Source organism: Mesoplodon mirus (assembly GCF_964341445.2).
Source record: "Mesoplodon mirus genome assembly, chromosome: 3".
In the NCBI taxonomy this organism is placed as follows: Eukaryota; Metazoa; Chordata; class Mammalia; order Artiodactyla; family Ziphiidae; genus Mesoplodon; species Mesoplodon mirus.
In genome coordinates, this window is record NC_138978.1 from 141,899,415 (window position 1) to 141,960,362 (window position 60,948).

Here is a 60,948-nt window from a genome sequence, read left to right on the forward strand (position 1 = left end):
TTTTTTGTCAAGGTCAGAGACTACAGTGGCTAGTGACTTCATTCTTATAGAACCAGATGGTGAGGGACAATTTTATTTCACAAGATCATTAATTACTGAGACCTGTTCAAGAGCAAGCATCATGACCAGGCTGAGATCACAAATGATTTAGGCTTAAAATGGCTTCTCTTATGTCAAAAAGTTATATTTGATTCATTTTCTTTGGGGACCCCCTACTCCCTTTGCCTACAGAAGGGCAGAGGAAAAGTTCTTCCTCTCTGACAGTCTTCATGACTGCCTTGAGAAACAATGATGGACTCAGGAGTTCTGCTCAGCCTCGATGTGCACAGAAATCTTTATGCCTATGGTAAAGGGGCATGGAAAGGAGAGGGTTCTCAATGTGTATAAGTTCATGCTTTCAAAGGCAGGCAATGTGCCCTGCACTATAATGCCTGTTGGGCAGGAAGAAAGTTTCCTGTACCCTTCTAGATTTTTCTGGTTAGTCTAGGAATTAAATTGATATGAGACAGATTAAGATTAACAGGAGAAAATCAAACAAAATTTCATAATATGTATACATGGAAGAGACCCAGGAGAACTCAGTAAATCTCCCAAATGGCTGAAATCTTCACCTTAAATACCACTTTCAACTAAAGACAAACATGTTGGGTGTAGTGGTTTGGGACTTCAAAGGGGAGGAAGGCAATTCTTCCTCAGACCTCATACATGAGGTCACCATACCTCAAGGGGAAATTCAGCTTGCACTGCAACTTCAACTAAAGAACAGTTCTTCGTGTAACACTGCCGGATATTGGAAGATACACAGGCCCCTCGGCCGACCGAAGGCATCCCTTCATTGAGGCAGTTCGCTAGTCGCAGAACACCCTGCTTTAAAAAGTTGATTCAGTTTAGGGCACAGTGGGTAGCTTGTGTCTCTTTTACTTGTTAGAAAACACACGTATTTAGGCTGTGTGTCAATCTAGACATGGCGTCTATAGCGAAAAGCCTGGTTTTCCCATTTTGAAAACTCCATTCTTGCAGCCAGAAAGAACCTGAAAAACAGTGTTGTTGCCGTGTTTCTAGTCCCTGCAGGCATGGCTCTGAGAAAAAAAAAGAGTTTTAAAGAAAGAAACACAGTGCTTCCTGTTCCTGGTTGGGAGCTCATCCTCCCTGCTCTATAGCTAAAGGGAAATTCAACTGAGCAGCAGCCCCAAAATAAGGCCCTGAACTGCATGCAGAATGAAAGGCGTGCAGCAGTTTCCATTAGGCAGTAGTCGCCGTTCTGCTTTAGTCGAACTGTAGTAAGATTTTCAGGACTCCTAGACTCCTCACGAAAGCACCCGTTTCCGTGCCAGGGCCCTGAGTACCCCCAGGCTCTCCTCAGTTGAGGAGCGACACTCAGACACGGAGACACTTCGGAGCACCCGTGCGTGCGCCGAGTGAACGGCAGCATGTTGCACACGTCCTCGGGGGAGCTAGATTTCCTCAGCTCACCAGCAGCCTCAGGAAGATGACTGTAGCAGCTGCAGCAGGCCATGGAAGTCTGCCTCATTGTCATCGCAGGCCCCGTTGCCACAGTCGGAGCTATACTGAGAAAAACACTTTGCTTACAATTCCTCCCAGTACTTCATACCTGAAGTCAACCTGCCTCAAGGAGAAAGTCGGCTTGCGGTCCAAGTGCATCTAGAGCACAGTGTCTACTGTAACGCTGCAGGCTTTTGGAAGATTCGCAGGACCCTAGGAGCCCTAGCGCATTCTTTCGTTTAGGCAGTTCACCTCAGGAAGAACACGCTGCCTAGAAAAGTTGATTGTGGAAGGACTCAGTGAGAAGCTTGGTTTTTTTGGCTTGGTACAAGCCACTGAAGATTCTGCCCCATGTCAACCTGGAAATGTCAGCCGTTTGAGACAGGCCTTGTTTTCCCGCCTTGAAAGCTGCATTTATGCAGCCTTGAAGCTACGTGAAAAACACTGATGTGGCCCGGATGCTCATCCGTGTAGGCATGGCTCTGAGAAGAAAAAGAGTTTTCTCGAAAGAAAGAGGGTGCTTCCAGGTCCTGGGTGGGAGCTCTTCCTGCCCTGCTCTAGAGCTAAGGGGAATCTCAACATGGGCCCTAGCCTCGACGTAAGGTCTTGATTTGCCATCCAGAAAGGTAGGCGTGAAGCAGGTTCCCTGAGGCCTTAGTCGCAGTTCTGCATTCGTTTAACGGCAGTAAGCGGCTAGAGACTCGTGGCCCTGTCGCGTCAGTGCCAGTTTCAGGACGAGAACTCTGAGGACCCGCCGGCTCCCCTGGGCTTGCTGGGCCACACTCAGACCCGTAGGCCCTTCAGGGTGCCCCAGGGTAGGCCCAGGAAAGGGTAACACACTGCAGTCTACCTTGGGGGAGCTAGATGTTGATGTTCCAACTACCTGATTTTTTTTTTTTTGCAAAACCCCCTAAATATCCTGTGCCCTCCTTTACCTCTTCAGAACAGTCCCTCAGAGCTATCTGAGAGACTGTCTCCTGACTTAAGTCTTCAGTATGTCCTCCAAATAAAACATAATTCTCAACTTTTAGGTTGTGCATTTTTTTTCAGTCAACATTTAATTGTATGGCTCATGTAGGTACTATGCCTAAATGTAATGGGATGAGCTGTAAATCATTAAAACTAGATAAATTCTGTCAGCTCTACCACTAGCTGAGATCAGGCTTTCTTCTCTGGATACTTCTGTCATAGACCTTGGCAGATATGGGGGTCTGTGTTGGTCTTAAAATTATTCTTAGAATTGTGGGGACTCATTCATTCTTTCAACAAATTTTACTGCTTATATTCTATGTGTCAGTTACAGTGCTGGGTCTTGAAAAGTCAACACACGAAAATACAAGGATAAAACACATTTTCTACCATATTAACCTTTTTCATTCATTAATTCATCCTTAAGTCATTCAACATGCTTCTTCTTATTGAATACTGATGAGGGATCAAATGCTATGCTAAACACTGAGTATATAACTGCAAATGAGATGGATAGGCCCTGATTTTGACGTCACTACTATCTTTTGTCCTGCCATATAATGGGACAGCTTCATTATTCCCTTTACCATAAGTTTTTTTTTTTTTTTTTTTTTTTGCGGTACGCGGGCCTCTCACAGTTGTGGCCTCTCCCGTTGCGGAGCACAGGCTCCGGACGCGCAGGTTCAGCGGCCATGGCTCACGGGCCCAGCCGCTCCATGGCATGTGGGATCTTCCCAGACCGGGGCACGAACCCGTGTCACTGCATCGGCAGGCGGACTCTCAACCACTGCGCCACCAGGGAAGCCCTACCCTAAGTTTTTAGCACAAATTGCTAATGGAAATAAAACTGTTAGTGGAGGTTCAACATGCATAGGTAAATGAGAACACAGAACTCCCCTTTCGCATGTCCCATTCTCCTCCTTCTAACTCCCTATGTGAACTCACTTTGTGCCAAGACCAAGAAGATATGCCCCAATAAGAACCAAGCTGATTTCCGCACACTGACTGGGGCTATTGCTCACTTAGAAGACTTGATGCTTAATTTTGATAAGGAACTAGAAGACCATGGAGACAACCTATAAAAATGATTTGTCTTGGGAGAAAATACTAAAAAGGGTTAATGTGCTGTTCCACATGTCTAACCTCCTGGGATTAAACCACAGGCACCAAGATCACCATGTGTACTTGGCAACAATGAGCTAAAAATGAAAAAAAAAGCATCATACTGTTATTGTATTCATTTTCCCCCAAGGCACTCTCCGATAAACACCACAACCTCTAAGGGAATTGAGAACAGCTTCCTTGTGGGGTAGGTTATATATGCATCTTTTTCCAAGCAGTTAACTCATATCCAGCTATCAGCACACCTTACTTAAGGTGATTGTAATGTATGAGATTAAATGTTCCTACCTGATTGGAAACCTTCTTGTCCTCAATTCATTGGCTATACTGGATTATTTTTCTTGGGTCAGACCTTCAGACTTCTACCAGAAATCGTTCCTTTGGGGAAACCAGGCCTTCCCAGAAACTCAGGAAACTGAAATGGAGACAGCAAGAGAGAAGGAAATTATTTGGACATATAGACCTCAATTGTTTGGTTTTAAGTAAACGTCCAAGCAAACATCTTCTAAATGGTATAATAACTTTAGGGAAATTCACGGTTTATAAGTTTTTGTACTCATAAACTGTACATATTATGGTAAGAGTACAGGTTGCATTTTGTGTCTTCAACTCAAGCAAAGACTTCAAAAAAGGCTCAGTTATCCTTTGTTCATTAAGACACAAAGAGAGGGCAAAAAGGGCAAGTTTCTAAGTCTTTTTCTTTAAAATTTACTTCCTTTCTTCAGTCTTCATCAAGATCTTCAGGAAATTAACTTTACTAAAGTTAATTATTCATAAAATAAACATAGGAACCTGCAGAAGACTATTTCACAGAGACCTGTAATGTACAGTATCCATTGAATACATGCACCATGAGCTTGTGTTTTCGAGCACTGGCATACACAAAACTCTGTGTGTGTGTGTGTGTGTGTGTGTGCACATGTGTGTCTTTTTTTGTGATGGAGCCATGGGGAGAAAATAAAGCTATTGGCTGCAATTCAGTGATGTAGAAAGATTTAAGGTTAAAGGAAAAGGCTACATCAAGTGAAGCAATAAAGTCATGAGGTTGTGCTTCCGTAATAATAACAATAGCAGTCTTCTGTAACCAAGGGAGCAGGCTCCTCAAATTATACTCACACCTGTTAGACCATCTGCCCATAAATTTCACACTATCATTAATGGAAAACAAATGGCACTGTCTCTCCTTCCCTTTATCCATTGGCCATTCTCATATAAACGATTTTTCTCTTCAAGGTCATGCTCTTTTCTATCTGTTTAAAAATATTAGGATTTAGGAGGAGTGATACAAATGTGCCATGCCTTGGTACTTGTACCAGTGATGGCTCTGTAAGGAGCACTGGATTGTTAGGAGGCTATAAATTGAATTCCCCTAGAAGCAGAACCTGAGGCAATAATTTGAATGCAAACTGTTCATCTGGGAGGTGCTTCCAGAAAACTCAGAAGTGGAGTGGGAATTGAGAATGGAGGCATGGAAGGAAGCCAAAAGAGGTGCATTACTGAATAAATTACTCCTGTAGGGAACTGCTGCCAGTACTTCAGGGGAGTTCTGTGAAACTCTACAGAACATGTCTCAGAGTTATCCCAAGAATTGGTGAGAAACTTGAAGTACTTATCTTCCAGTCCCCTCTGTCCTTGGTTGAAAGCTACACCCAGATACATTAACTCCTGTACACTTCTGGCCTGCCCTAAGGTGGATAATTGCAGGTGGTAGCATGATTCTATCAGCATATACTGGAATGATGAGTGCTGGGGAGATATGAGTGGAGCAATGAAACCATCTAATACAGTTGGGGCAGAATATATTAATTATTGGCTTGCAAGTCCAAATGGATAACCTTAAATTCCTGGGTTAATGGTTTTACTTTGCGGTATTTAAACATGATGTATGAGTAAAAATTCCTCTATTAAATCAAGTTTAAATCCTAAGTCCCTAATCTTCTGGAAAACTGTGGGTATCTTTTAACAGATTTTTGAAAAGTAACATGATTAAGATTTCAAATTGACCATTCATTCATTCATTCACTCATTCAACAAACATTTATTTATTTATTTATTTATTTATTTATTTATGTTTTGCGGTATGCGGGCCTCTCACTGTTGTGGCCTCTCCCGTTGCGGAGCACAGGCTCCGGATGCGCAGGCCCAGCGGCCATGGCTCACGGGCCCAGCCGCTCCGCGGCATATGGGATCCTCCCAGACCGGGGCACGAACCCGTATCCCCTGCATCGGCAGGCGGACTCTCAACCACTGCGCCACCAGGGAGGCCCAGCAACAAACATTTATTGAACACCTAAAGTATGCCATGGGTTAAACTAGGCACCAGTGTTACTGTTACTAAGATCATTATCGTGCCACCTAGAATTCAATGTATTGTGACACTCAAATAAGAAAATCCATAGTTATCATAAAAATTATTACAGAATGCTATAGGAAGACACGGTAAGAACTTAATGCATGCTGTGGAGAGTAGTATATGGGGGATATCAGTAGGGCTTCCTGTAGAAGGCAATTGAAATGGATATGTAACATGAAGGAAGGGTGAATTTTTGAGGAAAAGAGAAGATAAATTCATGATTGCCAGAAAATGAATGGTTAAGGATCAGTCCAGAAAGGAGTTCCATTCATAATCAGTATAAGAAATGTCACTGGGGCTTCCCTGGTGGCGCAGTGGTTGAGAGTCTGCCTGCCGATGCAGGGGACACGGGTTCGTGCCCCGGTCTGGGAAGATCCCACATGCCACAGAGCGGCTGGGCCTGTGAGCCATGGCCGCTGAGCCTGCGCGTCCGGAGCCTGTGCTCCGCAACGGGGGAGGCCACAACAGTGAGAGGCCCACATACCGCAAAAAAAAAAAAAAAAAAAAAAAAGAAATGCTCACTGAAGTGTAAGAAAAGAAGACAATGGAGAGGGTGGTAGAAGCCAGACCATGAATGGTCCATGTATGTATAGTAAGTGCTATGGTCTAGTCTTTGTGTTCCCCTCCAAATTTATACGTTGAAATCTTAATTTCCAGAGGTGATAGTATTAGTAGGTGGGGCCTTTGGGAAATGATTATGGTATTAGTGCTCTTACAGAAGAGACTCCACAGAGCTCCTGAAGCTCTTCTGCATGTGAGGTTACAATGAGAAGTCTGTAACTCAAAAGAGGGCCCTCATCTGACCATACTGGCACCCTATTCTTGCACTTGCAGCCTCCAGAACTGTGAGAAAAAAATGCCTGTTGTTTATGAGCCACCCAACCTGCAATATAATCTTACAGCAGCCCAAAAGGACAAAGAGAGTTTGGATGTGAGATTTTACTCCAAGAAAGATGGGAATCCATTGAAGGATTTTAACTGGTAACTTAGAAGAGAGAAAAGTTTCATAACACAATCAGGTTTTTGGGTTTTTTTGGTTTTTTTTTTGTTTTTTTTGCGGTACGCGGGTTTCTCACCGCTGTGGCCTCTCCCGTTGTGGAGCACAGGCTCCGGACGCACAGGCTCAGCGGCCATGGCTCACGGGCCCAGCCACTCCGCGGCATGTGGGATCTTCCCGGACCGGGGCACGAACCTGTGTCCCCTGCATCGGCAGGCGGACTCTCAACCACTGCGCCACCGGGGAAGCCCCAATCAGGTATTTTTATAAGAAACATTTGTTTCATTTTCAGAACGATCACTCTGGAAATACTGTGACTAGATTTTTGGAGAAGGGTGACGGCAGTCCCAGATATAGAAAGATGAGGTAGTAGTCCATTAATGTAAGTCAAACAAGAAAGTGGAGATAAAAAGTGTGAATTTGTGGCTGAGCGTTCTTTTCTGTTAGCACTTGAAAAATGTTATGTCAATGCTTCTGACTCCAGAGTTTTAGACAAGAAATATGCTGTCATTGGAATTGGTGTTTCTCAATAAGTAATGCATTGTTTCTGCCTGTCCACTTGCGAGATTTTTTTTGTCTCCACTTTTCAGAAGTTTAATTATGACGCATCTTGGCAAGGATATCTTTGTGTTTTTCCTCTTTGGGTTTGTTCAGATTCTTGAATTTGTATTTATGTCTTCTAAAAAATTGGGAACTTTTTAGTCCTGATTTCTTTGAATACTTTGTCAGTCCTACTTGTTCTCTTTTTTCATTCTGGAACTTTGATGATATGAATGTTAGTGCTTTTGTTACTGTTTACACGTTCTTGAGATCCTGTTCTTTCTCCCATCTTTACCCCTCAGTCTACTTTCTCTGTACATTTGGTGGACTGTACTGATCTCTTCTAAGTTCATGATTCTATGCTTTGTAATCTCCTCTACTCTTGAGCAAAGTTTTTTGATTGTTGTATTTTTCAATTCTACTGTTCTCATTTGTTTTTATTGTTATAACTTCTAGTTCTTTGTTTACATTTTCTATTTTTCCCATTTCTGTCAAGGAACACATAATTGCTAATTGAAGCATTTATGTGACAGCTTATTTAAAATCCTTGTCTGATCATTTCAATAGATGTTTATCTCAGTGTTGGTGTGTGTTTATTGTCTTTTCTCATTTATTCTGTGATTTCCTGGTTCTTGGTGTCATGAGTATTTTTCCATTGCATTCTAAACATTGTGAGTTATTATATGACTCTGTATCCCATTTAATTTTATTATTACTTTTTAGAAGGAAGTCATCCTATTTGAGGCATAGTATGAGGACTGGGGGGTGACGTACAGATTTCCATTGGGCCCTACTGACAATACCCCAGCAAAAGTGGGCACTTACATTGTCTCACTGCAGACAGATCAAGTAGAAGTTCAGCTAGCCTATTGGCCCTTCTGACACCTTCCCCCCAAAAGTGGGAACATTAATATCATTGTGTTGCCTTTTAGTAGGAATGGAAGTTCATCTCCCCAGTAGATTTCCTGACATCAGGGCAGGGGAGAAGTGAAGTGTTTGCTGTCCTTCCTCCCACTTCATTCCTTCTTGTTGATGCCGGGTGTGGGTAGAGGGTCAGCTACCTGCTGGCCCCACTGACACCAGGGTAAGAGGAAGAGAAGTGCCAACTAGCCCTGCCTGTGCCATCTCATTCTGTCTTACTGCCTCAGGATGGTTATGGGGATTCAGCACCCCAGTGGGTCTCACTGACATCATGTGTTGGGGGTTAGTGGGGTGCCTACTCCCTCCAATCTGTAACACCCTATTCTTATTGATGTCAGGGAGAGATGAAGGCTAAGTCCCACCATTGGACCCTAGGACTGTGTGAGGGCAGCCCAGTGTTAACTAGCCTGTCAGGCACCACCTTTTAAAGTCTGTTTGCTAATGGAAAAGGGTGGAGCCTCAGCTCACCACTGGACCTCACTGAAACAACCCTGGTGGGGAATCAGAGCGCTGGCTCTTCTGGAGGGCAGGAGTGGGGTGGTGTGGAAGATCAAATCCTACCTTGGCCCAACTGAAATGACAGGACATAGGGGATGGGTGCAATATTCCACTGGCACTTGGCTCGAGTAGTGTGTATATTATTGCCCAAATGGTCTTCTGTCTTAGCAACCCCTTTCCTCATACTTTGGCTAGGGGGAACAGGGTTTTGTGGGGTTTTTTTGAAGTTTTTTTGTCTGTTGTTCTGTTGGTGGTTATTGATTGGGGGTTCCTGTAATACCCTCTCCAGGATGTATGGGAAGCAACAGGAAACACAGGGGACTCATCACCATGTTATTCCTCAAGTCCCAAAGTCCCTAGTTAAGTCTGCCTTCTCGTTTCCACCTTTCAGCGTCTTCCTATGTTTGTTTGTTGTTATGTTCAGGGTTTTAGTTTTAAGTGGGAGAACCTGGGAGAAATGGGCTACCTCATCTTCTTGGAAGCAGAGGTCTGGAGGTCTTTTGATGTTAAAAAGTACTGCTGACAGTAAATTAAAATTTGATGATACACACCTTGCCCTTTAAGAATTATTCTGCTAGATGATGTGGCTTCCCAAAGTTGCTACAATTTGATTTTCATACTTCTAGAAGCCAAGTGTTTTGCTGGAGTTGAAATTTAAAGATAAGCAAGAGATGAGGCTAAGATGATCTATGTGGTAACAGATTAAATTTGGAAACATCAATATACATTCATGTTTAGCTTAATATTGCTTCATATTACCTTAATACACATGGTTATGTAGAGAGATACTTAGAGATATTTGCATATACATGGGTAATGTACACACATATTATCTCTTTGCTCTGTCAGCTGAGAAGATCTAGAAGCAATGACATCTGAGCAGCAAGTAGCACACCCCACACCCAGATCCTGCTGTCTAATACCGTTCTCCACTAAAAAGACCTAGTTATCCTTGAAGAAATAGCTGATTCTAGGACTGGGGCAGTAAATATACAAGATTTATATACAAGACCATCTTATAGTGTCAGAAAGTAAGGAAGTTCCAAAAAAAAATATAGGACGGGGATACCTCAGAGTGGCACAAGAGCCAACTGAAAAGAGTTCACAAGGGTCAGGACTAGAGCAATTTGAGGAACAAAGTAACTAAAGTAGAATTAGATTATAACCCAAAGTATAAAATAAAAATCCATGAGTTCTTCTGATATAAATAAATAATTGGATACATAAATGCAGGAGAATAGATAAATCTCCAGTGCAAAGGAATTCCAAATAGTTTATGTAGTACTCAATCTTAAGCATAACTCCCTATTCCTTAGTTGTGGGCTGAGCATATTGACTTCATTCCAAAAAAGTACAGTATGAAAAAGGGAAAACAGTAATCTTACAATGGAGAAACCTGGAAAACACTACCTCAGCCTGGTGATCAAGGTCCACCTCAGCATTCATAATGCATATTGATACTTTGTACACTTGATGTGATCTGACAAAATAACCCTTCTACTCTGTGGTCTTCCTCCCCAAAACACATAATCCCAATATTATCATGAAAAATGCATCAAACAAATTCTAGTAGTGGGCATCCTACAAAAACCTAACTACTCAAAATTGTCAAGGTCATCCAAGGAAAATCTGAGAAGCTATCAAACCCAAGAGGAGCCTAAGGAAACATGGCAACTAAATGTAATGTGATGTTTTGGATGAAATCCTGGAATAGAAAAAGGACATTAGGTAAAAACTAAGGAACTGGACTAATGTATGGGCTATAGTAAATGATAATGTATCAATATTTGTTAATTGATTGTAACAACGTAACATACTAATATAAGTGGATCATCATAGAGGGAAATGGGTCTAGTGTATATGGAAACACTTTATACTATCTTCTCAATTTTTCTGTAAAATTAAAACACTTCTAAAATATAAAGTCTATAAAAACGCTGTGTTTTCTTGTTTTATGATTATGTGCCTGTATTTCCTAATAAATACGTAAATTTGATTAACCTTCCTTGATACTGATATTACAGAAAATACTAAGTAACTCTGAAAGAATTTGTAACTCCAATTCAACAAGCAACAATTCTTGGTATAAACTTTTTGGAAGAACCCACTGAATAAATCAAAGCAAATTGTCTTTAAAGGCTGAATTTCTTTTCAGTGTTTAATCTTTTATATGATTAATGCATACCACAAGCATGATTCTGTTTCAAAGAGCAGAAAATGTTGATTGTAGGCAATGTCTAAAGTACAGTGAAATATTAATGCCTGATGCTATAACAACTTTAATGTATTTTATGTTTTCAAAATGATGAATTGTTTTTTCAGTTAATAAAGTATTCAATTTTATACCTTTCCTACCCACCTTTTCCCAAAACACCCACAAGGAAATGATACTATCATCTGATATTAGGTTCATCAATTTAAATTGGAGTTTTTGGTAGCTGTGGTTGCCAATGGTACTGGAATGTGTGATACTTTTACAGATCCTATCCACGGCAAAATCTGATCTTCACAAGGTAAATCACAGTAGGTGCCTAAAGCCAAATGACGTATAGATTTGTAGCTAGATTACCAAGCATTTTACTTAGAGGCACAATAGGATGTAGAAAAGGCCATTTCTCTTTCTGTCTTTTTCTGCTCAAAGATCACTCACCATCTTACTTTTTCTCAGCCATTTCAGAAGTTTTCCACAAATCTAGACTATATAATGTCACTTAATGTGAATGTAGCTCAACATTCTGTTTTAGTACAGCTAATCTCACATTATCTTATTGGTGCTAAATATGTTAATCATCAGCAAATTTTTGTACTTAACTTTTTTTTTTTTGATGTGGATCACTTTTTTAAAGTCTTTATTGAATTTGTTACAATACTGCTTCTGTTTTATGTTTTGGTTTTTTGGCGGTGAGGCATGTGGGACCATAGCTCCCCGACTAGAGATTGAACCCACACCCACTGCATTGGAAGGCCAAGTCTTAACCACCGGACCGCCAGGGAAGTCCCTGTACTTAACTTTTAAAAATAATTAAAATAAGCTATTCAACACATTTCCCCTTAAAAAAAAAAAGTAATTCTTCTTAGGCTGGCCCTGGGCACATACATGACTTTGCCATTTTTTCCATGGACTATTTTCTTATCTGTTCAACTGTGTCACATCTGTTCTACCTTCTCAAAAAGAAGCATTTAAAAATTCATCTATGCACGCATGCATTCACACATTTATTAAATAAATCTATTGAATACCTACATACAGCACAGAAAAAAAGGCAGAAAACTAATCTGGGTTGCACAGAAAGTAATGAACTCAGTTAAAATTTTTGGTGAACACAGGTGTTACTCAATCTACTGGAAATTACATTTCATTATGGGGACTCACAGACTCAAGGAAAACCAAGACCTAAATAATAATAAAGTAATAAAAGCACTAGCCATTTACTGAGTGCCTGCTTGTACCTGACTCTGAAACTCTAAAATCATTACGGATGTTTTGAGGATTGTCTGATATAACTGTAATCTCCATTTTACAGATGAAAATAACAAGGTTCAGAGACATTAGGTTACTTGCCTAAAGTGAGGTGGCCCAGAAACTACAGAACTGGAAATTGAACCTTAGACTTCATAATGCCAAAGTCTGTGCTTTTAATCACAATGTGTGTGTGTGTGTGTGTGTGTGTGTGTGTGAGAGAGAGAGAGAGAGAGAGAGAGAATGTGTTTAATAGAGAACTTCTGAGAAATGGCAAGAAAACTGCCAGGTATCCATAAAACAATAATTTAGGAGATTCCTACTATACAAGTAATTGTTAATCATATGGCTGAACTAAGGATCTCTCACTTTTGAACTAAGAAATCAAAAGCGTCCAGAAGTTGAGTCTAAATTTTACACTTACATAAGATACTTCATACAGAATGCTAAAGTATAATAACTAAAGAGCTCTAAAAATACTGGAAGCATTCATATTAGTATGATTTCATAATGTGGATAATAGAGGATTTAAGAAATTGGCAGAGGCAACTGCAGACTCATTTGTTATCATTTCTGTGAATAAAATGAGAAAAATGAAAAAAGAATGGCTAGCAATTTTAGGTAGTTTGCTTAATCTCCATACTAGGAAAGACTAAGCAAAAAAAAAAAAAAAATTCTCGAAATCTTATTTTTTGAAAGTACCTACAAGTGTATATGGTCTTTTTATACCAAATAACTTGGAATTATGAACTGTCAAATAAGTCTAATCTTCTCTGATGATAAAATTGCTGACTTTATTTGAAACTATGAAATGAAAAATGAGGTAATAATCAGAAATTCTTAAGAAAAGGAGTCGAAAAAATAAAATTATAAGAGTTATGTTAAAAAATATTTTGAAAAAAACATAAAATCCCCATTACTGGTACGGAGCTTTTAAAACTTTATTTTGGTTTTAAGTTTTAATAAATATATGTTTACATAATTACTGTCATAAGGAAGACACAATTTTAGGTCAGCTTTCTTCATTCTTTCTTTATTAAGCATTATTCTATTTTGCTCCATCATCTTGTAATTATAATATAGTAACTGTGTAATTTTCTACTAAGTGGATCTAATTTCCTAAACTGTTTTCCTACTGTTAACAATTAAAGGTGTTTCCAATTTTTTGTTATTACAAATGACATTACAATGAGCATATTTATATAATAATTTTCTGGATTATAAATTATTTATTGGCATAAGCTTCCAGAATTAGAATTAATGTGTAAAAAGCTATTAACATTTTTATCGTGCTAGACATTGCCAAGTTACTTGTCAAAAGATGGAACCAAATTATATTGCAAGAATCTTTGCCAACAGAAGACATTATATATAATTTTTGATTTTGCTAAATTAATAAGTTGGAAACCTATGTTCCATTTCTTTGAATTCTTTGATAACAGAGTGCTGCTGGAGGCTGGGAGGGCAGCCATGTCCGTGAAGGCTCCTCAGAGTTGGAGCGGGGAAGTGGAAAAAGGTAAAAAAAATACTAATTGTATTTTCCCTCGATTGTTATCTCTCACTCTTTTCTGTCTCTGTGTAACTTATATCCAGGTAGCTGGAGAAAAATCATGTGGCAGGGCAAATTGGTATTCCAATAAATTAATAATCACCAACTGCAAATGAATTTTCAAGACTGGAAATACTGCTCTGACTTACAGTACGTTCTTTCTAATTATCCTTAAGGACTATTTTTTGAGAAGCTTTACCTGCCCTCCTCAAATGTCCCTCCATCCTCTCTACTTCCTGCACTCTGAGCTGGTGAGGTGCTTCATAGCTCATTAAGAACACAGAAGTCAGTAAATAGTCCACTGCCAAATCCATTAATTCATTAGCATTTGCGTTGCTCTTTGTATTCCCTTTTACTACAGGAGTGAAAGTTAAAAGGCCATGTGCACTACAGACAGCATTTCGTTTTCCCTCATCTTCTCAAGTACTTCACAGCACTGCGTTTTCTACAGCCCAGCTACTCCTTAGGAATGATTCTTGCCAAAATTCAACCTCATTCTAGACTAGTAACTCCAACTTAAAATGTTAAAAACTATACGTGTAACATGAAAGCCTCCCTCCTCCCCTAATCCCTGCATATCTTCTTTAGCCAATTCCTGTCTGAACTTTTCAAAATTGTTATCTTCATATACTGTTTCCATGTCCTCACGTCCCATTTACTCTATAATTTACATCCATCTGACTTCTCTCACCGTAAGCTCTTTGCCCACTGTCCTGAAATTTTACTTATGCAGGTCACCAGCGATCTCCATGTCAGTATAGCCAATGAATAGTTTTTGTCCTATTTCTAGGCTTTTTCCTTCTTTAAAAAAGAAAAAGAAAAACAAAAACCGTTTTTTTTCTTCTATGCTTTTACACTCTCGTCATCTTCTGTCTTGGTATATTTTACTGGCTTTCTGTGTTTAATCTGATTTCTAATATTCTATTAGTTTCCTTTATCTTCAGTGGAATAAACCAGTATATGAAGGATTATTCTCAACAGTTAGTTCTCAAAATAACAGTACTAGGAGCAGCAGTCAATACTCTATAAAGCTTACCATGTGCCAGACACTATTCTAAGACACTGTTTAAATACATATATATATACACACACATATATATATATGAGGTTTTCCTCCTCATAGGCCTATGAAATAAGCCTATTATTATACCCATGTTACAAATGAGAAAACTGAGGCAATGAGAGGCCAAGGTCACATGATCAGTACTTGCTGAAGCCCCACCTAAGTTAATGCTGAGTTAATGCTGGACAAGTTAAATAATGTCTCACAGATTGGCCTTAAAAGTGAGCAACATTTAATTAATGACTTGTGAAGTATCAGAAAAAAATGGAACATTTTAAATTGAATGGGAACTACTAAGTCATGTATCAGTAACTAAGAATAACTCTTATTGAATGAAATTATCTTTCATTATTCTTTTGAAAGAAGAATATTCTTGTGTTAGTGTTTTACAGTTTTCTTTCATTCACATATTTATTCATTTATTAGACACACATTTCCTACACACCTTCTATGTGCCAGTGTCTCCTGCAAGCTTTGGAAGATTCAGTGGTGAGCAAAAAATTACAAAGTCCTTGCTCTTAAGCAAGTGTCCAGTGGTGGAGGAAGACAGAGTCAACATGTAAATAAATTTTGTACAGCGACAGAAATACGACTGGACAATGGGACGGAGAGGCAGTGAGGAGGCAGGTCTCTTTGGTCAAGATAGTAGTGGTGGCGTTTGAACCGAGACCTTAATGATCAGAGGGAAATTGGTCTGGGTAGAAGGATGAGCCAATCTAAAGCTGGGAGAGCAAGAAGTAGAGCTTGTTGCACCTGAGGGACTGAAAAACATAACTGTGCCTCGAACCCCATGAAGGTCAGGGAAAGATGTAGTAAGTGACCAGACCACATGGTCCCTGTGAACCTGGCTAAGTAGTTGAAAATTTAATCTCTTTACAATAGACAGCCTTTAGAGGTTAGAAGCAGTGCGATAATAGCATCTGATTTGTGCTTTTTAAAAGACTACTTTGACTGTGGAGTGTCCTACAAAAGCAAACTACTTGTGTCTCTATGAAGTGCAGATAGTAAATTTTAAAAAGCCCAATGAGCTCATAAGCAGTTGGTTTACTAACTGTAATCATTTATCTTAACTAGACTTCATTAATATAAGCTTGGTGACCTTGGGGTCCTGGGACATATTAGATTAGGGAAACCCAACTATTTTCAAATAGTGTGATTTGAAAAATTCTCGAAATTGTTGGGGTTCAGGAAGATTATTTTATTGCTGGGGCTGGATGGGAAGTTTAGTATAAGAAAAGAAAGTATGATGGCTGGCTTCCATCTATTCTCCCTTTCTGTGGGAGAAATGATGGTGGGGTGACTACTTTGCTGTTGACCCAATGCTTAAATTTCAGAGCTCGTTCAATCCAGTAAATATTTGCTGAACAACTATTATATGTTAGGCACCTTGCTGAACCTGGGAATATAGAGAATAATTAATAATAAAAGCAGGTATTACTAACAAGAGACAGGCACTGTGCTAATGCTTAACATGCACCATCTCAAGTTACATTAATTTACACACTAACCATATAGGGTAGATGCATTTATCATATCATTTTCCGGGTGAGAAATCTAATCCGTTTAAGGGGCTTAAGTTACTTCTCCAAGGTTACACAGCTAGTTAGGGGCATAGGCAGTATTTGGACTCAGGTCTGGTATCAGCACCAATTCTCTTAGCCATTATGCTCTATAAGGACCTTACTTGAGAAGTTCAGGATTATACATATATGGGTACGACCAACCCTAAGACCATCTGGCAAAACTGGCTGCTTGAGAAGTCCTGGATTTATGTAAGATGCTCTTGGAATGGAGAAGATTGTGAAGGAGGGTCCCCAAAACACACTCTCTATACTAAGGGGTAACAAGAGAGAATTAGCCTACAGCAGTATGATATTGAGGACCAAGAAACAGTGTTTCTCTCTTTTGTGAATAGTTATTAAATTATTTCTACTTCAAAGTATCAGAAAGAAATCACAGTACTATGGACAGTTTGTGGAGCCACCCTATCTTAGCGTGCATCCTGGTAGGTGTAGAGTTCATAGTATGACCCTGGCACCTAAGTGTAGTTAAGTAAGCTTTCATTTTTCTTTAGCCTTAAAGCAAAGTAGCTTTCTGATAGGTATAGTTTAGGAAAGTCTTCAAAGAAAATATTTAAAGTCCACTATCTCAGAGAAAAGCAATTTTGCAAAAGATCTGTCAGCAAAAGCAAGGCCAAACACACCAATTATTTAGTGAGACTTGTATTGTTATATCATTGCTCATGTTGTTTCTTTATGCATTTACCTGGAAGAAGGCTTTTAATGTTCAACAATTCTCAAAGAGATAAAGACCCACACTGACGTGTCAGAAAGAGCTGTGCCCTGGAATTAGATCAGTTTAGGTTTGGCTACCTACTAGAATTAGGTAACATTCTTCATCTTTCTGAGCCTGTTTCCTATCTGCAAATAAGGATAACACTATCTACTACAGAGGGATGGGGTTAAATAAAATGACACATGTAAATGAAATATATCCTTCCAGACTGAGAACATACCTAGTAAATGTTAAAGTGATCTGCAAATATTCTGCTTTCTTGAAATGGATGAAACCTGTTAGCATGTTGTTAACCAATGGTCTAAATATCAAGACAATATTTAGTTAAAAGTTATATTTTTTCTTTCACTGTCCATCTGCATTTTAACATATTCTAACATATTCTCCTTGATCAATTGTGTCAATATTAGTAACATTTGTCATTTAAGCTATTACTGTTCATATGTTTAAAATATTTCAACATGATATAAGTCATTACTCAAAGGGATGCCTAGCTGGCTTTATCAAAGATTTATTTTAAGTAAAAATAAAAGACACAATTTTCATTTTCACCAAGTTTTATTGAACAGTGTGTTCATTAACTGTATGAACTTTCTGGCCAACCCAATACAGTAGCCAAGACATGGAAACATCCTCAGTGTTTTTTTTGTGGATGAATGGATGAAGAAAATGGGGTGCATACAACCTACTATTATTCAGCCATGATAAAGAAGGAAATCTGGCTATTTGTGACCACATGGGTGGATTTGGGAGGCATTATGCTAAATGAAATGTCAGACAGAGAAAGATAAATACTTTATGATCTCATATGTGAAATCTAAAATACTGAACTCATGATAGAAAGAATGGAATGATGGTTGCCAGAGCTGGGGGTTGGAGGTGAGGAAAATGAGTGAAGATGATCAAAAGATAAAAACTTCTAGTTATAAGATAAGTGAGTAATGGTGATGTCATGTACAGCTTGGTCACTACAGTTAACAATACCATATTTTACACGTTTGAAAGTTGCTAAGAGAGTAGATCTTGAAAGTTCTCATCACAAAAATAAAATTTGTAATTATGTGAATTAAGGTTAACTAAACATATTGTGGTAGTCATTTCACACTATACATATATATATCAATCATCACATTGTACACCTTGGACAGATACAATATTATATATCAATTAAATCTCAATAAAACTGGAAAAATGTCATTTATATTTTAGCATAAATATATCAAATTGGGTTTCCTGACAAGATTAATAATAACTATAGATAAAGGGAAATAAGATATTGTTGTTGCTGTTGTTTGCTTTTCCAGAGTGCAAAACACTAAAAAGGGGGGAGGTGAGTATGGGCTTGCAAATGCTGCTTCATAGGCCCTAATGCTGTGATACAGACATTTAGTCCAGATCTGAAAGAGAACTTGAGTCATTTCAACAAATCTGCATAACAGTCGTGTTCAAACGTGAAGAGATGAAGAGATATCAGTAAATTCTTTTTCACACTGCAAGAAATCTGCCTTCAGCTTTCAGCAAAACCTCAGTTTTGGGGTTATGAGGGTAACAGTTCTTAAGCAAGCAGTACAATGCTTCCACCAGTGCTTTCTCCCTACGATGAATAAGTTTTCAGTCTCCCCACCAGTGCTCATCCCTTCTCCCCTTAATGTCTTGGCCAAAATTCAACCATCAGCCCAGAAAACTCCTTCCCAGTTTCATTGCCTGTACGTGACCACGTTATTTCAATCACCTTGGCACATTTATATTACCTACTTCCTAAGTTAGGTATTATATATATGAGATTTTAAATAAAAGAATGCCTGTAAAGTACTTAATGCTCAACTCCTAGCACAATATGAATATTCCGTACCTGCTGACTAGCATTCTTGTTATATCATTTACATTAAAACTAACCTGTACTTTCACACACCCATGTTCTTTGTCCCCAACTGGGGTAAAGGAAATACATGAACATTTATTGATTATCTACAGTGAGAGTATAGAATGCAGTGTAGGCTATAGAATTAGTGGTGTTCAAGACTGAAACTGACCTGGATTTGAATTCCAGACCTCTCACTTACTTAGACTTTACGACGCCTCAGTTCCCTTACTGATAATTAGAGATAATAGACATTTCAGGGACCACGGTAAGGATTAAAAATATTATAATGTTTGGATCCAGAAAGGGCATTCATTACCTCATTTAATGTAAACTCTTAGATAATCTGATTGAGTTTTGAGACTCTGATAACGGCTCTGCATCCTTTTGCTAAAAATAATTAGATAGGTAGATAACTATTCATAGCATTTTGCATAGAATTCCAGGGCTTTGCTAATATGAAAATCAATCAAAGGCTTTAGTTGGCACAAAGAACTCAGAGAAATTGTTATGGGGCAAGAATTAGAATTCTTCTTGAAATACAGACTATCATCCTGGAGAAGAAAGAACAACATTTTAATGTGGTTAAATTTGGGTCAAAACTATGCACTTCCTTAATGGTGTTTCTACCAGGTCTTGATTTGACTGGGATTGAAATTTCTGACATTACTGTCCCCATCACAGACTTGAAAACCTGGCAGACAATCAAGTGCAACCTACAGTTAAAGGTCGCTCATCTAAAAAAGTGGGTATGTTACTACCATTCTGACAAGAGCGTTATGAAGATTAAGAAAAAGCACAAATAAACTCTCCTAACACCTGACAGCCAAGTAATACATCTTTCAGCTCTTTCAATTCTTTTTCCTGCTTACCTGACTCATTTCCTTCCCTGCTCTGAGTTCTCACTGTGTTTCATGTCCCACAATGCTGAAGTCATTGTAATGCTTTTACTCAGGAATCTCATTTAACATTTAGCGTAGTAAATAAGAAAGCCTAAGAAGTGTCATTATTGCATCATTCTGATAACCTGATTTGTCCAGAAATATAACTATGTGATTCTCCTTTACTTCTAGTTGCTCACCATTCATGGGCACAAATTGAGTGTATATCAGATATATTAAATTCCTGGAAACTTATCTGTGGTGTGATTTGGGGTTCTATTTGTGTACTACAGCTTTCCTAAAACTAAACTATTATCATTTCTATCCCTCTTCTGTCTGAAAATCCTCAAAACATAAGTTCTAATTAATAGTTATACTAGTTGGCATTATAGTCATTCTTTTTTGCTTTTTCTCTGATTATAAGTATCTTCTGACTCTTAAGTCAATCAAATGGGTTCTCTACATATGAGGAAGCTCAGAGAGGAAAATAGGATGAGTAGGGTAAGAAGACATTCACACACAGAATTAGTGGAAGCCTTACCAGTAACAAAACTAGTGAAATTAGAGCTAATTAATTAGCAGTCAGGAAAATTTCATTATGTGTTGTCATTAACTGGCCAACTAGGGTAACTAGGCTTACAAACAATAGAAAGCAAAGAGTAGAAAATCTATTGTTTCTGCCAGCTTCTCCTGCTTGTTATCAGCACAATTTTCTCCTAGTTCATGAAACAATAACAGTTTGGTATTAGAATTTAAATGCCATCAATATAAGATATGGAGATATGTGAAGCCTACTACACTTTCTTCGTAAACTAGTACTATAGCATCATAAATCCCACAGTAGAATGATTCAGTTGAAAGACAAAATTCATGCAGAGTACACTATTTGTTTAAACTTCAAAAAAATCAAAAAAGATTGCTATATCTTGTTAGATATGTTATGAGCCCAAAGATATGTTATGAATCCCAAAGCCAGCCAGGCTATCCCTCTGCATTTCTTTGTCCTAACACAGGCTTTTGTCCACCAGCATCCCCCGTCGGCCCGTATACAGAAGAGAACACCATCTGTTCATCAAGAGCCCCACGCCGCAGACACACGGCGCGTAGTTAGAGTTCAACGATGAAGCTGGAGGAGAGGCAGGGATCTCCCAGTTGTGTCCGGCCTGGTGGGATTCTAGAGAAGCTATTTCTTTAGGAAGCGTCCCCTTCTTTAGACAGACTGGGGCATTTCCAGTGGCTGGCCACAGCGCCCCGAAAAGGTGGACTCAGATGGACTTGGGCATCAAGGAAGGTTCTGTGGGGGGCTCACGGGCTGTTCTTCCGTGTTTCGAACATACAAATCAAGTTGGGGGCAGGCCACCACTAGTGCAGGGCCGACCACAAGGCACGTTCAACAAAGTGTCCCCTCCCTAACCCCTGCAGCCCCTTCTAACAAAAGGAAGACCAAAAGGAAGATGTCCAGGGAAGCCTCATCTAAAAGGTGGAGGAGCAACATTCCTCGGTGCAAGTGTCCTGGCCGTGGCTGCAGCGGGAGGACCACACCATGCCACCCCCTGGCTGGGTGTCATGATGAAATTTGGACATTATACCAGAAGCCAAAGGGTCACTCCATCAAACCCTTAAGAAAAGGATGAGGGACGAAGCATGTGTGCCCTCGAAGCCCCAATCTTCTGGTGCTCCAGTCTTCAAAACTTACACAAGTGCCTCTTACATGTCTCCTTTAGTTGTCACCTTGGGACAAGGACCTCTGAGCACCTGACTGAGGAAACAGAAAGGCCGCTGCCACAATCATCCTACTGAGCCCCCTCCCCTCCCCTCAAAAAGGGCCAGCAGCCGCCTTCCCTTGAAAGGGCTTTTCTTTAGAAAGGGCGGCCTGGACTTAGCATGAGAGGGGAATGCAGTTTAGAGACACCTGGGACCACGGGGTGCTTTCAAAGCCTCTCCCCGCCCTTCCAGGTCTTGTCTGGTGGGGTTTTCAATATTAACGCCGCACAGATAAATAACACCCAGTGTCAGGATGAAGTGTTCTTACGTGCACAGGTTCAGATGGAGGGTTGAGGCCCCTGAGCGTGGTCCAGTGTCACGGGAGTGGGGGCGGGGCGGGGCGGGGCGGGGGGCTGGCCGTGAAGAAACAAGAGGAGGAGGGGCAAGGCTCAGTACTGGATCCTGCTGACTACACCCCCCCACACACTTATAATCTTTAGCTGCCCCATGAACTTTTTGTGAACTGTTTAAAATTGGAGGCTGTTGAACAAACAGCGGCGCCACTGCCAGCCATAATTCCATTGCAACGAGCTAAAGACTTTTAACTCTTCAGGTTCCAGGCCAAAGGTGGACCTGAGCGGAAAGGGCCAAGGAGCTGGGGGCCCTGCCTGGCGTGAGGCCCTTCTCCAGAGTGACAGCCCAAATCCTGGGCAGGAACACCCTCATCCTGGGCAAAGGCCATACTGCGTACACCCCACCATCACTGAAAAACGGGCCCACCCCCCATCTCTCTGGGATGTAGAACTAACTAAGGGGATCTTGGGCACAAGGGACACAGAGATAGGGTCAGAGACACTGCCACGCTCACCCCATTCCTCTTCTAGAAGCGGCTATTGAAATAGTTGGGGGTCTTTCTTACTTCCTTCTTCTTCTTCTTCTTTTTTTTAACCTCCAAGGAAAAGTTCTTCAAAAGTGACTTCCCTGACCCTTGGCTGTGGGTCATGCTGCAGGGGGCAAATGACGTGATTTAGATGACAGACAGAGCAGGCGCTTTGCTGCTGTATATAAGAGGCTCATCTGCCCTTATTTCTCAACTACCCCCCCCCTTTCTTCCACAGGTGGGTGATGCTTCTGGAAGTGCCAAGATGTGTGAAGTCAGTCATGAAAAGCACTTTACAAGCACCAACCTGTTTCCAGTGGGAGCTGCTAAGCTACACCTTGGCTCTGGGTTTTAACCCTTTTTTCCAGCAGTGGAGAGAAGGGGGCAAGGATGTGGGATAGGGATGAAGAGGGAAGGTGGCCAAGAGAAGGGGTCAGCCGGGGAGACGGAGGAGGGTCTGGTTTCTGAAGAACAGACCAGGAATTGTGGTGGCTGCCCGCTGAACACCCAGTTCTGGGAGAGACCCGGCTTGCAAAACGCAGACTCGCCGCGTGGTCTCCGGCTTTCGGTCTGGCCCTAGGGGCAAGCACAGGAGAGCTTGAGTCTCCCTCGACAGACTTGGGCAGTCATCTGGTCCGGGAGCCAAGAGTTATGATTAGCATCCGAGCTTGGCCTGGACGCTGGGGAGAAGAGCCTGATTGGCAGAAAGAGGTCAGAGGGACCAAGATTAGGAGCTGTCCCCCCAACCTCGGCATCCCTGAGCGAGGGCACTTTGGCCCTCTGTGAAAAGACACGAGGGGGCACACGGGTCCCCAGCTGTACCCACCACCGTTCTGCCGATTCCTGCCATGAAGACACCATTATGGAATGAGGAGAAGGAGAGAACGTTTGTTTTGTTTTTTTTCTTTAAAGGCGACTTCCCTTGGCAGGCAACAAACAGATTGCAAAGGAAGGAGCAGTGGCCGTGAGAGGCTGGCGTGAGCGCAGGGAGGAAGGCAGCACCAGGCCACTCCTGCCACCTCTCCTTTCTCTCCACCCCAGCTCCTCCTGGCACCGGGCCACTTTCCACTGCCTCCGCCCTTGAGGCGCTGATGGATTGGTTCAAGTCTGCACAGCACGCTTGTCAAGTGACAGCGACGGAATGGGAAGCAGCGCCACCAAACCATCCCAACTCCACTCCAATACTAACGGTGCCCCTTCCTAGGGCCTCACTCTCTAGGCACCCCATGCCGCATCAGGCACTTATCCAGTTAGTGGCCAAGAAGACCTGGACGGGTTTTGGGGAGCTTCCGGCTCAGAAGGCCGGGCAGACGGCAGGGCTCCCAGCCAGCATGCCATGTGCCACGGTCCTCTGTAGGCTGGGGACCTCTCGGGGAAGGGGTGTCTCTCACTGCACGGGCACGGCTGGTTCTCTGTGGAGGACACGCGCGCGCGCGCGCAGTCACCACAGCCTCCCAGCCCCCACTCTCATCCACGGCGTGTCTCTGGGCAGGTGGCCGGACCTCTTCAACTTTGACCCCCTCATCTGTAAATCTTTGGCACCGTGTTTTCCAGAGGATTAAACTGCACTATGGACTTGAGTTCTGCCTGGCAATAGCTGGTGCAGGCCACATCTAACCCATTAAACAGCATCTGACTCCACTAAACATTCTACGTAACAAACAAACCCCAGAATGGCTACATAGTTTCCTTGCGGCAGAGGGAAGGCTGAGGCAGGGACACAGAGGGGACCAGGGAGGGGTGACCTTCTGCAGAGTGTGTGGCTTTCATGGAAGCCCAAAACTGATGGCACGGGAGCCCTTCCTGGGACTGCTCCAAGCGCAGACTGAGTCACACACAGGCACTTCTCTACTGGCGTCAAGGAAGGGAGGGATGAAGAAGTTCCTATTTTAGCACTGGGGGCCGCGAGGAGGTGGGAGATGAGAAAAAGCGGTCCAGGGTGTGCAGCGTTGGGGCAAGTCCTCCTGGGATGTTTTCCCCAGTATGTGTAGCAGTGGGGAGAGGGGAACCCCAAGGATGCCCCCAGGTCGGGGGGAGGGTCGCGGGCTTCCTGGGGTGTGGCTGAAGGAGGTCGCCCGACTGGGTCCTGCAGCCGGGCATGGGTGCTGGGGGGGAGTGGGAGGTGGGAGGAGTGATCCAGCCTGCCCAGGCGCTGACTCTTGGCACACTCCAAGTCATGGCTGTCGCCGCCTCCAGAGGCGTCCCCACTCACGACCCAAGTTTTGCATTAGTAACAGAGCTGCGGAGCAGGAGTGCGGGTGTGACGGGGTGGGGCACGGGAAACTCACGCGGCTGGCCCTGACCTTTTGAGCAACCAGAACCTTCCCTGCCTCCTCCCAGGGCGCCAGGATAGCGCCGCGAGCCACTCGGGTCAGTCGGGAGTGAACTTGGCCCGCAGCGGCGGCGGCGAGTGGGGGAGGGGCGCCCCCTCCCCCGCCTCAGCCCCGAGCACGGATCGGTCGGCAACAAAGGGATTTTCTCTCCCACCACACACACCCGCGCTGCCGCAGGCTCCTCGCCCCTCCTCCGCCAGGTCCCCGCGCGGGGCCAACCCCGCACACGCACCCCCCGCCCGACCTTCCAGGACCCCCGGCTCTCTCGGCCAGCCCCCGACCCCAGCTCACGCCCCCCCGCGCGCTCCTCTGGGCTCCCCCTTCCCAGGCGCCTGCCGCTGAATCTGACAAAAAGCAACTTTGGGTGCGCGCACGGAGAACCCAGGATGTGCGGCGGCGCGCCCCAGGGGAGTGGGCACTGACTGGAGACCGCTCCGGCCCATCGTCCTGCGCTCCCTTCGGCCAGTCTGGAGTGTTCTCTCCGTGGACGCCTCCCCCACCTTCCCCGATTCAAAGATGCAAGCCAGGTGTAGCCAACTGTAAAAGGGGGCTCGGGGGCTTGGGGAGGGGGCCACCAGCAAGGATCGACCGGGAGAGCCGCTGCCAAACCGGGGCTGCCCGCCACACACACCCTTTCCCAAAAACACAGCCGTGGCCCCCCGTCAGCTCTTGGACCAACCTCAGACACTTCCCCTCCCCCCCGCCCCGACGCCAGGCCTCGGCTTTTTGTTCCTTTCACTTTCTTTCACGGTTGTGCCACACACAACCACGCGTGTATGCAAGAGGGGGCCCCATTTGGAAGCTGGTGTCCCTCAACAGGAGGCAGCAGCCCAGGACAGGAAACCTAGGTTGAATGCAATTAATCGACCTTACTCCTCTCCTCCCCGCCCACCCACCCTCCACACCCCCTCGGGTCTGGTCCCTACAGGCTGGGATCCCACTTGGAGTCTACACAACCTGGAAACAAATCCAGAATAAACGATCCATAGACCACGACTCTAGAGGGGGTGTCACTGCACTGCAGCCTCCATCAGGGCTTTGTAGAAATAAAGTGAACTCACTGCAAACTCCTCCCCCCACAAGGAACAAGCTATACCAGAAAGCTATTAACGACAGCTATCATTAGTACACACAGGAAGCACAAAGGAACCTTTTACGAATAAAAGATGCATAAAACACAGGGTCCTGTGATCTGCACCCGGCTTCCCTGCTGATTGTGTGCAGCCTGGGAGTCCTGGGAAGGCTGGGGATGAGGGTCAGAGGAGGACAGGGGCTCCCACTTTCTGTACGAGGAACAACAGGAACCCCACGTCTGTTCATCTTGGAACCCGGAACACCCCAAACAAAGCTGTGGGAAAACTGCGGTAGACGTGGGGGCCCGTGAATTCTTCTAGCTGTTCAGAGCTTAATTACTCCTCCTTGATCCGTGGGACCAGACACGACACCACCAAGGTTAAAATGCCCCAAACAGCGCCGAGCAGATGTGAGCGAGCTGGCAGACGCGCAAATGAGGCCTGCCTCGGAGCACGATAACAAGTGACTAATACGTTGCATATCGTTGAAAGAAAATTATTTTTCTCTGATTTGCATTTGCTTCGGGGGAAAAAAAAGCCAACCAGAGTCCCTCTTCACAAGCACGAGTCTAATCCTGGAAATGCAGCCCGGCTGCTTTAAGAGAGCTGGAAGGAGGGAAAGACTGCCAGCGCTTTGGCGTTGCAGGCTTGTTTATCTTTCCGCCTTTCCTCCAAGGCGAAACTCGTTTTGCAAGCAACATTCCTACAGAAAATGGCACACATTATAAAAAGAGACCAATTTATAGAACTGGCACCGAAGTTCATGTATCATTCCAGAAGCATCTCCCAGCTCCCCACTAGGGAACCCAACTAGATGTAGAAGTCCACATTATAACTCAGAGAGTAGATCTGGGGGCAGGGTGGGGCGGAGGTGGACCCATAATTTGCAGATATCCTGCAAGCTGTACACTCAGGGGCCGAAGTCACACAGAAGGGCAGGATATAGAATTAAGTCAGCTCTAAATGATCCTCCAAAGCCCGGGGGCCACGGCTGCGGAAGCCTTCAACCTTGAGGTTGGGGGGAGTGGTGTTTACACCCAGCTTGCCCCAGGACAGCCCAGGGGCAGGCCCATCTTCTGGACCATCCTGAGCCCACCAGCTTGGACCGGCCCAGCGGGGTATTGCTGCCACCCACCAACTGTTCTCCCTCCTACCCTGGCGCCTCCCCGCAGTGCCTGGCAGAGGACCAGGAACTCAGAGAAGGCCGGGCTCTGGGCATTTAGTTGATTAAGTCACAGAGTGGGTGGCGCTGTGGGCAGACCTCAAGACAGCACCGTTGGTCCTGCAGCTGAAAGGCAAGCACGCTCTTAAAAACCGGGAAGGCAAAGGGAGGCGGGTGATCAAAAGCCGACTTGCACCCCTCCCCACCCCCATTCACCCCCCTTCGGGTCCTGAACCTACACACTTGTGTTTCCAATCCAGGAAACAGGGCCGAGGGCATAGAACACAGCGGCCGCCCGTCTCTTGAACTTGTCTGAATAACAGGGCCATTTCAGAGGAAGAACAACGGCCTTCAGAGCCTCTGCAATTTCCAGAAAGCCTTCAGTTAATAATACATTCTTTCCAACAGGCTTGCTTTAGGGCGGAAAGTTATTTTCCCAAATCTTAACAACTCGGTCACAAGCCACTGAGGCCCCAGGTCAACAGATCCCGGCCAAACCCCTCCAGACAGTTGACACTCATGACCCCGCAGGCCTTCTCCTGCCACCTCTGCCTAACAAGTTCCCTAAACCACAACACACCAACCAGCGCGCACGTCCACCACGATCCCAGGAGCCAGAAAGATGCGTGTCGCGGGGTGCGGGGGGGGGCGGATGCCGCCGCCGAGGGCTCTCTCGCAGCGCATCCGAGGGCTGCCGGGCCAGCAAGGGGCGGCCACCTCTGCAGCTCTCCGCGGGCCTGCACAGTGCGCGCTTTGTGTGAGCGCCGAGGAGGCACAGCGCTGCTCGTGCGCCAACAGCTGTCACATTATTTGCACTCGCTGTAAACAGCCTTCACACTCCCCCCTCACCACACAGTTAAAGCCAGACTAACAATCCAGTTAGAGATCAAACCAACAACAGCAGCATTGTGTCTGCCTTCGCACCAAGCCCAGCAGCTGGCAGGTTTCTCCGGAACAAGAGACCCCCCTCCCCCCACCCCTCCAGGCTCCAGCCAAGGCTAGCCGAGGCAGCAATGCGTGTGTCGCTGCTGATTGTTAAAGCAAGAGAACACAGCCATTTCGCGCAGAGTTCTGTGCGGTTCATCAGCTCTCTCCCAGAGTTTCCTCCTCCCAGGCCCCCTCCCCCATTTCCTCAGCTGGGAATAAAGGTTGTTCAGACTCCCAGGGTCGGTTTCTCTGCTCAGCAAAGCGTGGGTCGGCCTGCCCCGGCCAGGACTGGGGTCCTGCAGCCCTCTCTACCTTGGTCCCAGAGGCTAGGCAGCCCGGCACTTTCTGCAGTCCAAAGCCTCGTGTGTTTCAGAAAACCGTCCAACTCCCTGAATCCTTCCTGGTCGCCCCACTGATCAAAATGTCTCCTTTTATGATTTTTGGTTAAGTCGAACATTTCCATAATCGTCATTATTAGTGCAAATTACATGCCTAATCGGTCCTTAAATAGATTTTAATTAAATAATCATACAAGGCTCATTTTATGACTTAAGAAAGGCATTAGTTTTCGTTATAAACTTTCCACCAGGATATAGAATAATGATAGCAGACAAATACTTACTCTTTGAAAAGCACCAGTAACGGATGGGCAGAGTGTTGGGAAAGCAGACCCTGCTTCACACCTTCTGGAATCCAAGTGGAAACTAGACAGACCACATCTGCACAACTTTCCTCCGGAGAAGGGAGAGGGGATTTCTTCCTCCAAAGCATTACTTTTGTCTTCTCTTTGGGGCCAGGAGAAAGGAACCCCAAATGTTCCTTTTCCTTGCCCATCTGAAGAGATTTCTCCAGCTTAGAAGTCTCTTCTAGAGACCACTCCTCGCCACCCCCATCTGTTTTCCACCCCTCAGTCTGCTGAGAGCCGTGGTGGAAAGCAGGCAGGCTGTGCTTGTTAAATGCTGTGTAAAATGCTGTTAATAAAATAATAAATACAAAGGATGGAGGCTGCTGGTTCCATGGGTGTTTTGACTGGAAATGCCTTGGCACTTGTCATGTGTTTATGGGAGGGCAGACAACTCTAGGATTTACATAGTTTGGACATCTCTGTACTTCACTTATTCTTTCCTAATTGACGTAGGCCTAGAGCTATTTCAAGTTTGCATTTGTACAGAACTGTTAAATGCCTAAGAGTTTCTCCAATTAAACCAAGTTTTAAATCAGACCCAAGGCTGGAACGTACTCTCGGCCTCGCCCCACTCCACCCCTCTGCCTCTGTGGCTGGAGAAAACAAACAGACACTCAACAACGATCCCCTGTCCTTGCTCTCCCCACCTTCACCACCCGCACCCCCGGTGGGGGCACCTAGGGCAAAGGTTAAGGTGTCTTCAGATTACAGGCAAGGCCCTGGCTACACACACTGGAAAGCACTGCAGTTGGGCGCATCCTGGGCATACTCGAACCTCTAAAATAGTGAGCTAAGATGGGGGGAAAACTGCTGGCCTGGTAAAACCCACTGTTCACAAAACAATGTCAGCAAAGGCTGAAAGGCATTCTTTAGAGAGGTACCAGGGACTCATGCCTACTGAAGCTCTTTCAGCACAAAGGCTTTTAGGGGAAGAAGGGAAAAGGGGGGTGGGGGGGAGGAGAGAAAGGGAGGGCTCCTGTTTCAGAGCAGGCATCCCCAGAGAGTCAAGAACCAAGTGTAGCTTCAATCAAACGCTGACTTCCCCTCTGGGAGTCTAGTAGGAAACCTGATCACAGTAGCTTACTACCGGCCTGGATCCATTCAGGTCCATTCAGGTTTTCTTCTCATGCTAGTAACTTTTTAAAATACATACCGATAGAAAAGAAGCAATCCCTGACAGACTTTTATTGAAAACCACACTGAGACCTCATAACATCCAGACTTAATCCCTATCAGACAAACCGCAGCACCTCTGGCCTCTGCAGCGGGCCAGACCCTTTCACCTCTTCCCACCAGGTCTCTCCCCTCCAGCCGCTGCTGTTCCCTCTCCCCGAAAGAATGATGGGAGGACTTGCCAAAGAGCACCTAGATACCGGTTCTGGAATCAATTCCTAATTCCTAATAAATGATCCCACTTAGGGGGAGAAAAAAAAATCCCAGCCTTTTCATATGGATTCCTTTAAAGCCCAGAATGCAAAGAACTGTAACAAAGGGAAAGAGGAACCCACGGAGGCAGACCTGGAGGAATAGCCTCAGGAATACCCTTGGAGGGGAGCTCAACCTGCAGGTTGGCCCCCAGACACTGGCCTACGCAGGTCTTGGTGGTGGGGTGGGCGGGCATCTCAGGGGCAGCAGGGAACGGAGAAGCAACCTATAGGAATCTGACCAGTCATTCAAAGCAATTACTAATCCTCCAGGCCTACTATGTGCCAAGTATTCTTTGATCCTAAAGGTGGAAAATTATTCCCAGTCTTACAAATGAAGAAACTTACTGAGGCTCAGAGGCCATAAATAACCTGCCCCCAAGGTCACACAGCTAGTAAAAATGGGCCACGGTCAAACTCAGTCCTGGAGTTGCGGAGAGGAGCCAATTATTGGTCAAATTGTGCCATCCAGAATCCCCAAGAAGTTTGGAAGGCTTCCTTAGCCCTAGTACTCCAATACAGAGTAAAAGGATAGCACTTAACACCTATGAAATTCGGTTCACGAGGAGCCCGCACCCTAGTTTCTCCTACACCCAGAAATCTCTTGGTCCATGTGAAGTCTTTCGAAATTTCTGCCAACATCCTACCCATCTCCCTACACTGGAACACCCTGGTGTGAGGCCAGGGGTTCCCAACAAGGCTCCACTTTCCCCTCCTCCAGGAGCCCAGAACAGGCAGTGGGAGGTGGGTGCTACTCTTAGGTCTCTATAAAAAGTGCTGACACCTGGAACTAGAAGAAGGCTTGTCACACTAGTTTTGCCACATAAAGCAATAAATCAAATTATCTAGACAGAGCAAAAGCCCTTTGGAAAGACTGCCTACATCTACCTTTCCTAGGACTTTAATGAAAAACCCAGGGACCAAAGTGGGCTGGGGAGGCAACTGAGGGGGAAGCGGCTTGCAAGATGCTGGACCCTCCTGGACTCCTGGGGGTCCCCACAAAAAGCCAAGTCCCGAGACAAGCCGGAGGTTGGGGTTATCTCTCCTCTCCCCAACTTCTCATCCCAGCAGCGCAGGGTCAGCGCTCAACATCCCCTCCCCACCCCATCTTCAATTTCCTGGTCTGCCCCGGGCTTTCAGAAGCTCCGGGAACCATCCACACCCGATGCCACAGACGCCACAGGCTCCACGACCGAGGGCCGTCTCCAGCTCAGCTCGGTGGGAAGGGGAACGGGCAGGAGCGCCGGACACTCAGCCGCCTCTGCGGCTTCCCGGCCCCGGACGGGTGGCTCCTCCAGTGGCCGAGGCTCCGGATGTGTGAAATGGCTCCAGGAGCGCCCGGGGCAGGCCAGGGCCTCCGCAGCGGGAGGGACCGAGGCGATGGCGGAGCCGGGTCCTCACCCCTCTAGTCAGCCCCGGCGGCCCGGCAGCCCCTGGCTCGCAGCCAGTGGCTTTCTCTCTTTTTTAAACTTTCCGGCCTTGGCGATCACCGCCGATTGGGACAGGATTTCCAGCCCCCGCCTTCCCTCCTCCACACCCTCCGTGCAGGCCCTTCCAACCTCCAGGGAGGTGACCCCCGCCCCCGGGCACCGTGAGTCCCTGGCCCCGGCAGACCCTCCCCCGCCCCCGCCACTTGGGCCACCTGGAACGAGCCGCTTCCCAAAGCGATCGGCGTCCGGCCGAGTCTGGGGCTGCTGCTGCGTCCGGGGAGGAACTCCCGCAGCCTCCAAAGGTCCAGGCCTGCCCGCAGCGGCTTGCAGAACCGCCCCCTACTCTCGCTCTCTTCGAAAGACCAGACGCGGGGGTAGGGGGGGCGGGGGAAGTTTAAGGCCTGTCTTTAAAAAAAATTTAACTCTTCAGATGCAAGAATTTGGGTGCCCTTGGCACGGTTATGAGCGCTCAGGTAGAACAATAGAAATGGGGGGTGCCGGAAATGGTGCAGGAAGACCCCTATAACCCTATAAACCTCTCCTCCCCCCTCGCAGTTACTATTAGCATTAAAAGATCCCAGTGCCTTCAATGCAATAGTGCCTGTTTATAACTTTTCCCTGCTGGGTCCCCACACCCTAAGCAAGCTCCCTCCCTCACGTTTTGAAATCACCAGGGCAAAGATCGCTCCCAAATCTGTGACCTCCCGGAGCTCTTGGGCCTCTCACCTGCTCTGCCCCTGGCACCCTGACCTGACTCACCCTCTTCCCCCCAGTAGTAGTTCCTCTGGTTTGCACCTAGACAATAAATTTAGTTTCATGTAGCTTCCGGTCTTTAATTTTAGCAGGTCTCCTTTTTGCATGCAAATCAATATGGCAATTACCATCTAAAAGCTCGCCCAGCCCCGGGTCAATGTAAATTGATCATTGTCCGCCTTCCACAAAATAACACCGGGAGTCTGTGATGCATAATGAGATTATACTGGAAACTGTCTTTTAGATCAAATTCTATTTTATGCTGTCAGGATCTTCTCCTAGCGGACTTCCCCGCTAGTCTAATCACGGGGCGCCGGAGCCCATGGGTGCTGAGGGGCGATGGCTGGCCGGGGAGACATGGTTCTAAGAAATAACAAAGTGCGGGGACGCCCCCCCCCATTTCCAACACCCTCGACTAGGGGCCGGCGGAAATGAGCCTGCGCTGGGAAAGGGGGCCTTCTACAGAAACGTTGCGGGGGGGAAAAGTTCGTTGGTTAATTCCCATCCAACAGAAAGTCAGCTATCCCTTCCGGAGGAACACATGGGGGGCAACCAGCGGAAGCCGTCGGGCCGGGCTGGAGGTTGGGAGACGTCCACGGCCAAGTGCTCGGGGCACAGGCGGCTTGGCTGCCACGGGGGGGGGCCTGAGAAGACCTTCCACTCCTGCCCCGGCTGCTTCTCAAGCCAGCGCCACCATCTAGGCCCCGGCAGCGCAGCCAGCCTTGCAAACAGACGGAATCCTGCTGGCCGTACACTCGGGCGAGGCAGCCCGGTCGGGCCGGGCCCCCTGACTGGGCGAGGCCCCTCCAGGCCCGAACCGTGTGAGCCGAGGGCTGGAGGCCTCCAGCCAGGAGAAGGTCCTCCCGCCCCTGCGCGGCCCCCGGGGCACGGGTGTGACCCTGGAGCTTAACAAAGGGCCTTCAGAGCTCCTTTGGGCCTCGGGCTGGCGGGGGGGAGCGGTGGGGCCAGGGGGAGAGGGGCGGTACGGCGGCCCAAGGGGACCCGTGAGGCCCCACGCCCCGCCGGGCTGGGTCTGCCGGGCCCGCCGCCCTCGAGGAAACCACCGAGGTGGCATTGCCGGGGCTGCTGGGCACTCCCGAGGACCGTCCTGGGGTTCGGGCGGCTCGGAGGCCGGCGAGCCTCCTGCCCAGCCCCGCGGGCCCGGCTGTCGTGCCCGACCCAGCGCGGGCTCCACCCGAGTGCGGTCTTCCCCATAAAAGCTGGAATTCCCGGCTGGGCTCAGACAAAGAGGGACCGCGGCAAACCGACGCCGCGGGCAAACCAAACCCAAGCCGAGTTTACGCGCGCGTCTGGGGTCACAGAGGCGCCTGCTAATCCTCCCTACGCTGGCCGTCCCCGCACGGTCTCCTCAAGGGGGGAAAGAAAAAGGGAAAGAAAGCATACCTCCCCTTGATTCCGCCCAGAGGCCGAGCTTCGCACTTCTTTCGGTTCAGTCTCTCTCGGTTCACTAGGCCCTGCGCCACCTTAGCAAACAGGGCTTAGAGGAGCGCAACATCCCTTGCTTCCGACCCAGAATGCAAAGCTACTCCTCTTTTTCCTCCACCATCCATCCTCTCAGGGTCCAGAACTCAAAAATCTTTCAGAAATCCTCCTACCTGCTCAAGACGTACTCTCTTCCCCACTCTAGATGGGAAGAAACTATAACCAGAAGCAATCTTAGTAACCAAGGGCCATCCACCCTTAGCTAGGCACCGTCGCCCTCAGTTTCCCTCTAGCCGAAGACACAGTATTTCCCAGTGAATGAGTGTGCGAACGTGGTTGTGTGGCCCACACTTCCGTGCCCTGCTCTGTCTCACCGGGCAGGAAAATCTTCATCAGGCAATGAGGAGTTTTTGTCATTCAGCCTGTGTATCTAAGCATGGATGTATGCATGTGAATGCTTTTTGTGTTTCCAAGTGACCCTCTTCACACCTTTAAATGGGCTTTTGTCTCTCGAATGAACTTACAGAAATTCTGCTCCAGTTTCCAGCTCAACAAAGTCTGGGATTTTCTCCTAGAATCTCGCTCTAGGTCTCAGTATTTGCATACCCATGTTTACATTCCTCGCGGCCAGTTCTTTCTCTCTTCTGTATCTCTTGTTCCATGTGGGCACCAGAGCCCAAATGTCTTGATTTGTCTCAGCACATGTCATTCAGGCGCACATCTTAATCTGTGCATTCCTGTCTAACACGTACACCTCCCCACGACTTACATTCTTGCTTTGCCTATAATGGGGCTCGTTCCCAGACCAATATGGGTTTGCAGTTTAATGTAACTAGAGGATCCCCTAAGACTACAAACCCTAAAAGGAAGAGGAGGGGGAAGGAGAGAGGAGTGTGACTAATGATTCATTTCTCTATAGGGTAACCCACCCACCAATTTCTACCTCAGGGAAAGAACGAGACCAATGCCTGCAGAGTTGTATTAAATTTTTAGACCCATTCAATGTTGACCCCATGGATGTGTATACAAATGACCGATCTTGTACACATCTCTGTCCAGCTCCTGTTTGGAGGCTGCCTCCCTGCACAAATCTTATTTGAACTCTCCACAAGTTCATGGTTAAAAGTGTTTTTATTTACATAGACAACTCAAGGACCCCTTTGCTCTCTCCGACGCATACCTGTACGCACTGGACAGGCATTTCAGGCTTGGGTCTTTGGTAGGCAACACTCTCGGTCACAGGCCCCACTGACTAAAGCTCTGAGCAGACCTTCACATACTGGGCCGCTGCGAACGGTAAGGTCTAACCTCTGCATCTCCCCAACTCAGTTCCTTAAGTGAGGGTGCCCACTGTGTGTGTTCACACCTTCCCCAGTGAGAAGTATCGGGTCAAATTAGATCACCTAGCAGCTGCGTTTGGTTCGTCGAAGAATCGAGCCCAATGTACCAGGATGTGAGATTGCATACACAGAAGAGAAAGGAAAACCCTAAGCCCAGACTCCCGCCTCCTCTCCCCAGGGGGCTACTTTGCCTCCAGGAATTTCTACTACACTCCCCACCCCCACTCTCCCTATCGTCTTTAAAGGGTTAAGAGAAACCCTCGCAGCCTTCCCTCCACCCTGGTCGCTGGGCCCGAAGGCTCGCTCGCTCACGGGAGTCTGCCGCCGCCTCCGCGGCCCGTTCTTCAGCCGGGAGGGAGCCTGCATGCCTGTCTAGACCCATCTATCACAGGCACATCAACAACACCCGCGAGAGCGCGGAGACCCTACCCAGGTCCCCCTGCCCGCACGGTTCCCGGCGGACAGAACGCTGGAGCGTGACCGCGCCTGCAGGGTCGGGGTGGGACTCGACGGGCTCGGGCTGCCCCGAGCGCACAGCGGGTCCGCCCCGGCCCCCGGCCCACAGCGCTCCCGCCGGCCCGGCTGCCGGGGCACAGTCACAGCTCTGCGCGCTGGGCAGTCCTATTTTTATCTTGTCTAATCCCAAACTGGGCGGGGAGCACAGGCGTCGTGCTTAGAGAACAAGAGATAGGCGAGGGAGGCGGGGAGGAGCAGCCAGGCAGCGACGCGAGCGGGAGCGAGTTAAAGACACAGTCGAGGCGACCGAGAACAGGAAGAAAGAGCGGGCTGCGCGGGCCTCGAGGCGCCGCACGCAACGCGCCGCCCGGCCAAGTTACACTCGCCTCCCGGTCGCCCCTCGCCGCCCATCCCTCCCCACTTCCCAGAGGCGCTCTCCGCAGCCCGGGCCGCGGGGCCCCGGCCTGTGTGGGAGGCACAGGCCCGGCTGGCCCTGCAAAGGGCTGGAGAGAATCGCCAATGAGCTGTGCGGCCCATTGATCCGGAGAACACTTCCTAATTAACTCTCAGTCACCTACTGGTGACAGCACCTCAAAGGACAGCGCTGGGGCCGTCCGAGCCCCAACCCCGACCTGCCCGCGGAGCGCCTGGCGCCCGAACCCCGCGCGCGCCCCCCCACTACCCCAGGCAATCCCGGTGAGTGGCGGCGTAAACCCGCACACTAAAGGCCAGCCTCGGGTTAGACCTGGACGGCATATTAATCACCGCCATCTCCCCCCTTCCTCCTCGCGGTGAAATCATGCCCCAAATAAACACGGGAACCAACACTGCAAAGCCCAGACCAGATAACAGGTCGGGGGTGGAGTGGGAAGGGTCGAGAAGCAAATGTATTTTCCAAGCGTCCACGTACAGGAGTCTCGGAGGCCGACAATTAAAATGCCTTCCACACAAGCAATTCTGTTGGCCAAACCGAATCCAACACCTCGTAAGGGTTGATTTCGGCCCGCGGTGTCCGTTTCCAGTGCCACAGGAAGTGTCAGATGGCTACAAATACCCAAGTCTGTCTGCGTTCACCACCCACCACCTTCTGGAGTGGGCCATTTCCTCCTCGTTTTTATTCCCAAGTCATTTTAAGGATTTTTCTCCAGAGACTACCCCTAGAATCAAATACCACTACCCCTCCTCTGGCCTTCTCTCAAAAAAGAAACAAACAAACAAAAAAACCCAGCTAAAACCCTGAGCTGTCTACTCTAGACACAAGAGGCTGTACGAATACCTATTTGAAGCGCGCTGGTTTCTTTTTTTAAGGTTTGTTTTTAAATACACATAACCCTCCCCCCTCCTTCGCTCTTCCATCCCCGCAACCCCCCAACCCTTTAGACGCCGGTGGCGCGCGCCCTCGCGCGCGGGCACTCACAGCCTCTAGCTGGAGATCGCGGACTTTCTGGAAAAGATTCATTAACTGCAAATTAAGCCTCGCCCCGGCTTCGGCCTACACGCGGCCAGGTTCAGCCGTCTCAGGGACCCGGGGACGTGCCCACTCGAGAGTGCAGGCGGCGGGAAGCCCGCCGGGACCACGCGTGCCTCGAGCCGCCCTACTCCGCACTCGGCGCCCCGGGGCTTGCTTGGTCAACAGCAGGAGCACGTCGCCGCCGCCCCGAGCCCCCTAGTTGGCGGAGGCTCTGCAGCGCAGCCGCCCGCCTGCTCCGAGCGCGGGCCCCGCGGCGCAGCGGCGCCTCGCTCTCCCCGCCTCGGCCGAGGATCGCGCCCGGGTGCGCAAGTTCCTCTTCGCCCTCAGCCTCTGCGCCGCACGCCCTCCGAGTGGGACCAACTTCCTCCGGCCGCAGACTCGCACACGCCCTACAGGGCTTTCCACCAGACTCCACGCTACCCAGAGGAGGACCCAGGTCTCGCCCCCCCGCCCGCCGCCGCCCCCGCCCCCGCACGATCTACCCCCTACCCCCACCCCTGGGGGTAGATCTTAAACTTAAAACCAACCCCACGACGTCGCGGGGAAGGTGGGGGTGGACCAGGGTGGCAGATTAAAATTTTTAAAGAACATTTACAAAACAAAGCGTCTGACCTGACTGGCTGGCTGGCGGGCGGGCCGAGTCGGAACCCCTCGCTCTGCTCGATTTCCTAGTATTTTTTAAAAATCCATGTGATTCACGCTTTGGAGCAATCCAAAAAAAGCCAAAAAAAACAAAAAACCGGGACTCCCCTCCCGAGTCGCGCGGCAGCGGCGTCAGGTCGAGCTCGGCTCGGCCCGGGGCGCCCGCCACACACACCCTCGCGCACGCACACGCCGTCGTTCCACGAGCAAGAACGAGCTGCCCCCGGAGAGGTGAGACGAGGCAGCGGCGGCTGGAGGTTTTTACAGTTGTTTCCCGAGTCGAAAAAGAAAGCAGACGGGAACCCGCCGCCCTCCCCTTCCTGCTAACGAGCTAACGCCGAGCCGAGCTTCCCAGCTTCCAGCCCAGCTCACCCCCCCGCCCCCCCCCGCCCGGCTCGCGGCACTCAGCGACGACCGCGCTCCCGCGCACACAGGCACACACTTCCTGCAAACTTCCAATCCGCGAACTCCCTGCTCTCCTCCCAGCCCCCAGGGGGGCGGCAGCCCACCCCCCCGCCGCGCCCCTCCCTCCCCGAAGCCCACGCCGGGCCGCTTAGGTTGGCTGCATTTTTAATAACTTACAGCTAGGAAATAAAAACGAACGCGAGCAAAGCAGCCAAAGTGAAGCGCGAGGCACAAGCTTCGAGGGGTACGCCAGAGAGTCAGAGGAGCCACCCGCCGCTAGTCTGGGCCCCGAGGGAGGGGGCCGACTGCAGCCCGCCGCACGCACGCCCGCCAGCCCGCGCGGCCTCCGCGGGGAAAGGTGTTCCGGGCACTGACCTGAAATCCCCAGCCGGGGAGTAAGCAGGGAGCCTGCGATCCGGCGCTCTGAAGTTTTCCCCGGAGCAGAGTCGAGGCAGCGAGGAGGAGCGACGGGAGGTGGGGTGGGTGGGGAGAGGTGTGCGGGGTTGGAGGAAAGTGGGGTGGCGACGTTGGCGATGGGAGAAGGGGCCGGGCCGGGGAAGCGCGGCGAACAGCAAAGTTTGCCGTCCCCCGCTGCCCGCAACCCGCTCGCGGCGCCGCGCTCGCTCGCCTCCCTCGCCGTCTGCTGCCAGCCGGCTGCTGCCCTCGGGGTCGGCCACGCCGAGGGGTGGGCTCTGGGCCGGGTGGGGGCGGGGGCGGGCTCAAAGCCTCCGGGCAGGTGGCGACAGCCCCGCGCGATCCTCCGGGCTCCGGCGGCTGGGCCGGGCTCGGCCGGGCTCAGCAGCTCTCGCGTCGCCGCTGCTGCCGCCCGCGCTCAGGCAGGAGCCCCAGCGCCATGCTGACGATTAGCCGCGAGCGCCCGCTCGGGCTGGGTGTGTGAGTATGTGTGTGTGAGTGTGTTGGCCAAGTCTTCCCTGCGCGGCGACAGCGCGGCTTGGGCTCCCCGCCCGGCAGCTCGCGGGCTCCCCATCCGCCGCCGCTGCCGCCTCGCTCCCGCTCTTGGTCGCGGTCTGGGCTCCGGCGCGTCTTCCCCGCTGCCGCCGAGCTCGGTCCGCGTTCAGCAAGGAGCGTAGCTCTGCCTCCCCTCGCCGCTGGGAGCCCAGGCTCCGTCTGCCGCCGCACGCCGCGATCCCAACGCGTCCCCCCTCCCTGGTTCCCTCCTCTTCCTCCTCCCCCTCCCTCCCAGCAGCCGCCTCCCCTCCGCCCGCAGGCGCAGCGCTCGGGCGACAGCCAGCCGCCCGCCCGCCGCCGCCTCCAGCTCTCGCAAGTTTGAGCTCCCCCAGCCTCCGCTCACCCTCCGCTCACCCTCCGTTGCAGCGCCTGGGCGGTGGGGTGTCGGAGGGGTGATTCCCCCAGAAAGGTTTGCCCGAGTTTCCCCAGCCATCATCGATTCCCGGCGCGTTTCGCCTATCTGGGTCCGAACCCCAGACCACTTGGGCGGCGTCCCCCTCGCCCCTTGTCCTCCCCTCCCCCGCTTGGACCGAGTTGGCTGCGCACACCCCGCCCGGGCGCGCGTCCTGGGCGAGCGAGAGACCGACTTGGGCGGCGGCGGCGGCGGCGGCGGCGCGGGCGGCCCGTTGATCCTGAGCCGAGGGGATGGGGGGCGGCGGGGGCGGCTCTCCCAGCCGCGCGCCGAGACTCCCCTCGCTACCCAGAAGGCCTGTGGAGGACCGCAATTACCGTAAAGCGCCTAGCACTCGGCTCAGCCAAAGCTGTCAAACCCCAGCGGCAGCCGCCGCTGCCTCCTCTCGCCACCAGCGCTGCGCTCTCCCGGTCGTGCGTCCCCTCCGAGACTAAGCAGAGCCTGGCGAGTGCGCGTCGGTGCCCATCCCCACCCTGGGTCCCCCCTTCCTCCCGGAGAAGCCCTTTACCATTTCGGTGTCAAGAGCTAGCTGAAAACACTACCGTGGGCAACGGTGGCCGTTCCGCCAGAACTCCGCGCCCGAGTTCCCCGGACGTTTCGATTGTGTGGGAATTGTTTGGAGAGGCGGGGGATGGAGGAGGCAGCCCGTGGGGCACAAGGAGGCGGGAGTGGGGGCGGTAGGGGAGTGGAGATCCACCAGAATTTCTCCCCGTTCTCGGGCATTTCACAGTCTGCATCTCAGATGATTAGAGGGTCTGTCCTGGCCCCTCACCCCTGCCTTGGGAGATTATCTCCCGCGTTTTATTTTCCTTGGCAGGGAGCAACTTTTGGCTTACACCGTTCGCTCCATAAATTTCCACTCGGTAACGTCGTGCTGATCGGAGCTCGGCGGCGGCGTAGAGCCTGCGCCCGCAGCAGTTCAATTCAATTGACACGTGTTGAGCTTCTCCAGCGCACCCGGCGCGGCGCTGGGCGCGGGGTGGGGGTGGGGGTGGGGGGGCGGGGCAGGCAGGTGAGAGGGGGAAGCGGAGAGGCGAGGTTCCGGCCTCCCCAGAGCGCAGAGCCTCTAGGGCGAGCCGAGAAGCCCCAGTTCGTGAAGCGGGCGGGAAGGGGTGGGAGCGGGGGAGGGGTGTTCCGGCCTAACCGGGCCCGGACACCGCCGCAAAAGGTGACCCCACTCCGTTGCTGGATAGGCTCTTTTTATGCTGAACGTGTGCCGGAGTCCAGCTCCAGCGAGTCCAGGGATACCCGAGGGATGGATAGCGTCGGTGAAGGAAATAATTCTACTACACTTCTTAAAGTATCAGCATTGCATGTTTCTCTTATGTCTTTATTCTTCACAATCACAGGTTTATATATTGTAGTTGATTACATTACCAGGTACGTGGCCAAACAATCTTAGCACAATCAAACCGCAAAATGTTCTATAAAGATTTTTTTTAAAAAATATCCCCTAGTTTCTAGATGTCCTATTAAAATATTTCCCCAAGTTCCCATTAATCACAGGTTATTTCTTAGTAACCAAGCCAAGCAGTTATATGATTATTTCAATTGTAAAAGTTGGAGCTACTTGTTCCTATTTCTCTTCTTGCATGCGCAACCTATTACAATGGTTCCATGAAAATATTTACAATGTACCTGCATGCTCTTTCTCGTTGTTTCCTTCAACTGAGACAGTGTTTTCTCCCTATCCTGGCAACCAATTCTGCTCTAGTCATTTGCTTTTCTATAATTAATCTTCCTTTATAATAGAACCATAAATTTCCTATGTCATCAGGAACTCCGGCCCGTGGCCATAACTCCATACTAGAGGGTGTTTTTCATAAAAACATCCCCTTAGTTCCAGGCTCTTAATTCTTTACCCATTTCCCCCGGGCTTTAGTGGGTACTTCCCATTCTGTGGTAGTTTCAGGAGGGGGAGTCCTAGAGGAATTTTTCTTTCACGTGGAGCAACATCCCCCCAAAATTGCCCCTGTATGTAAATTTATTATCATAAAACATAACAACAGAGCTGTAGTCCACCTTCCTGGCACGGCGCTGCCTTGCAGTTTCGCCTTCCGTTGCTCATGACTTTGTCATGGTGCAATGGCTCCAGGATGGCTTCTGACAGGGAAGTAGGACCGGCTAGCAAAAGCACTCGAGGAAAGAGAGAGGGGTTGCCCCAAGATTTTGTTGCTGTTTAGTGGTGTCCTTAGTGGACAGATGTTCCCCCTCTAACCCCCTGGCCTTGCCCCAAGTGGAATGCCTGGTCTGGTGACAGCTGTAACATTTGGAAACAAACAAGCTGAAGCCACATTAACAGATGACTGCATCTCTTTCTTTCCCGAAGGATTTATCAGAATTGGCTTTAAGAATAATATTAGCATATACGTATATAATAAGCCCTTTCCTTCTCTCTTTAAATTGGCACCAGCTATTAACAGGTTTCTCTCTCTGTCTCATCTTCCTCCCTCCCTCCTTCCCTCCCTCCCTCTCCTAAGCTGACCAGATCATCAGTTTCTGGACTTAAGGGGGAAAAAAGGCCAAGGATGTGCTCTCTTAACAGCTGAAACAGGGTTTATTTTCCCAGCGTTGAACCATTCCCAAGTAGAGAGGCTCTTTGACACTAGGGTTCTCTGTGAGTGAACTTCTCACATTCAGTTTGCTTTTGGAATTGCCCATCACTAGGTCCAGGCCAGTTTTATCCTTGGATTTGTCCAGCAACCTAAACAGTATAATTGCACAAGGCCAAGGCAGTACTTTTAATCTAGGAAGAGTTCCCAACTCTCTGTTTAGCAGTTCCAAAATTAGGAGGTAGTGTAGCAAACAGTTTCAACAAGGCTCAGTAAGAATTCTTGACCCTAGAATGCGGGCTTTTTAAAAGCTGGAACAACCTAATTCATCTCTCTGAGTTTCACTTTCATAAAATTAGACCTCACCAAAGAGCAGGGGATTCTTAATATGTATCAAAGTGTATGTGGAATCTGGATGGGAATATTACATCTTTAATTTCACTAACCTCTAGCTGCAATTTAGTATTTAGCATGTCCTTTAAATCTAAATGCAGACAACAAACCACGATAACATTAGGAGTACCTGTGACTATATCCCCAGCAGATTCCACAGACAATTTCCTAAGGCAGTTTTTATAGACATCTCAAAGTATCACTAGTCTGATGTTACAATCAAATCATCATTACCTTTTTTGTTTTATCTAATAGACTATATCTATTTTAGAATGGTTTTAGATATACAGAAAAATTAAGGGGATAATACAGAGTTCTTATATATCTCATTCCCAATTTCCTCTATTATTGACACCGTACACTAGTGTGGTACCTTTTTTACAATTAATGAGCCAATATTAATACAATTATATTAACCAGAGTCTGTACTTTATTCAGATTTCCTTGGCTTTTGCCTAGTGCCCTTAATTCCATTTCAGGCTTCCATCCAGGACACCACATTACATTTAGTTATCAAGCCCCCTTAGGCTCCTCTGGGCTATGGTAGTTTCTCAGGCTTTTCTTGTTTTTGATAACCTTGACAGTTTCTTTTTAAATTTTATTTATTTAATTTATTTATTTTTGGCTGTGTTGGGTGTTCGTTGCTACGTGCGGGCTTTCTCTAGTTGCGGAGAGCGGGGGTTACTCTTCGTTGCAGTGCGCCGGCCTCTCATTGCAGTGGCCTCTCTCGTTGTGGAGCACGGGCTGTAGGCGCGTGGGCCTCCGTAGTTGCATCATATGGACTCAGTATTTGTGGCTCACGGGCTTAGTTGCTCCCTGGCATGTGGGATCTTCCCAGGCCAGGGCTCGAACCCGTGTCCCCTGCATTGGCAGGCGGACTCTCAACCACTGCACCACCAGGGAAGCCCCCACCTTGATGGTTTTGAGGAGCAGTGATCAAGTGTTTTGTAGCATACCTCACTAATGTAAACTGTCCAATGCTTTTCTCATGGTAAGACTGGGATTATGGTTTATTGGGAGGACAACCAGATAAAGTGCCTCTTTTATAACATCTTATCAAGGGTACATGCTATCAATGTGATTTGCCTGTTGATGTTGACCTTGATAACCTGGCTGAGGTAGTGTCTCAGATTTCTCCACTGTAAAGTTACTCCTCCACCCCTTCCACACTACACTTGTTGGAAGGAAGTCACTATGTGAAGCACAAACCCAAAGAGTGGAGAGTTATGATCCACCTCCTTGAGGACAGAGTATGTACATAAAGTATTTGGAATTCTTCCACACAGATTTGTCTATTTCCCCCTAAACATTAATTTATTCAATTATTGACATTTATTTATATCAGTATAGACTCATGGATATCTATTTTATCCTTTGGGTTATAATCCAATACTACTTTATTTTGTTGTTTGAATTGTTCCAGCTTTGGCCATTGGGAGCTTTTGCTTTTGGCGACTGCGCTCCTTTGACATACTCCCTTTGGGGTGTGTGAGTTTGTGTGTGTCTGTGTATCTGTGTGTATCTGTGTTTAGCATGCATGTTTGTGTGTGTGTGTTTAACACTTCCTGACTTTCTGGTACCACAAGATGCTCCAGGCTCATTTTGTGTATTTCCTGCCCCAGTCCTAGAATCAGTCATTTCTCTGAGGAGCCCTGATTCCTTTTATTGGAGAGTAGCAATAGAAACCAAGATCTGGGCTCTAGATGTGCTGTTGCTAATGGGCTATTATTTGATTAGGCTCTCTTAACTGAGAGAACAAAGAAATATATATGTATACTAACCCATGTATATACACATATCAGTAAATATTTCTATATATAACTATCTATATCTATATTGAGCTGAGTGTATACTGATGTCTGCAACTATAATCCATTAACTCTGAGATTAGTTTAGCCTTCTCCTCTTGTTTATCTGTAAATTCATACTTCAATATTGAGAAATGTGGCTACCACCATCCACCATCTATTTATTTAATTGTTCAATTTCAGTACACATGTATCAGAGTTGTGAACCCATCTCCCCAACATCACTATTTTTAAGTATAGTAGTTAATAGAGTCTCTGTTATATCTTCTTATTTAATGAGTTTAAATACCCATTTGTTTCTATATCACAAATTTGGTTCTTAAAATAGTCTAATGACTGCATTTAAAACATAGTAACTAGTTTCTTTTGAGATTCTATGTATTATATTTTATGAATTTAAAAGTGTTATTTTAAGACTCTTTAAATGGGCTACTCCATATTGTCAAAGGGATCCACAGTAAAAAGAAGGTTAGGACCCCAACCTCACAAAGATTATTGTCAGTTTATAATGAGATGATGTGAAATTGTCTGGTGCAAATGTTGGGAGCTCATGCTTGATAAGTGTTAGCTTTGTCCACTTGGGCAGGCTTCTTTCTCCTTTAAAGTTCTAAATACCTTGGAAGAGAGAACATGCTAAACCGTATGGTTAATAATTTATAATGTAGTGGAAGGATTTGCTAGGTATCAGTGTTGGAGGTAAAGGTCCATATAAGGTTGACGGAGGATGAGTGATTCCACTGCAGAAGTTTGTACTTGATATAAATTAATATAAGTGCAAGCAATGTATTTTAAGTTCATTCTAGAGGAGTAGTTCAGAATAGCTTCATAGAGGAGAAGACCTGAGCTATCTTGGGAGATGTTTAAACAGATGAGGAGTGGAGCCGGAGTTGGGAAGGCAAAGGCAGTGTAGCCTTAGAATGCAAATGTTCACAGACATGATCTTGTGGCTTATTCACCATCCTTACCAACCTAATAAGGACACCTGCTGGTAGCTTCATCATCATCATCATCACCATCAACATCATCACCATCATGTTAATAAAGAATGGATATATTTGCCAGGTAGTCAAACAAGCTCTTTGCACGTAGCACCTAGATGTTTTCTACGATCCACCTTATGAGTTCAATCATTGTAATTATTCTCATTTTTCACATACAAAAATGAAGACTTAGAGAGATTAAGTAATTTGTTCAAATCTTGGTGTGTGCCCTCTCAACTCCATGCTCTTTACCTCTGTGCTTAACAGGCTAGGATGATTTGCCCATATTAAGGGCTCAAATATTGGTTGATAAGTATAATAATCTCATAAAAGGAAAAGTGAAGTAATCTACTTTGATGTTTATGATGCAGTTTGGTGAATGCACTTAAGTGCCAATAGATGAATAATAAAAGTTAGAAACACACAAAAATAGAGAATAAAAATTCATATGTGTATGTCTGCTGGGAACAAAAAATCCTCCTGAATGTCTAACTTCTTAGTAAATATCAGGATATCACATACACATCATTAGGCAGCATCAATGGAGGATCCTCTGTACCCTGCAAGAGGGCACTGTTATAGATGCACAGAAAGAAAATTCATGTTTCCTGTACATTATAAATAAGGACATACTATGATCACTCTTTAAGAATGAAGTAATTTGAATTTTTAAATTTTCCTTATCAATTGGTGTATATGAATCATGTTAGGTGAAGAATTATTGGTTGATTGGACATTTTATGTTTTAATTCTTTACAGAAAACAAATCCTTTTAGGCTTAAAATATCACATTCAGCAAATGAGTTATTATACTGAAGAAAGTGATGAATTCAGTAAAGTGTCTGGAATCTAAAATAAGAAGTAATTGAAGGAACTGGGAATAGATGACATGAAGCAAGACCAGGAGAGAAGTAGGTGGTCGCTCTAAACTATTTTAGGAGTTGTCCTATGAAAAAGGGTTTAGACTGTCCCACACTGAAGATTTCAGACCAAGTAGACAGGTTTAGGTTGATAAAAGTATGAATATTTTGACAAGTAGAACCTTTCAACTATAAAATGGAGCGACTGCATTTTAAACTCAAGAACTCCCTGTTACTGAAGTGCTTTAACAGAGGTTGAAGTTAAGCAGTTGGAAAAGTAAGAGCCTTTACAGTGAGAAAATTCTATGATTCTATGGTTTTCAACTCATAAATTTGTGTAGTTCATCCATTTTACTCATTGTATACACTTAAGTATATTGTTCCTTGAAATGGCCATTCAAAGTTGTTTCCTGTGCCACACACTATGAATGTTAGGGTTGGTCCTGTGTAAATCTTACCCCCATTGAATTAGTATTAACCCTAAACAAGCAGCTTTCTTACATAAGGAAACAAAAAAAGAGGTTCAGAAATGTCCAAACTAAGTTTTTATAAAACTGTGTTATCAAATCTAATTTATCAAAAAACTTCAAACAGGGGCTTCCCTGGTGGCGCAGTGGTTGAGAGTCCACCTGCCGATGCAGGGGACACGGGTTCGTGCCCCAGTCCGGGAAGATCCCACATGCCGTGGAGCGGCTGGGCCCGTGAGCCACGGCCGCTGAGCCTGCGCCTCCGGAGCCTGTGCTCCACAACGGGAGAGGCCACAACGGTGAGAGGCCCGCGTACCGCAAAAAAATAAAAATAAAAGGAAGATGCAGACCTGTATGCTTCAGGATTTTCTCACCAAAACCCCCACACAATTTCTTTACTATTCCAGCCAAGTATGGCCTAGCCCTACCCTCATCCCTGTTTTTCTTGGTTTAGTAATAAAGAAAGAGATGGAAATAAAGAAGAGATATCGGGTAGAAAGATATAAAATAGTGGGGAAAATAACATAAGTGAAGTCAAGTACCACCATCATTTACTAGAAGTGAACTTTCAGCACCAGCGTTAATATTTTTTCCTGTTATATCTGTAAATGATAATAACTAATATGTACATAACAATTTTCAATTTAAACAAATCTCATTTTTATAACTAACTACTTCGCAACAAGTAACATGCTAAGGCAACATCAATAGATGAAAAACGGTAGTCCCTGGCCCCAAGGAACGTTGCCCAGGAGAACACAGATATATGTAAACAACACAATCACAATACAGTGTAGCGAGTGCAACAATCAGGCATGCAGAAGTGCAAGGGTAGCAAAAAGGAGCATGTGATCACAACACTAAAAAGAAGACTGCACAAAAGACATAATATGTAAACTGAGGTTTGAAAAATGAAGTGGGTTTCCCAGGTGCCCCATAGGGAGAAAGGAATTCTTGGAGGAGGGAAAAGCATAAATGAAGACAGTGAATTGTTCATATAATCCAGAAGTGAAGTAGGCAATGGCAGGAGAAATGATTGGACACAGGCGTCATGAATACTTGCATGTCTGCATTTTAGCAAGTCCATTCTAAAGGAAACTTTGAGGATCAACTCGGGGGTGGGGGGCCGCGGGGAGGACAGAACTAGTCATTGCTGCCAGAAACACTGGAACCACTTTCTACCAACCCACCAAAATAACGACTTCAAAGGCAACATGTTATCACAGAAAAGGTTTTTTTGTTTGTTTGTTTGTTTTTAGTTCATTAGGTCTCACTTAAAATTCTGATTCCACAATGCACTTGCTTTGGGATCTTGAACAACACTCATAACCTCTGCAAGTTTCAGTGTAGTAAGTTTATGTGATTACCTTCATCTGTAATATCCCTGAGTTGCAATCTTAATGGAAACTCAAGTTCAGGTCAAAGACAAGTTTCTCTGTGACCTCTCCTCTGAATTGATTCAAAAGCCGTCTCTCCCGTCCTCATTTGGCTTCTCTTATGGAATCTCATAAAAACTTCTATGACCTCTTTCGGTTTTTTTGTTGTTGTTGTTGTTGTTGTCTGTTTGTTTGTTTTTTAATTTAAGTATAGTTGATTTACAATGTTGTGTTACTTTCAGGTGTACAGCACAGTGATTCCTTTTTCACATTCTTTTCCCTTATAAGTTATTACAAAATATTGAGTAGAGTTCCCTGTGCCAATAAGGAGATCCTTGTTGTATCTATTCTATGCCTTATTTGAATGACCGTAGCACTCGTTGTCTGTATCATTTTTATGTCTCTGGTTGCTTTGTGACTGAAAATGAAAAATTTCTATTTGTTCATTTCCTGGCCCTTCCTTAAAAATGTGTTCATTTATGTATTTCATATTTATTGACTACATCTTAGACACCGTGTTAACTGCTGGTTCTAGATGTTAGTAAAATATAGACCTTCCTGCTCAAAAGGTCACAGTATTTGTGGGAAAACAAAAAAATGAACAACCTATATCTCAAAGAGCTTTGTACTTCCCAAAGAGAACACACCTAGTAGGTACAATAAATACATGTATCATACATAAATGTATAAATAGTTAATGGGATTAAAAACTAGAGATAACTGCTTTTCGATTCTGAGGAAATGATGATTATATTTCACCAGGAGCTCAATACCACTCTGAGAATGAGGGCTTAACCCCCGTCCTGACTCACTGCATTGCTTTTCTGTATAAAAATACACAAGTCTGTATATACGCTCTAGAAAAAGGCTTATCTGGCATGAATTTCAGATAGCAAGAAGAAAACTTCAAGAAGTTCAGAGAAGCATCCAGCAGCTCAGATGATTGGCACTAATACAACTTGCTTGACAGGAAAATTGAGCTGTAAATCTCACAAAATTAGATGATCTTTGAAGAATTTCAAAACCTCCTGCTATTAATTGGAAATCCTAGAAGAACCTCTTCTTTTAAAGCATACTGATAATATGCTTTACAGCTTAATATTCAGAAGCCTATGTTTTGGCTAAGTGAGCTTCAGGAAAGAAGGAAACTTGTGGTTCAGTTCCATCTACTCTGCAACCTCTGGTCAAGACATCTACTTCTGTGCTCAGCCATCTTATCATCTGTAAAATGGAGGCAACTCTAAGAAAACATAGTTACAGAGATGTTGCACAGTTTCATGTGTCATTGTCTTCATTTGTTTCAGAAAACCAGTAACATCTAAGCTACTACTGAAAGAGTGCAATGTTACTTGGGGTCATCTAGTGAAGCTCTGTCAAAGTAAAGAAAGGGAAAGGGCCTAGAATAACTATAATTTTCCCAAGAGGACACTATTATTTTATGGTAAATCTGGGACAAGAACCCTGATCTCTTTGATGCCATTCCATTGTTCTTTCGTTGGGTTCTGAACAACCCAGAGAAAGAAAGAGAATTGAAACTCCTATGTGCTGTGTCACTGGTACAGGACGTGGCAAGATTGGAATTGGAGCACTACATATTAACAGGTATTTGGGGAATTCTTCAAACTAATTAAGATATATACCAGGTCCATAAAAAACAGTATGTTTTCTGAAGATGATTCTGTGGCATGAACAGAACTGGTAGCTGAAGGTGTCTGTGTGCTGCAGTTCCAAACAGGATGGATGAATGCTTGTTTTCTGGCACCTTGAAGACTCCATCCCAACATACACATTAAAATAAAGTTAACATTTCAACTGGGTCATATTTAATTATGCATGCCCTTGTAAGTCAGCAAAATATTCCATATATCATTTAAGTTGTCACTCACTTTTTTTTTTTTTTTTTTGCAGTACGCGGGCCTCTCACTGTTGTGGCCTCTCCCGTTGCGGAGCAGAGGCTCTGGACGCGCAGGCTCAGCGGCCATGGCTCACGGGCCTAGCCACTCCGTGGCATGTGGGATCTTCCCGGTCCGGGGCACGAACCTGTGTCCCCTGCATCGGCAGGCGGACTCTCAACCACTGCGCCACCAGGGAAGCCCCATATCTGATTTTCATATTAGGACTCTTCTAATTTTTTATATACATTGGAAAATAACTGATGTCTTTCTAAGGTGTATATCTTTGATTATGTTTTCTATTTTCATAAAGCTTCTTGTATTCTCTACTCAAAACAGGAGTAAATAATGGCTGCATATAACTAATCATAATCAGCCACTTTGTCCAGATTTTTAGATGTGTTGGTATAAAGCTACCATAGTATTCTTTTGTAATTAAAAAAAAATTCTCTCTGTTTTATAGCTAGTCCCATCTCTATCATATTTGCCAAATATTGCTTATTTTATTGGTGTTTGTAAAGAGCAAGCTTTTGGTTTTCTTTGTCACGTTTACTGCTTTTCTTCTCTATTTTTGACTTTTCTCTTGATTAATTTTGTCCTTCCACTCTTTGGGATTTACCTTGCTCTTTTTCTATGTCTACTGTCCATTTCCTGTAGCTTCAAGAGCCATTTTCCACAACTCAACGAGCTCTGCCGGCTGTGTCATGGCCACTTCATCATATGCCATTAAAACTTAATCTCATACACTGGGTGAAGACTCGGCAGTCTTATTTTGCTTTCAAAATTGTTCTATAGCCTTGGATCCTTCTTCTTCTCCTAAATTAGCACTATCATCAGGGAAAATTCTAGTGGGCCTAGAATTCTAGGCTTGCCTTTCCTGCAGTTTCATAATCAAAGAAAAAAACATTTCCACCCTTTTTTTGATGTTGATCGAAAATTTAGCATCACTTCTTTGCACTGTATTCAAATCCCAAAATATAAGCAAGCCTTCATGCACACAGGCTCACTGAAATGTCATAACTTTAAACTATGTATGACCTTGAACAATGACCTTTCCAAATACTCCACACTCTTTCTAGGTGTTCAGACTTTTTCATTCCTACAACATCTTTTACATATGGTCGATTTGTGTCATAAGTTCTTCCTCACTCCCACTTCTGAGTATATATCCAAAGGAAATATCATCACAATTTGAAGAGATATCTGTACTCCCATGTTGATTGTAGCATTATGCACAAGAGTCAAGGTATGGAAACCACCTAAGTGTCCATAGTAGATTAATGGATAAAGGAAATATGGTATATATATAGAATAGAATATTATTCAACCTTAAAAAAGAAGAAAATCCTATCATTTAAGTCAACATGGATAAAACTGGAGGCCACGATGCTAAGTGAAATAAGACAAAGACAAATAGTGCATGATGTCACTTATATGTGGACTCTAAAAAAATAGTGAAATAAATCAACTCTTCCCTCCCTGGACATTTTCCTCAGCAGAATCTAGCAGCCTCTACTATGAGTCTTATCTTTTTTCTTTTTATTGTTTGTACCAGATCACAACCCCAGGGAACCTATGTATTTACCGATGTATATCTACATTATAGTTTACCATTGTTCTTTTCCTTTGTAATTCATTCCTTCCACTTCTGGCCTCAGAACCTCATTTTTACTTTGGAGAAGTCCTTGTGATTCAGGTAGGCTGTGTGTCTCCTTCCTAGGCTGTGTGACTTGGGGCTGGCTAGACACAGTGTTTTACATATACTCTATATGTCTTAAGTACTTATTTCTCTGTTTTCCATCATTTTCCCTCCAAATTTTTGTGTAGTTATTTTTTAATTGACATTTGTATTCCTTTCTTTTGTTTGACTAAGGTACTGTTCAACCAATCTTCTGAGTGCTTAATTTCAACTTTTTTAATTCTAGAAGTTTCTTTTGGTTGCATTTCACAGATAATTTTTGCTTAAATTGTACATGTTGCCCTTCTTTTAATACATTAATCATAATTTTAAATAATGGTTTCATTGAGATATAATTTACTTTCCATATTATTTAAAGTGTACAATTTAATGTGTTATGCATCTACCACCACAATCAATTTTAGAACTTTCATCCACCCCCCAAAAGAAAAAGAATCTATTATAGGTCACTCACTCCCCCATTTCTCCAAACCCTAGGCAGCCACTAATATACTTTGTCTCTACAGATTTGTCTAGACTGGACATTGCATACAAATGGAATCATACAATTACTTAGCATGTTTTCAAGGTTCATCCATGTTGTAGCATGCATCAGTACTTGATGTCTTTTTATGGCTGAATAATATTCCATGGTGTGGATATTACTATGTTTCATTTATCCATTCACAGTAAATGGCCATTTGGTTATTTCCACTTTGGGGCTCTTATGAATAATGCTGCTGTGCTTGGAGTTACGTGCAAGTTATGCATGCAGGTCTAGATTTGTTTTTTTAATTAACAGACTATTTCGGAGCAGTTTCTGGTTTACAGAAAAATTAAGCAGAAAGGACAGAGTTCTCATACCTCCTTAGCTCTCTACCCAGTTTCCCCTATTATTAACATCTTACATTAGCGTTAAGATGTTTGTTATAGTTAATGAACCCATATTGATACATTATTACTAACTAATGTCCATGGTTTACATTAGACTTCACTCTTTGTTTTGTACATTATATGATTTTTGACAAATGTGCAATAACCTGTATCCACCATTACAGAACCATACACAGGAGTCTCTTTGCCTTTAAAATTCCGCGCTTCACCCATCCTTTTCTCCCTCCCCGCAACCTCTGGCAACCATTGATCTTTTGACTGTCTCCACACTTTGGCCTTCTCCTAAATTTCATATAGCTGCAATCATATAATATGCATGTAGCCTTTGCAGATTGGCTTTTTTTTCACTTAGCAATATGCATTTAAGCTTCTCCCATGTCTTTTCATGGCTTCATAGCATTTTCTCTTTATTGCTCAATGCTATTCCTTTATACCGATATACCATAGTTTGTTTATCCATTCACCTATTGAAAAACATCTTGGTTGATTTCAAGTTTTGGCAATTATGAAAGAAACTGTTATAAACATCCATGTGCAGGTTTTTATGCGGACATAACTTTTCAGTTCCTATGGGTAAATACCAAAGAGCATGATTACTAGATCACTGTATGGTAAAAGTATGTTTAGTTTTGTAAGAAACTGCCAAGTACCCTGCTAGCAGCAAATGAGAATTTCAGTTGTTCTGCATCATCAACAACTTTGGTATTTCATTATTTGGATTTTAGCTATTTGAATAGGTGTGTAGTGGTATCTCGTTATTCTAATTTAAAATTCCCTGATGACATGGAATGTGTAGCATCTTTTCTTATGCTTATTTGCCATGTGTCTATTTTCTTTGTTTAATCATAGTTGTTGTGTTTTGTTTTTTAACCAATGCCTGCTAACTCTTGTCCTCCTGTGTCTATTTATATTGTCTTTTTTCTATCTATCTTTCTTTCTTTTTTGAGCTTTTGATCATTTAGTCTTTTTCCTGGTATGTCCAATTATTTTTTCTATTAAAATTGGGCTTAACTTATTTTAGGAAACTATAAAGATACCTCCATATTCTGGATGTTGTTATCGTTCTCTTGAAAAGATTTCCTTTTGCCCATGGCAGACAGTTACCATAGGGACTGGAAACCTTAGTCCATTCTCATTCAGCTCATTCAAAGCTGTTTTTTCAGTCTGTGTGAAGGGTGCTCTATTTCTGTCTTCTCCTTCCTCTATGGGTGTTGCCCTTTGGGATTACCACGTGAAAGTTTGGATTCTCCCTATTCCCAACTACCCTTGTATTTGTTAGGCTTTAAATGTAATGGTTCCCCCAGCCCTGTGAGACTAAGGATACGTGTAGCTTGTCATTCCATTAGTTGTTGCTTTTAGCTTCAGCTCTTGCCGTTTGGCTTCTGTGGTTACAGTCTTTTGAACTCCTTGGCTTTTCAGCTCCTAGGCTGCAACATTTGAATCAGCAAATGCCCCAAGGAGAAAAGCTGCACCAAATGTCAAGCTTGCATCTGTGTTTCCCTTCTCTCCAGAACTTGGCCCACATGTCTTGGTGTCTCTCTAACATTCGGATGCTGGCGAACAGATGTTTTCTTACTGTATCCAGGTTTTCTAAAATTTCTTTAGACTTCACCTGATCTTATGTTATTATTGAAGTATCATCTCAATTAGCCCTAGGAAGAAAATATACAATTTTATGGTTTTTTTTTAAATTTTCTATATTACCTCAGTTTCTGTAGAGACCTTTTACCTGATTGTTCAGTCTAGTTCCTGTGTTACCAGTAAGATGGAGATAGGTGGAGTCTAAGAATATTGGGGGGAAAATCACTGATGAATGATATGGCTTGTTCTTTTTGTTTTTCCTCTCCTTATTTACTCTGGCAGCCTACATTTGCCCTTCTTGATTTGACCCAGTTGCCCAGATAAGCAACCCACTCTGGCAAAGACATGACTTTACTCTCATAAATGTCTGCATGTTAGGATAAGTTAGATGATGAACAACATGCCAAAGTTCTTTCTGTGACCAGTCAGAATGGCCATCATCAAAAAATCTACAAACAATAAATGCTGGAGAGGGTGTGGAGAAAAGGAAACCATCCTACACTGTTGGTGGGACTGTAAATTGGTACAGCCACTATGGAGAACAGTATGGAGGTTCCTTAAAAAACTAAAAAATATAACTACCATACGACCCAGCAATCCCACTACTGGGCATATACCCTAATAAAACCATAATTCGAAAAGAGACATGTACCACCATGTTCATTGTGGCAGTATTTACAATCGCCAGGACATGGAAACAACCTAAGTGTCCATCGACAGATGAATGATAAAGAAGATGTGGCACATATATACAGTAGAATATTACTCAGCCATAAAAAGAAATGAAATTGAGTTATTTGCAGTGAGGTGGATGGACCTAGAGACTGTCATACAGAATGAAGTAAGTCAGAAAGAGAGAAACAAATACCGTATGCTAACACAGATATATGGAATCTGAAAAAAAAATTCTTCTGAAGAACCTAGGGGCAGGACAGGAATAAAGACGCAGATGTAGAGAATGGACTTGAGGACATGGGGAGGGGGAAGGGTAAGGTGGGATGAAGTGACAGAGTGGCTTGGACATATATACAGTCCCAAATGTAAAACACAAACTAGTGGGAAGCAGCCACATAGCACAGGGAGATCAGCTCGGTGCTTTGTGACCACCTAGAGGGGTGGGGTAGGGAGGGTGGGAGGGAGACACAAGAGGGAGGAGATATGGGGATATAGGTATATGTATAGCTGATTCACTTTGTTATAAAGCAGAAACTAACACAGCATTGTAAAGCAATTCTACTCCAATAAAGATGTTAAAAAAACCAAAAAGTTAGAGAGTAAAAAAATTCTAAAGAATTGGCCACACTCCTCCAATAGATTCTCTAACATTTAGCAGAACAGAATTCACACTGAATCTGGTTTATGAGTAAAAGACAAGTCAACTTTAAAGTGGATCAGAGATGACAACATTTCTTTTCCATGTGGCTGCTTTGGAGCCATATTTCTGCTGACCACTCAAAACCTTCCTCTTGAGTATTGTATGATATATTAGAACCAGGAATAAGGGGTGTTAGTGCTGGAAGGGTCACACAGTGGTCTGCAATTTAATTCACATATCCTTTCTGCACCAGACTCTTTAAGATCATTGAGTTATCCTAAGAATTTTGAAGCTGTAGAATTCAAGACAGTACATTACAATATGCCAATATTACTATTCTCCTGCTCTGACATTCTCCACTGATGAACAGATGAAGGAGAAGGAAGGGCAGTCAGCAGTAACTGAGAGTAAATGAAACTGGAATATTATAATTCAGTATCATTTGAGTGACTGAATTGGCTGGCAGAGTGTTCTCCAGTTAAGGGTGAGGGAAGATTAATTCTGCACATGACACCACTACTGTATTTATACAAGTCTACTGGGACAGTTGTTTGCCTTGATTTGTTTTCTTCATTCATTTCAGTCAGACAGTTGTGTTGACTGATTTTCCTTTTTGATGTATGAAATGACTGTTTGACTGAATTTACCATTTACTTTACACTAATGCACTGGAAAAATGATACATTAGTCAAATTGGATTGGCAGGTATGAAAATGTTTACCCCAGAACTAGACAGAAATATAATATTGCCTTCTACAGAAATGTAAGTCATATGCCCTGGATTTTGGGGAAATGTTCCAATTTTAACTATTTTGCCAAATTTCAAAAATGTAGGGTAACTGATCCCATAGTAAAAATAAGAAGATCTGTGACGTCCAGATAAAAATAGTTTTGTGTGACTCTGACAATCACATAACACAAAAGAAAAAAGTATTATGAGATAAATTTTAGTGATTTTCATACTTATTAAGAGGTGTTTCTATGTTAAACTTTTGAGTCTTATTCTAGAAGTTCTGTAGGAACAAACACTTCAAATATATTCATAGAAAACCCTCTTTATTTATAATTCCATTCTTCCAATATTTATAGTTACTATGACAGGCCATTTCTCCACATCCCGTCCCATGATTCTCTGCTCCTATTGAACATTTGGAAATTGGTGGCATGAGCAGGAAAGTGAAGCAGTTTTTGAGATTACTGAATAATGCTGATTTTATAAAGACTGCTTTCTTCCGTTGTTGGCAAACTTATTATGGTACCGATGGTTGGATACTACTCTTAGAGATGAAAAAGGTCTTAAGGAATCTTCCATATTCCATTCACCAATCTGTGTTCTTGTTCAAAGCAAAATTAATTCCTTTCAAAATTAACATATTAGCTTAATAATAATTTTTAATCTTAAAATAATCTATCTGGGAGAATGGGAATTTTTGGTGGGAAAAAGTGACAGAAGATGGGACGAAAAGAGAATTCATAGAAAGACAAAACAGCATTTTTTAAATGGTGGGTACGAACTTCTGTTTCCAACTATATCAGTTTACCTTAGGAAAACATACTAGAAAGGCCAGATAAATCATAAGCAACATTTGACTGTGAGCGTTAGAAAGCTACTGAGGTAGCCATGACCTAGAAAAGTAAAATAGAGAAAGAAACTCACTGAAGTGAGAACAATATTCTGCACATGCTTTTCTAGCCCAGTCATTTAGAAACTACTGATGAAGAGCAAAAGGCTGAGAAACCAAATGTGGCTCCTAAGAGGTAGAAAAGCCAGCAGATCTTAGGACAATGTCATAGGACTAAGGAAACCAGAATTGGAATTGAGAAATAACAAGGCAGCTAGAATTTTAAGGACCAAAATCACAGAGAGAGTAAAGATTCAGAGAACGGAGCTGGATTCAGCAACAGTGTTCCCTTGCAGTATTTTCCATGTATAATAGGTAGACAAGGCAAGATGCTAAGAAGTCAAACAAAAGCTAACTGAAGTCAAAGCAAAGACTTAGTTGGTTCATAATGCTGAAGAGACAAAATTGGGGTTCAGAACCTATGAAAGATTTGTGGCCCAATGGTAAACTAATGATATGAATTAGGACATTGAAATCTCTACATATGTGTGTGTGTGTGTGTCTGTGTTTGTGTGTGTGTGTGTGTGTAAGGAAGGTTGAGGCAACATCTACATTGAACCTTATAAAGAAGGAAAATGAGTATGAAGTTGGTCCAGTGACTGAGGTGATCTTCCCCTCTGCTCCCTACCTAAGAATAGGAAATTCTCTCCTCAAGAAAATACAGTTGACCCTTGAACAATGTAGGGGTTAGAGACACTGACTCCCTGTGCAGTCAAAAATCCACATATAACTTTATGGTCGGCCCTTTTTATCTGTGGTTCTGAATCTGAGGATTCAACCAACCACACATCATGTAGTACTGTATTACTTATTGAAAAAAAATCCATGTATAAGTGCATCTGTGCAGTTCAAACCCAGGTTGTTCAAAGGGCAACTGTAATGTCATTCAGATTCTATACAACTTGTCATATCCCAAGTCTGGTATTCACTGAAGAGCCACCAAGACTACCAAGAAAAGGAGAATTAGAATAAAAAACAAAACAGAATCAGAATCATAGATGACCTAAACATTAAAGTTCATACATATTTTGGTAAATATTATCAAGTTCAAGAAAATAGATGACAAGGTGGAGAACTTAACTTGACGACTAGAAACTATAAACTGATTGAAGTTGAACTGATAGAATTAAAAACTATACGAAATTTAAAACTCGGTACTGGATTGGACACAGGTAAAGAGAGGTAAGTGAACTGGAAGATAGAGCAGTAACAATATTAAGACTAAAGCATGGGAAACGAAAAGAATAAAAAGTAGACAAAAGCGCATTTGAGACACATGGGCCACAGTAAATATTTTTTATCATATGTGTAAACTGGAGTCCAAAGAAAAAAGGAGAGAGAGATTGGGATGAAAACAATATTTCAGAAATATTAACAGCTGAGAGTTCTCTAAAACTAAAAAGAATATATGGAGCCATAAATTCAATAAGCACTAAAAAATGCAACAAGAACAAATCCAAAGCAAACCACACCTGAGATCACCACAGTACAATTCATGAATAGCAAAGAAAAACATGACATCTTAAAAGCTGCCCGATGAAAAAGAGAGAGATTACTTTCAAAGGAACAATAGGATTAAGATTACAGCTTTCTTCTCAACGAAACTGACTGGATACTAGAAAATAATGGAATAACATTTTTAAGTGCTAAAGAAAAGAACTGCCCATTGGGAATTCTAGAGGCAGAGAAAATGTTGTTTGGAAGGAAAGATGAAATAAGGAAATTTGCAGACAAACAAAATTTAGAAAATATGTTCTCATCAGAACTGACTGAATTAAATTATACAGGGAGACCCGCAGGCTGAAGGAAGATTATCATAGACGAAAATGAGGACTTTATAAAGAATTATGTATAACAGAAGGAATAAATAAGTGGATAAACCTAAATAAAACCTAACAGCACAAAAAAGTAATAATAAAATATATCAAAAATTAAAATGCATTAAAACAAATGGAAGAGAAAAAGTAGTAAAAGATATTTAAGATCTCAGCATTGCTTGAGAAGCAGTAAAAGAGCTAATAAGTCATGGTACATGTGTAACTGCTACTTATGTAAAAATAACAAGCTAATACAAGGGAAAATGGAATTTGAAGAAATCTAAAAGGAAGAAAGAAGAGCAAAAGGAACATAACAAGGTGGGACAGATAGTAAACGAGGAGTAAACGGTCTACAAGAAAATACATTAACTGTAAATACTCAAAGGACAAGGATTATTAAAACAAAAAACGTAATTCTATGCCACCTACAAGAGACAAGAGTCAGATTGAAAATTAAAGGATTCAAAAATTATGTCCTAACAACAATAAGTAAAATTGAAGAAGATTTTTTAATGTTAACATAAATTTGAAAGCAAAAAGTATCACTGGCGATAAGGCAGGATAATAAAACCCACTGCTTCTTTACAAGGAATATATTATAAATCTAAACTTCAATGCAATAGATGAAGGGAAATTCCAAAAAAACTAAGTAGAAATAGAAAAATCTAAATTACCTAGATCAGTAACATAGAACCACAACAACAAATCAGCAGATTAGAGAAGATCTGAATACCAACATTAAAAACTTTGGCCTAAATTTACATAAAACACTGCAACAACACTGATGGAATATATATATATTATGCAGAAAATTTTAGGTGCACATGGCACATTTATAAAATTGACTATATTCCGGTTATAAAACAAGACTCCGAATAAGCAAGAAATTAAAAAATATATAACCAATATTTTACCAAATAGTTGGATATTAAAAACATACTTCTGATCATTATGTAAGTCAAAGATAAAGTGGCAATGGGAATCAGAATTTTATTAATTGAATGATAATGAAAATATGCCATAACAAAACCTGTGGGTTGCAAATAAAGCTGTGGCCACAGAGAAGTTTATGTATTCAAATTATATTTTCTAAATGTAAAAGGGAAAGGAATAAAGCAACTAGAAGATAACCTATCACCCTGAGGTAGGCAGCTCCTGAACTGTACCTGGTGGGGAAGGCAGGGCAGAACTTCAGGAGGCCAGCTGAGAGCACGGTGAACGCCACGTCAGGAGCAGTCTCCAAGAAAGAGCATTTAATGTACAAAGGGATGACTAAAATATATTTAAGAGCTAGCACCCTGACTCCTCTTAAGGATGACTTAACTTTGCTGGGGAAAAAATAAGAAGTGCTCGATGTAGAAGGTGAATAGCTTTATAATTCCCAGGAGAATCTTGGTACCAGGACCACACAATGAAGAACTTGGAGTCCCCGTGGCTAATCCAGCAGAGAGAAAAGGAGAAACAGAGATGCGAGAGAAAATAAAGGGAACTCTTGGTGCAATTTGGTGCTGCTGCAGGCCCAAGTCCAGGTATGTGCTCTCTAGCTCCCCATCTTAAATAAAAGCCACCACGTTCCTCAGTCTTTCAGGTACTTAGAATTTCTCTTTAGAACCTGAAAATGGGGTCAGGTTTCCTGTCTGCATTGCTACAGTCCAAAATAGAGGCAGGATGGTTGAAATAGTTCTCTATCTGGCAGAGGAGGCCTTGAAGCTGTGAGCCACTCACTGCAAACCAGCAGGACATGAAGGATTCTTGAGCAGACCTGAAGCTACTGGGAGGCCTTTCAGGAGTTAAATCCCATAGTAAATACTGTACCTTCATTGGCCCCTTCTCCCTCTCTGTCCAGTCTTCCTCCACTCCCATGGGGGCCCAAAGGGGTTAAATGAGCACTCTCTGACTTGTACTTGGTGGTCCCAGAACTTGACTTGGGCTTGGAGACTTCCATGAAAAGTCTGCCTTCCACCTACTGGCTTGGGTTTCTTGGTCTCTCTGCTGCAGGCTAATCCCTTCAACCTGCTTTTTCCATTTCTGCCAATAAGCCCCCTCTCCAGACCTTCCTAATGCTCTTCTGGGGCGGGAGGAGACTTACTGAGGGCAATGTTTATTTCTAGAGGGAGAGGTGACCACATGACCTCACAGTGGTCATCCCCTTGATTACTCAGTTTCTGTCTAGATTAGTCGTGGGTGTCTGT

At 44.8% G+C, this 60,948-nt stretch overlaps 2 protein-coding genes across 2 annotated transcripts; both read right to left on the bottom strand.

Annotated features, from left to right (window-relative positions):
* Positions 1 to 3,867: 3,867 nt before the first annotated feature.
* Positions 3,868 to 59,706, bottom strand: LOC309799281 (uncharacterized protein; the record flags this gene model as incomplete). Its single annotated transcript, XM_082612237.1, has 4 exons — positions 3,868 to 4,009; positions 39,453 to 39,818; positions 40,358 to 40,587; positions 59,697 to 59,706. The coding sequence occupies 4 exons, from the start codon at positions 59,704 to 59,706 to the stop codon at positions 3,941 to 3,943; spliced, it is 675 nt and encodes a 224-aa protein (XP_082468363.1). The 3' UTR covers positions 3,868 to 3,940.
* On the bottom strand, positions 22,836 to 39,128 carry LOC309800883 (uncharacterized protein; the record flags this gene model as incomplete). The annotated part of the gene is made up of 4 exons (XM_082615191.1): positions 22,836 to 23,172; positions 37,706 to 37,761; positions 38,516 to 38,971; positions 39,002 to 39,128. The coding sequence occupies 4 exons, from the start codon at positions 39,126 to 39,128 to the stop codon at positions 22,948 to 22,950; spliced, it is 864 nt and encodes a 287-aa protein (XP_082471317.1). The 3' UTR covers positions 22,836 to 22,947.
* Positions 59,707 to 60,948: the final 1,242 nt, after the last annotated feature.